Source organism: Anomaloglossus baeobatrachus, chromosome 7 (assembly GCF_048569485.1).
Source record: "Anomaloglossus baeobatrachus isolate aAnoBae1 chromosome 7, aAnoBae1.hap1, whole genome shotgun sequence".
NCBI lineage: Eukaryota > Metazoa > Chordata > Amphibia > Anura > Aromobatidae > Anomaloglossus > Anomaloglossus baeobatrachus.
In genome coordinates this window covers 242,967,219-243,039,307 of record NC_134359.1, presented here as the reverse complement: position 1 = coordinate 243,039,307, position 72,089 = coordinate 242,967,219, and the positions used below count along the sequence as shown (strand labels likewise).

At 43.3% G+C, this 72,089-nt stretch overlaps 1 protein-coding gene across 1 annotated transcript; it reads right to left on the bottom strand.

Moving 5' to 3' along the window:
- Positions 1 to 27,706: 27,706 nt before the first annotated feature.
- Positions 27,707 to 60,016, bottom strand: LOC142246120 (pancreatic secretory granule membrane major glycoprotein GP2-like). Its single transcript, XM_075319134.1, has 11 exons — positions 59,998 to 60,016; positions 59,826 to 59,920; positions 49,058 to 49,108; positions 46,124 to 46,320; positions 43,110 to 43,258; positions 41,380 to 41,622; positions 36,878 to 37,031; positions 35,781 to 35,865; positions 34,589 to 34,609; positions 31,796 to 31,816; positions 27,707 to 28,910 (listed from the first exon to the last, which is right to left on the bottom strand). Exons 2-11 carry the CDS (start codon positions 59,896 to 59,898, stop codon positions 28,843 to 28,845), a joined length of 1,062 nt encoding a protein of 353 aa, XP_075175249.1. The 5' UTR covers positions 59,899 to 59,920; positions 59,998 to 60,016; the 3' UTR covers positions 27,707 to 28,842.
- Positions 60,017 to 72,089: the final 12,073 nt, after the last annotated feature.

Genomic DNA, 72,089 nt, shown 5'->3' with positions numbered 1-72,089 from the left:
GATAGATTTTAATTACCACAGTGTTTTTGTGCCATATGGGCTATTAGGCCAAAAGGCCACTCCTCATATTATGCTGCCTCTGAGCATAGACCTGTAGTAATAAATATAGCGGGTATGGAAAGTATTCAGACCCCTTTAAATTTTTCACTTTCTTTCATTGCAGCCATTTGGTAAAAAAAAAAAAAAAGTTCATTTTTTTTCTCATTAATGTGCACTCTGCACCCCATATTGACAGAAAAATAACATAAATGTAGACATTTTTGCTAATTTTTTAAACAAGAAAAACTGAAATATCACATGGTTATAAGTATTCAGCCCCTTTGCTCAGTATTGAGTAGAAGCCCCTTTCGAGGTAGTACAGCCATGAGTCTTCTTGGGAATGATGCATCAAGTTTTTCCCTCCTGGATTTGGGGATCCTCTGCCATTCTTCCTTGCAGATGCTCTCCAGGTCCGTCAAGTGGGATGGTGAACGTTGGTGGACAGCCATTTTCAGGTCTCTCCAGGGATGCTCAACTGTATTCCTTAGTGACTGCAGATGTACCGCCCCGGTGTTAGTCGGGCTGCTTGGATCCGGGATCGTGGCTCGTGGGGGTCGTCCAGAAACGGCTTGGCGGACACTTTGATCCGTGAAAGGGGATATTTACAGGGAAGAAGTTTGTGACGCCACCTGTGGGTTGCGGTAATTGGAGTACTGCCACTGCTGGAAGGAGTATGGGGGCAGATGGAGTTAAGCAGCCTGATGTTAGTCCCTCCACAGGTAGGGAAGGCCCCGGGGCTCAGGGGGAAGTTAGTTGGTGGTTATTTGGGAAGGCAAGATGCAGGGATCAGAGTTCTCACTCTGGTAGTCGTGGTGTTGGATGACGTTTATAAAGTAAACACACACACTGAGGTAAAACAAAGTCTCTGTGTACCGCTGCCACGGCAGGGGAGCTCATCCAGGTATCCGCTCCCACCGGTGTCACTTGGTAGTCCAGAGCCTGCCTCCGTGCACAATTTAGTTGTCTGTTTGTGGCCCCTTGGCTTGAAGCTGTTAGGGCCTCGCTCACTATGTCTAGTGTAGCTGTGCTCTTGATGGCTGGCACTTGGGATTTCAGTGGGCTGCTTTATCTGGAAAACCCTATCCCCTGCATTGTGGTGATGCCTTCAATCTCTGAGCTCTTAGGGGAAAGTTCATGAAGATACTCTCCCTCCCAGGTTAATCATCAGGACGTTGAATCAGTTCCTAACCTAGGGTCCTGTACCCCGTCGTGCTTGGTACCGGTCCGGTTATTGGGCTTTCTGGTGCTGACAGTCCTCCAAGACTATGTCTATCACACTCTTTTCCAATGACCCTGCTGTCGGTCCCCGACTCCTATGGTCCTGGACCACCGTCTGTGACCCAACCATGGTCTCGCTCCCCAGGAACTACTACTCCCAGCTCCTCACTCTTTGAGGGCTCTCACTGAACTCTCTTGGTCCCCTCCCACCAGTCTGCCTGACCCCTAGGTGCGTGGCCCTATTCCAGCTTGACCAACCCACTGGTGTGTCTGACAGGTCATGATGCATACAAATCAGAGTGAAGAGATGGTTAATGCCACGCATCAGCCAAAATGAAGATGTAGCACGTTGATGTTATAAACGTATTCTTTTATTCCATCGGTCTACGCGTTTCGAGGATATACCTCTTCTTCAGGACCAGTGCATCAACATAGTATATCACTGATAACTAGAATACATTTATAACATCAACGTGCTACATCTTCCTTTTGGCTGATGCGCGGCATTAACCCTCTCTTCACTCTGATTTGTATGCACATCCACGTGGGGCTGCAGCAGACGCCATCATCCTATGCTTTATCAGTGGTTGTGACTATCACAACCTTTTCAGGTGAGTGTATTTTTCCTGATCTACCTCACTGATCTGTTGGTATTACACTATCAGCGCTCCTTATTCTTCAGTTTTGACAGGTCATGATGTGAGGTGTGGTTGGGATTTGTGGTGCTGATGGTAGTGGCACCAATTGTTGGTAACCTGGAACCATGGGGGGTAGGTCCTGCGCCCTAGGGAAAGACTGCAGTTTCCTGTAGCACCGTGATATAGTCAGGGGCGCTACACAGACTTATAAAAAGGGACAGAATTGGGATCATTTAAGTTTTTATGAGACAGAAAGGCCAAGTTTCAAAAAAGACCCTGGTGTACCTGCTGAAATGTTGCATGCAGAGGCTAATAAAGTAATAATAAGACTGCCGCAACCCAACGGCCCGAATTCGAGGTCCCAAGTAATAGCCACACCACACATGTGTAACTTTAACCATAACTCTTTTACTGGAGAGGTAGATAAAACAACAACACTCTCATCTTTTGTGGATGGGGTAAGTCACAGCTCTCAATATCAGGCAACCAGCCTGGTAAACCATTTGTGACAAAGCAGTGTGCTCCAACCGGACTCCCCGTGCACGAACGTCTTCATATTTAACCTCAAAACTGCTGTTACTTGTTGAGGCACATTAGTAAAACATTAAAGAAAAAGAAGGTGGGAGGGTGGGAGATGAGCTCCGGGTCTTGGAAGAAGGAGAGGCTCGGAACAGGCAAGACAGGGAATTTAAGGAGAAGTAGGTAGAACGGAAAGAACATCATAGGAGAGGAGCAAGAGGGCATTATGTGGGACGGCCATTAACACATTATTAACCTATACAGGGCACAGTAGTCAGGGGGCACGCAGGTAAAAAACCCGGAGTGCCCTGCACACGTTTCACTCAGTGATCCACAATAGGGAAGAAATAGCATCAAATACAGAATACATACATATAGCTGATCTACGATCAGATAAACACAATGCAAATAATTTTCCAACAAGTAAAATCATGTTTATTGATTTAGAATAAAATGTATAAGGAATAAATGAAAGCAAAGTATTGATAATAATAAATGCACAGCACAATCAGTGCCATGGATGGGAAGAGTGTGGACTAAGAGATGCACTGATGGACAATTTAACCAGCCTTTTGGATGACCGAGTCTGTAGGGTCCCGCACCGCAACGCGTGTTTCACTCCCACTTCTTCCCTTTGCTTACATTGATGGGGTATACTCTATGTAATACTAAATGCTTGTGAACTATAGGCATCTTTTGCAGCTCAATATACACTTCATAATTAACAAATGCTTATGCACTTTAACTTTTTTCAATACACTGTACAGAACCATAGACATTTACTGCACTTTACTTTCTACTCATACTTCATGCAAATTACAGAACCATAGGCATAGCCATACTGTACCTTACTTTGTATCTTATAGATGTGCAGAAAATAATATTATTTATTACTGATCAGATGTCATTTTACACATAGCTCTTGTTTCGTGTAATCAGCATACCTGTGGCTACATATTATTTTCTATTGGACTGAGTCTCCCTGACCTGTTGGGTGTATTTTACAGCATAAAAGTCTATATATTGGAAATGTAACTCCATCAGTGAATGTAATTATATACCTCTTGGTCAGGGCTGTGTTTGGACTATCTGCTTTTTTCTTCTCATTTGTGTCTATTTTAATTCTAAATCAATAAACACTATTTTACTTGTTGGAAAATTATTTGCATCATGATTATATGATCGTAGATCAGACATATGTTTGTATGTGTTAATAAAGTGAATAATAGATAATTAAATAAGTATTAATACTACCTAAACAGCTAATAAAGCACATGTAGCACTGTCTTTTTTATTTTCTTCAAATGGAAAATGTTCTCCTAAATTAAAGTGTTTTTCCTTATAACTAGTGCTTAGTGTTTTACTGGGTTTTCTTAATCTATAAAAAGACTACTAGATCGTAGTATTATGGTGCCATCTAGTGGTAAAATAAGAGTTGGCATTTTAAAACCAATAAAATACTCCAATATACTGTATTACAGGATATATTATTTAAAGTGCATGTAGTACATAGGTAGATAATTACATAATATCAATTACCGTATTTTTCGCTTTATAAGACGCACCGGATTATAAGACGCACCCCAAATTTAGACATAAAAAAGGTAAAAAAAAAAAGAAAAATGGGGTCCGTCTTATACGCCGGTGTTCTCTTACCTTAGGGTGGCAGCAATGGTGGTGAAGCGGAGTCACAGGAGGCAGAGGTTGTGCTGGCAGGTGCGGCGGGTCAGTGGCAGCGTATCCGTGGTGGCAGGAGCCGCGGGGTCCGTGGTGGCGGCAGCAGCGGCGGGTGAGTCGTGCAGCAGGCCGGTGCAGTGAGTGTCCGCAGTCCCGGTTCAAATGATGGCTCATTGGTAGCAGCGGCGGTGACAGCTCAGTTGTAGCAGCGGCGGTGATGGCTCAGTGGTGGCAGTGGCGGTGACTGCTGAGTGGTGGCAGCGGCGGTGATGGCTCAGTGGTGGCAGCGGCGGTGACTGCCCAGTGGTGGCAGCGGCGGTCACTGCTCAGTGGTGGAGCAGAACGATGCCGTGTTTTCCCAGTGTGTCCACGGTTCCGATTCAAGTGATGTTGCCCGGAGCGGCGCATGTGCACATGGAGCTCTCATCAGAGGCTCAATCTGCGCACGCGCTGACTCCTGGAGCAGCGCGTGCGCAGATGAAGCTCTCATCCAAGAGCTCCATCTGTGCACGCGCCCGCTCCCGGCGCCATCATTTGAAAGTGGGACCGCGGACAAACTGGGTAACTTGCTGCACAGCCGCCCACCCCGAACGCACAGAGTGGCAGCCAGAAGGCTGCCCGTCCACCCTGCATGCAAGCGGCCGGGTACCTGTGCTTGCGTGCGGGCGGCAGCCAGGTGCCTGTGTGAGGGCGGCAGCTGTCTGCCGTCCGCATGGGCACCCGACTGCCAGCCGCATACAGCGCCCGGCTGCACACAGCCACGGGTACCCAGCTGCCACTGTACGCAAGCACAGGTACCCGGCCGCTTGCACGCAGCCACAGGCACCCGGCCGCCCGATCGCCGCACAGACAGGACCCCCAGGTACCGCTATATTCGGATTATAAGACGCACCCCCCATTTTCCTCCCAAATTTTTGGGAGGAAAAGTGCGTCCTATAAAGCGAAAAATACGGTATATATAAAGCATACTTTGTAAGTAAAAGACAGATCAGCGATCACTAGCAAAACAAAGTCTCCATACACATCTACATAGATGTTCCTGTTAGCGATTCCTGATCATGCTCACAAGCTAAAACCAGTGCAGATTAAAGGTCCAAAGTTACAAAATTACAATGTAACTTTAAAGTTACTTTATCATTTACTTACAAAGTATGCTTTATATATAATTGATATTATGTAATTATCTACCTATGTACTACATGCACTTTAAATAATATATTATTAAATTATAAATAATATATAATTATAAATAAATTATAAATAATATATTATTATTAAATATATTATAATTATTATTATTATATTATATTATTATTATTATATATTCTGTATTTTTGTATAGTATCAGCGTAATAGGAAGTGGCATATAGATACCATATAAAAATTATAAGACATACGCACATCTCTTATGGCACTATATGCCATTCCAGTATGGATTTAGAAGTACATATAATGTCGCCACATTACTATTAGCTGTGCTACCTGTGAAAGAGCCCCTATGTTTTCCCTGTATCCCTGTATTTTACCGTTGAAACATTATTTGTGAATATTTCCATATATAAAAAATAATTCTTTGTTCTCTTGCAATAAGTTATAATAAAATTGATTGCACTTTTGCTAAAGATAAAATTTGGTGTAATGACTCTTGTTTTTTCTGATAGTACTATGCATGTTTGGTTCTAACCCTATATGCATTTAAAATGTGGGCTAGGAAATGTCTGACATTAATGAGTCTATACATGCCTGTAGTGGTCAGCTCAGATGTTTAGGTTTTGAAATCCAAGAAAGTAAAGTTTATAAAATCGTCAGCTTCTTGACTGACAGCAGCTGAGGATCAGATAATATCTGCAGGGTATTCATAGTTATCCCCTCCCTCTGTTAGAATTAGCATAAGTTTTATACAATCGATTTAACTTTTCACTAGCAGGACCTGTGTGAGGTCATACCCCATGTGACCAGAAGGAGCGGGGCCTCAGCCAACAAAGCTGATACCAGGAAGCAACATTTTTCTGTTTGCTGAGGCCACGCCCCTCCTGGTCACATGAATAGTTATGAGCGATGACTACTTCCACCTGTTCACACAATTCTGTTTGGAGGTGCGGATCAGTTTTTTGGTAAGTGTGGTATAGTGTTAGTGCATTCATCTTCTCACAGATCATCATCTGCTTTGGTATCCAGCACCATTACCCTCCTCTTCTGGCTTATGTGACAAGGATTCAGACTCCCCAGGTCATGCTGCACTTTGTGCGTGAGCCTCCTTTCCAATGTTAGCCTACAAAGCTTGATTCTGGTGTTCCATAGGCTTTACACGCTGAAAAATCGCTAACGATATATCGCCGGGGTCACGTTGTTAGTGACGCACATCTGGCGCCGTTAGCGACATCAAGGAGCGACGATCAACGATCACAAAAGCGTCAAAAATTGTTGATCGTTGACACGTCGTTCCTTTTCATAATATCGTTGGTGGTGCATGCCGCAGGTTGTTCGTCGTTCCTGCGGCATCACACATCGCTATGTGTGACACCCCAGGAACGACGAACATCCCCTTACCTGCGTCCACCGGCAATGAGGAAGGAAAGAGGTGGGCGGCATGTCCCGGCCGCTCATGTCCGCCCCTCCTCTGCTATTGGGCGGCCGCTTAGTGACGTCGCTATGACGCCGAACGCACCTCCCCCTTGAGGGAGGGATTGCACAGCGGTCACAGCGATGTCGCTGACAAAGTATGTGCGTGTGACGCTGCCGTAGCGATAATGTTCACTACGACAGCGATCACCAAATGTCGCACGAACGACGGGGGCGGGTGCTATCGCTAGCGATGTCGCAACGTGTAAAGCATCCTTTACACTGGAGATGCCACTTTCAGGTCACACGAAGCGCAGCGCGATCTGGGGAGTTTGCACCACCGTGATGTGACGCAGAAGAGGAACGGAGCAGTGCTGGAAGCACAGAAGATGTCAATCATTGAATATGTTAACACACTGATGCTACACAGGTTTAGAGAACAAAAATGAATAGTAGTACTTCTTTAAATAACAATGACAAGGGACTCATTCCCATCTGATTGTTTCATAACTAAACTGGTGCTTAGGCTATAAGGAAGTAGCAGAAGACAAGGACACTGTGGCAGGACACTTCTGACATAGCTAGTATTAGGCAGGACAGGTTTTCCAGGTTTGGGATTTGCAGGGAATCAGAAGGAATTGTACATGGTAGGATAAGTGGAGAGGAAAATATTTTTTTCTGTTGATTAGTGCGTATTGCAAATCATTTTTCACTTGTTGCCAGAAGGCGGCAGTATAGTACTATAAATAAAGTTGGAATATATTTTAAATCTCAAAATAATTGACTAATTTAACATCTCTGCGCATAGACCATTGCATAAATATTCTTGTTTGCTACAATATATCTAAACTAAGTTGAAACAAAGTGTGAATAATTTTCATTTATAATTGGGAGAGGTTGATTTAGCTGCTGCTCCGTGGATGCACCCTGCAGCTCTGTTTTCCTTTCACGCCACTGTTTATTGATAATCTAGCCTTAAAGCCTGTGTTCATTGATTTCTTAACTTTCGGGACTCTGATTTTGGTATTCTAAAAAATAAATAATGGTAATAGTTTAACAAATTATGGAGTAAAGAGGGATAGATGAGTCTCACACACTTGTGATAAATCTTTCAAAAAATATTATTACAGGCTGGGGTGACATATGTACAGTACAGACCAAAAGTTTGGACACACCTTCTCATTCAAAGAGTTTTCTTTATTTTCAGGACTCTGAAAATTGTAGATTCACATTGAAGGCATCAAAAATATGAATTAAAACATGTGGAATGAAATACTTAAAGTGTGAAACAACTGAAAATATGTCTTATATTCTAGGTTCTTCAAAGTAGCCACCTTTTGCTTTGATTACTGCTTTGCACACTCCTGGCATTCTCTTGATGAGCTTCAAGAGGTAGTCACCGGAAATGGTTTTCCAACAGTCTTGAAGGAGTTCCCAGAGATGCTTAGCACTTGTTGGCCCTTTTGCCTTCACTCTGCGGTCCAGCTCACCCCAAACCATCTCGATTGGGTTCAGGTCTGGTGACTGTGGAGGCCAGGTCATCTGGCGTAGCACCCCATCACTCTCCTTCTTAGTCAAGTAGCCCTTACACAGCCTGGAGGTGTGTTTCGGGTCATTGTCCTGTTGAAAAATAAATGATGGTCCACCAAAACACAAACCGGATGGAAAAGCATACTGCTGCAAGATGCTGTGGTAGCCATGCTGGTTCAGTATGCCTTCAATTTTGAATAAATCCCCAACAGTGTCACCAGCAAAGCACCCCCACACCATCACACCTCCTCCTCCATGCTTCACGGTGGGAACCAGCCATGTAGAGTCCATCCGTTCACTTTTTCTACAAAGACACGGTGGTTGGATCCAAAGATCGCAAATTTGGACTCATCAGATCAAAGCACAGATTTCCACTGGTCTAATGTCCATTCTTTAGCCAAAACAAGTCTCTTCTGCTTGTTTTCTGTCCTTAGCAGTGGTTTCCTAGCAGCTATTTTACCATGAAGGCCTGCTGCACAAAGTCTCCTCTTAACAGTTGTTCTAGAGATGAGAAGGTGTGTCCAAACTTTTGGTCTGTACTGTATGTAAAGCTCAAAATATGGAAACATTTAACTACAATATATTTAGCCCTTTTAAGGGCTCACTCACATTAGTGTTTACGTTGGATGAGTGCCATGCAAGAAAGTCTCACATTGCACTTTGACCAATGTTAGTCAATGAGACAGCCCAGATCTGAGATTTTATTTCTCATGCTGGTTTGACATAAGCAAAAAATCGCAACATGTGATTGGTAGCGCATCTCAGATCATGCAAGTCTATGGGTGCGTGTGAAACATCAGACTGCACTCGGATGTCATCTAAGTGCAATGCGATATACGCAGAGACAGGCAGCAAAAAATATGGAGAGAATCAGAGCAAAGTAGAAGACACTCAGTAGAAGACTCTCGCAGCAGACGACACTCAGCTTATGCTGACAGCAGATGACAATCAGCTCACACTTAATTAAGATTGTGATACAAAATTGTCATATAAAAACCATAATTTTTTCCTTACCCAATAAATGTATCTAAATGCTAATAGTAAGAAGAAATGAGATGGAGCAGCAATATCTTTGCACTATATTTCTATGTTGCTGAAAGGTCCTCTATGGTGTTGTGACATCTTCATAACACATACAAGTGAGAATACACATAGATACATTGTTAGCGCTGTACCCATATTCTCCAGAAAATGTTACACTAGGAAACGTCTCCAGTGACAGTATTTTATTCTTACTTAGTAATTGTATATCAGGACTGTTTTATACCATGGAAATAACCTGGTTATGATTAAAGGGTGAAAACCCAGAAACGGGTAAACCAATGTGGCCTTCATCTACTGTATGTCCTTTTTTCAGATGTTTTCTATGGATCTTCAATAAAAGTAAGGTTTATTAGTATTTTTTCTTTTTTCTATTTACTTGTGGATTTTCAGATCCATGCATTCACAAAGGTGAAGCTGGTCTTTTTTTCATTTTCTCCCTGGAACACAACAGCACAATCGGTTGAGCGGTTAACCAAAAGCTATAGTTGGCATGCGAAGACAAGCTTCACCATCTTAAAAAGGCAGGGAGTAACTGTGATAGGTCTCCCACAACATGTGATTCAAGAGGTAACCAGCAGGCCAACAGAGATTAACTCCTGCAAGCCCAATCACTAATGAGCACACAGCTGGTCGATGCCCAAACCTGTCTGTGCAACACAGAAGCCCAAAAGAAAGCATAGTGTGGAGTGTCATTCTGCTTGTGAACAGCTTTACATGCTATGACACTCAGCGAGTTTAGAGCTAAACCCCATGTGACAGTACCCCTCTCTCTACAAGGGCCCTCTGCATCCTCAGGACTAGGTCTCTCCAGATGATGTTGATGGAATGCCCTAAAAAAATGCTCTGCATTGATATCAGAGGCTTGTACCCAAGTCCTCTCCTCAGGACGATAACCATGAGAGTTAACCAGGTACTTTAAAGAATGACAAACAACCCGAGAATCAATAATTTTTGATACATGAAACTCCAACGAGACGTTAACTAAGACCATAAGTGGAAGGGTGAGCAGAGGAGTTTAAGAACCCTCAAATTTCATTAATAGATTTGTGGAAAACATTATGGATTTTATATGATGCTGGTAAGGCCAGACGGAAAGCCAACAGGTTGATGACAGCCATAATTTGAATGGACCAATGAAGCAAAGTCCTAACTTAAGTGATGGTACTTTATGCTTAATGTTTTTAGTGGATAACCACACCAGATCACCCACAGAGAGGTCCGGACCAAGCACGAGTCTACAGTCAGCCACACACTTATACCTAGAGCCCATGTTCTGCAAGTGCTGCTGAACCTTTTTCTATGTAGACAATAGTGCTGAACCCAATTGGTCCTCCTCATGTATCCCAGACAGGTGCTCTTTATGAAAAGTACAGAACTAGGGATGATGACTATAGACACAATGGAATGGAGATATACCAGAGGACTCATGGCGGCGATAATTGATTGGTAACTCTACCAGAGGAAGAAATGTGGACCACTCCTCCCGATTATCAGATACAAAACAGCGCAAATACTACTTTAAGTTCTAATTCATGCGCTCTGTTTGTCCATTAGACAACGGATGGAACACAGACAAGTGAGACAGTATATTCCCTTAATGAGAGCAGAAGGCCCTCCAAAAATGGACAATCAATAGTGTACCTCTATCAGAAACAATATCAGATGGGACTCCATGGAGTCTGATGATTGTACGTATACCTGAACTAAAGTTTTAGCATTGGGTAAAGATGGCAAGTTATGACAAAGGGAAAGTGTTACATAACAAAATAATATAACCCTTTAAAAGTCAACTCTAATGATTTAATTTAAAAATATCCAAAAACCCAGTGCAAATAATACAAAAAGAAAGGGAGTAGAGTAAATTTCTCACCCTAATAGATACGCCTCCCTCCTGTCCGCTACCTACCGCGGAGGTCGGCACCCTAATATAATACGGAAGTAGCGCCCCCACTCACCGATGGCTGTCCCTGGAAATTCCCTATCACGCCCTCAGAAAAGTCATGAAAGACACGGGGTCAGAGATATATATGGGCAGGGTATACTTAAACTAGTGGACAGGATACTAAAGACACACATATGTACCACATTCCACTTTCCATAGAAAATTATGGAGTATGAATGCACACGGATTATAGTAATCTAGAAGGGAGTCCCAATATATGTAGATTCCTTCTTATCCTCCAATAAAGGTGGGACAATACCCTGATAGTGAGGAATCCGGTGCCTCCAGACTAGAATAACCTTAGGTTGCCCTCCTACACCATGAAAAGAGATATAAGACAGGGGTGTGTATGCTATTATAACAAGGTGCACAAGATAAAAGTCAAAAAATGCATAGCCACAATGTTAGCATGGGATTATATACGCTTGATAGAGTGCATAGTGCATATACTGTATCCACCAAGATAAAGTGCTAATGCAATATGGTGTGCAAAATCATTATTCACGATTTATAGTTTCAAGCATATAAAGTGCATTTGATCAATAAAGTGCATATGCTTCAGTAAACCAAACCTTAAATAAAGTGCTAATGCATAATAAAGTGCAACCAAGTATCGGGCAACCAATTGATAAAATAAGGTAGTCAAACACTTATCGTGCAGAGGTCACCTGTGCGTCCCAAAGATGCCTCAGAAAGGCCTCGACGCGTTTTTCCAAAAGAGGGTCATCGGGAGGCTTGAAAGTGTCATCAGGATAGCATGATATGTAGATGAGAAGGGGGACCTGATGGAATAGGATCTCCTTAAATAGTGCACCAAACAGGATGTGACCCGCTCCCGTCCCGCAGGGCTGTGTTGGGTGGGTGGGAGGGACGGGAGCGGGTCACATCCTGTTTGGTGCACTATTTAAGGAGACCCTATTCCATCGGGTCCCTGTTCGCCGAATTTACCTGTGTTTGTCGAACAGGAGCTCAATACCATATTTTCAGTGTGCCAGCTTTTTTATACACTTTCCTTTTCTGCTCAGCCACACTCAGGTGGCAGCAATATTAGCTTCATAGACTGTTATTGGTAGACACATTTAAGTATAGTAAAAGAGGTAGATGAGTGAAATATAGCTGCATGCCTGCCAGTCTGGGAGCCCTACTGCTACAGGCAACACACAACAAAGATATCCAACTAGGAGTCCTCATCTTCATTTCACAAAATTAGGGACAGACACCAGAAAAGTAGCATAAATTGCCCCAGAGTACTAATTGTCTTGTGGCACAGCAGTCAGGCATAGGCTGTGCACGAGACAGAGTTTAGGCCAGCATTTACAGCAAACATTAAGAGGTGGATGAGTGACAGGTATAGGCCTGTTGCTCTGAGACCCCTGCCACTACAGACAACACTCAACTTGGAGACCCAACTTGGATTTTCAACATTTCAAAAATTTAGGGGCAAAAAACAAATAAAGTGGTGTTCTGTGGTCCAGCCGAAAATTGCCATTTCATCAAATAAATACTGATTTCTACTTCTAAGGTCCAGCCACAAATTGCCATCTCAGAAAATAAATACTGATAGTTAACTTAGTGACAGGTGACTGACAGGTGTGGGTCTATGGTTGTGAAACAGCTGGTTAAAAGAGAGGAAGGGTACATAAAACATGAGTAGGAAATACCGAGGTCAAGGTAGAAGGGGGAATAGGCGTGGTGTTCGAGGTGTACCAGGGGAAGTGCGAATGTTACTAAAAGCTCTACTGAATGGCTTGTCCTATCCTAAGGCAACCAACAACTTTTGTTAAAGGATGGGCTACTCACCTTCCTCTCTTGGCAGCTGCACAGTGGTATGACTTGTAGATGAGGCCCTATACCATCCTCATCCAGCCAAGGCCGCAAACGCAGATATGTTTATTATGAACAAATAAGCTTCCTAGCACCCATCTTAGAAGTAACACAGTAAGTGTTTTTTTTTTTTTTTATTTTATTTTTCCCTAACAATAATTTTTCATAATAATTCCTTTATTTTCAGAAGTTATTTTTAAAAATATAAATGTTATGATTGTAATATGTTATGTAATTTAATCTAGAACAGAGGATAATCTCGACGATTCTGATGAACAACCAACAGCTGGTCCCTCTGCTACAGCCACCTCAGCATCAGAACAAGAACCTGGCAGAGAAGACAGTGAAAATCAAGAGATTCAACAAGATGCAGCAGCAGCAAGTGAATCACATGAGGGTGGGACAGAGAGTGCACAAACCAACACCCAAGGCTCATCAACACAACAAACAACAACACCAGCAACACAATCAACACAAACAAATGTACTTCCACGTTTTGCACCACAACCTCTCCGTGCAAGAAGAATTCGCAGACCTGAGGAAATGAGATCCTTACCGGAAATAATTGACACACGCATTATTCACATAATGAACACTTTAATTCCAGAAACAGATGCCGAGCGTTTTTGTCGGTCTTTATCTACTAGCTTAACAAAAATTGCATCCGATAGGCAGGAACGTGTACGTGCTGCTATGCTGACACTCCTTTCAGCTAGTCAGGCAGAACAGGAACCAGTGAGAGTTTATGAGGCCATAGAAAATTGGCGTACCATTATGCAACAACATACAGTCCCAAACACAACAGACAATCAAAATACCATTTCAACACAAACAACAATGGCAACAGTAATTGTCACTAATCCAGTATTACAACAATCTGGTCAACCTTCTATTGCTTCAAGTACGGTATTCCCAACACCAATTCGACAAGGGTATGTTTCAACCAATCCTGGTGCCTTAAGCACTGTACAAAGTGCTACCTCACAGCAACCCATAAACTATATGAATTTACAACCCACTCCAAGTACTAGTTACTTTACTCAACCCACAAATATTGGTGGTTTACCTAACTTGTTTCCTGGTTCAACATACCCACAATCATTCATGATGCCTCATTATCAAATCTCAACTATGTTACCTACACCACACTTACAAACAACAGTCAACTATCCACAAGGTCAACAACATACACACACACAATACCCACTTACCCATGTAGACCCACAGGTGTACTCAACAACAGGCAATGTGTTGGGCCAAACCAGCATGCAACAGACTGTTCCACACACTACTGTAGTTAGTAATAGGAATGTTGTTCAGCAAACAACTGCATCCATTCCTGAAAATACTATTTCTGAGGCCACCCAAAACAACATACTCAGCAACACTCAGGTTACTTCCCTAGAAGATCTTGTAGACTTATGATACACATTTTTGGTAATCGTTACATTCAACCAACAAATATGATGTATGTGACCCAAAAAAAAAAAGGGATTGCCAAAAATGTTTAAACTCAGAGTCTTCAAACAACAACAAAAAGGCATGTGTGATTATATTTTGTGCCGGATGACATATATGTTTTATGCCATGGATATGTTGTTTTTTTTAAGAACACATTTGTAACCAACAAATTAGATGGATAGATGAGTTCTTATATTCTCAAAACCAAGTTTCCAATTAATATGTATATGTAAATGTCCAACATGAGACCAACATAATTGGTTGACAATTTAACAACATTGCAAGCAATGCTTAAATTTTGGCAATTGTACTATTTTAAGTAAAGTATATTAAAAATTTGTAAAGAAACAAAAAAAAAATGTTAACTTTTTAATAGTTTACAGAAGATGATCAAATTTTTCATTTTTAATTGGCCAAAAAAAAAATAACATCATTACTTTATGGAATAATAGGCATATTATTAATAAAAAAATATGTTTTCAAAATAAAGATTCTGGGTTTTTTTTAAAGTTATATCTAATATTGCTTTTTTCCCATAGACGATTAACATTATTAATTTTGTAAGTTTAAACAAACAAAAAATCAGGATACTAACACAGAAATGTTCAAACACATACATACAACATTCAGAAATCCATGTTGTTATCAGAAATCTCAGTTGGTGATTAACGCATTTTCACTTTAATACAAGTAAGCTTTTAGCTCTTAGATTGTTTAAACAAATTAAACATTTACATTTTATTGAAAATAATACATTTTAAAAAAAATATACCCAGTAAAATCTTAACAAACATCAATATTATTATTAGCATCAAAACAATTAAAGTAATCAGTAAATAATTTTCTAATTTGTAATCCAGATGTCACGGAATTATGAGACATAGGTTCACCTGTTGGATTAACAACATGGTTTATCTGAGATTCCTCATCAACATAAGTTCCTCCTTCATGTATCCGACAGAAATTGTGAAGCACTATGGTAGCCTTGATGACAGATTTGACAGAGTTTGGCTGCAACTGAATAGTTGTGTGATAAATGCGCCATTTGTTAGCTAAAATACCAAATGCACACTCCACATAACGTCTTGCTTTAGTTAGCCGATAATTAAAGTACTGTTTCCTGTCATCAATTGATCTCCTTGGATATGGTCGCATAACATGTTTGGATAATGCAAATCCTGCATCTGCTACCATGACATATGGTGCCAACGGTCCAGATGTACCAGGTAGGGCAACTGGGGGTGGGATCAATAATGAATTTTCTTGCAGGCGTTGGGCTAATCTTGAAGAACGGAAAATACGGGCATCTAAGGCACTACCATAGGCCCCAATGTCTGCATAAATAAAACGGTATTCTGTGTCAACCAATGCCAAAATAACAACCGAAAAAAACTTAGGAAAATTGAAATAACGTGAACCAGAGTTTGGTGGTTTTTTAACTCTGAAATGCTTGCCATCCAAAGCTCCTATGCAGTTAGGAAAGTCCACAGAGTCCTTGAAGCCCTTAGAGATTTTCAACCAATCTTCTCTGTTTGGCTGAGGCATCATTTGGTCTTTTAAATGTTACATAGTTACATAGTTACATAGTTACTTAGGTTGAAAAAAGACCTAGGTCCATCTAGTTCAACCTTCCTCCACCAGTTCTACATTTAGTCACTAAGTCATTTATAACCAACAATGTTTTGTGTACTGAGGAAATCATCCAGCCATTTTTTAAAAGCTGTTATAGTATCTGCCATTACTACCTCTTGTGGTAGGCCATTCCACAGTCTGACCGCTCTAACTGTAAAGAACCCTTTCCTATTTAGGTTTCGGAATCGCTTTTCTTCCACTTGCAGTGAGTGCCCCCTAGTCCTTAGTACTGTCTTTGGAAGTAATAAGTCCTGTGCCAGTCCTTTATATTGACCACACATGTATTTATACATATAAATGAGATCTCCTCTGAGATGTCTTTTTTCTAAGCTAAACATATCTAACTTTTTCATCCTCTCATCATATGTGAGGCCTTCCATTCCTTGTAATAGTCTAGTTGCCCGCCTTTGAACTGACTCTAACTTCTGAATGTCCTTTTTAAAATGTGGAGCCCAAAACTGGATCCCGTATTCCAGATGTGGCCTTACAAGTGATTTATAGAGGGGTAACAATACGTTGGGATCACGGGATCTAATCTCTCTTTTTATACACCCTAAAATCTTGTTTGCTTTAGCAGCTGCTGCTTGACATTGAGTGCTGCTGCTCAGCTTATTTGTAATGAGAATACCCAAGTCCTTCTCCTGTTCTGTAGTCCCGAGTTTACTTCCATTTAATGTATATGCAGCTATAGGATTACTCCGTCCTAGGTGCATTACTTTACATTTATCAACATTAAATCTCATTTGCCAAGTATCTGCCCATTCTGACATCTTATCCAGATCTTTTTGTAATATTGTACTATCCAGGTCAGTTTTTAATGTCCTACATAGTTTGGTGTCATCGGCAAAGACTGACACTGTACTATCAATTCCATCCACAAGGTCATTAATAAAGAGAGTAAAAAGAATCGGTCCAAGCACAGATCCCTGCGGAACCCCACTGCTGACTATAGCCCATTTAGAGAATGTAGCATTTATGACTACTCTTTGTTGCCATATCATGTCGCATGTGTGACGTACTATAACGGCAATGGTTGATCTCCCCAACAAAAAATCAAAATGTAAAGCACTAAAAGATTGACCAGTCGCCAAGAATCTATGAACACAAGACAAACAATGATTTTCAATTAGCAATATGTTTTTTTACAGAAAAGCAAACCAAACAAACCACAAACATTGATTAAAAACTGAGATTAGATCAAGAAATATCAATTACACATTTCAATGTGAAATCTAACACATTTAAAAATGAATAAAAAAAAATAAAAATACCTCAGAGTCACCAAAAATCTCTCCTCAGGGGAAATGGAAAGCCGCATCCAAGTGTCCTGATGTTGCAAATGAGGTTGTAAAATATTTAGTAAGTAATCAAAACTCTCAACTGACAAACGGCAGTATGAAAAAAACTTATCAGGGAAATTCCGTAACTCAAAAAATAAAGTATGGAAATGACCATGCATAGGTCGCATCATGATTAGTGGATGCACCCACAATCTGTTTCTTCTTACATTATCATATTGCAACATGTGCCGTCTAACGCCAAAACGACGAGATATAATCCAACATAAAAACACTAAGGCCTCCGTGGATAATGGCATTGCGAAAAATTTGTCACAACACATAGGTGCTCCAAGGCAGAATACAAGCAGGAAACAGTTTAGAGGTAACATATTTATGTCCTAATCACATACACCTATGTGTCATTTAATTCCAACTGATGACCATTATCTCAATGTGTGAAACATGTGAAAAACGCACAAAAAAACGGACTGCACACGGAACACACACTGACGTATTTCACGCACAGAAAAATGCACACACGTACACACGTATGACACACGATATGCATACGGACACTACACGGAGGGGAAAAACGGACACAAAATACGGAACACGGACACAAAAAACGGACTACAGCACACGTACGTTTTTTACACGTGAGTGTGGCAGAAGCCTTATACAAAGTGCAATATATATGATTAATTTACCTTTAACCCTTTAAAAAAATGATAGAATTGCAAATTTGTGTCATATCGCATCCCACCAACACCCAAAATGGAATTAAAAACAATTAATAACAAGCTGCATGCACCTATAAAAAGCTATATAGATATTATAAAGTTGACATGCCATATTTACCACATAGGTGTGCAGTAGTGATTTTTGTTCCTGAAGAAGGAGTTTAAATACTCCGAAACGCGTAGAACAACAAATCATAATTTTATCTTGGAGTGAGCATATTATTCTTATCCCACATAGCAGTGTGGATTAACCCTTTTCCTTCTTCCTTCTGAACACTATTAACCACATAATGAGACTTGCAAAATACAAAAACTATAGTATAATTTCATTTTCATTTCATTTTTTTTTTTTTACTATTTAGCAGATTAAATGGTACAATTTAAAATTAGCACTTGGTCTGCACATGTCAAAACGTTATGGCTCTTAGAAAGCCAGGAGGAAAAAACAAAAGTGAGATAAAACAAAAAAACTGACCTTGGCTGAATGGGGTTAGGTTTGCACCTTTTCTGTTAAAACAGTAGAAGTCTGTCAGTAAACATTCTTTAAAAGGGATAGGCAGAGCTGTAAGAAATGTTTTGTATGAAGTCAAGATGGTCCAGTTTTATACAACCACGGCATGTCACAGTCATACACAAGGTCAGATGGCTATACTAGAATCAGAGAGTGATCATTTAAAGCTCCTCAGTTCAGATACAATATATTTATCTATGATATCACCTATTTTGTATATTTTTGCTTATAACATGGGTTCAACTGTTACCCCTACCCCCTCTTTAAATACACACTTGTCTGAATCTTTAAGGCTATGTGAGCTTGCTGAATTTTTGGTGCAGAAATTTTCTGCACCAAAAGATCCACCTTGTGGCTGAAAAACACACCAAAAAACGCATCCATTTTTTTGGTGTGTTTTTGTGCCATGCGTTTTTTTGGGGGAAATCAATGACTTGAAGGGCTAAAAAATGTAGAAAAAAATGCACCAAGAATTGACATGCTGTAGATTTTTTTCTGCACCCAAAACAGCAAGGAAAAAAAATTAGCGACGTGCGCACAACACTTTAGAATTCTCATTGACTTTGCTGACATAAGGATAGACATGCAGATTTGAGCAAGAAACTGCAGCAAAACTGCAAGAAAAAAACATAACAAAAAGTGAACCATGTGCGCAAGTGTCGCACTCAGGGATATGGGGTGCTCGGTTCCGGGTAGTGTACGTCCTGGGGATGTCATGATGGTGGCCTGGCCGTTACCCGGTTCCGTGCCCTGGGCCCTTTTTATAATGGGGATATTTACAGGGGATTTGTAAATAAAGTTTATTTGTAACAACAACACTTGCAGTGTTGCGGCTAAGTGAAGGGAGCCGCCGCTGCCAAATGTCTCTACTGGGGCTGATGGTATAAGCAGCTAGTATGGTAGTTCCTCCGCAAGTAGGGTATTGCCCAAGAGGGTGTATGGTGCGGTGGACGTTGTAAGAAGGAGTCCAGACAGGTATTCAGTACAACTGGTTTACTCACTGTTCTTAAGGTGTTAGCTGGTTGCCCGAGGCCGGCTGGTTTTGCCTCTAGGTCCCTTTCGTCCCAGTGCCAGTCTGGTTCTTTGGTACATTCTTCCCCTGCACCTGTCTCTGGTAAGTGGGTCCCCGTGGTATGGAACACTGGGGGTCCCCAGTTTATGGTTTGTCTACCTCTTTCCGCCTGACGGAACCCTGTGGGGTTGGAGTCTCTAGTCCAGTCCCCTACTCTCTCTTTGCTACTGAGTCTTTGGATTCCTTAGGGTCAGCAAGATCCTTGATCGTCCCATTTGCTGTGCAGGTGTTAACAGGTCGGCTTGAAGCTCTTTCCTGTCCTGAGGTCCTGTACCCCGTCGGTGCGTAGTTCTGGGAGTACTCCATCTGTAACCACCTCTCCTGGGTACCAGGTCACCGTCAACCTGAGTGAGGACGTTGCCAAGTCACACTGAACTCCTCTGACTACTCTCCTTTCTCCTTCTGTCTAGTCTCCACAGTCTGCCCCTCCCACCTGGTCAGCTAGTGGACTGGAGTGGCTCCACCTCTAGGCAGCCATCCATTGGTCCCACCCTAGCTAAACACCATTGTATGCGGGATTGTTGGGAAAAACTGGGATTACCTGTGTTTTTGTTGGTACCGGCATTGGTGTTCTGGGTAACTAAGGAGGTAGGCTCTGCATCCTGGTGGGGATGCAGAACCTTGCAGCACCATGAGGTGTTCAGGGGCGCCACACAAGGCCTTAGGGTATAAAGCATAAGTAACCTGCACCTATAGCCCGTAGACACTGGCGGTTACAGACAGAAAAGGGTTCCTGTACAAAAACAATATATGGGCTCTTTTCAGTAAAATAACTCATCAAAATACATAATTCCACCTGCTTTGGAAGTAGAAATATGCCCCCATTACCTCTTGGGCCCCTGGTTGCACAATGATCTATCCGCCGCCCATGCCCATTGAAATAGCTAGTACCGGTAGCTAGGCTTGTTTATCCAAAGCAAAGGTTCAACTTGTTTCCCTTGACTCATATGTAAATTTCTGTCCAATCCGAGGAACATGGCATATTGGGATCTTGTTGGCATTTCATTTTACTTTGTAGGATGGAGGGGAGAAGGGTCTGTCTCATTTAATCCCAAGCTATAATATAACACCTTCCCAACATCAACCCTATATGTATGGCGGACGTTAGATGCTCATGTATCTATCTGACTCAGAAGCTGAGCCATTTACCGCTAACAGCTGCCCCAATTTTTTTCTATTTGACACTATAGATGCTGAGGTCTTTCAGTATATAGTACAAGCGACCAAAATGATAAAAAGTTCAAGTCACCAAAGGGGACTAAAAGAAAAAGGAAACGTCTTTAAAAATAGCAAATAAGCAAAAATAAGCCATACAAGTTGGAATCACTTACCTTTTCGAAATACAAAAATATAAAAAAATGTATAAAAATGAACATATTTGGTAATGCAATCACTGAAAATTAAGATTTAACCTTTACAATGATCAAAGAAAAGAAAAAAAAAAGCTGAAACACCAAAACCTCTACAAAAATGCAGTAAAAAGGGATGAAAACATTCTGTGTTCCCCAAAATGGTACCAATAAAGATGACAGTCTGCCTTGTAAAAAAAAAAAGAAGCCCTCACACAGCTCCATTGAAGGAAAATCATTTTTAATCTCTAAAATGTAAAAATTAAAATTATACAAGTTTGTTATTTGCATGCCGCTGGCTGTTCGTCGTTCCTGCGGCATCACACATCGCTGTGTGTGCACCGCAGGAACGATGATCATCTCCTTACCTGCCTCCACCGGCAATGAGGAAGGAAGGAGGTGGGCGGCATTTTCTGGCTGCTCATCTCCGCCCCTCCTCTTCTATTGGGTGGCCGTTTAGTGACGCCGCTGTGACGCCGAACTCACCTCCTCTTGAAGGAGGAATTGTTCAGCAGTCACAGCGACGTCGTTGAACAGGTATATGCGTGTGACGCTGCCGTAGTGGTAATGTTCGCTACGGCAGCGATCACCAAATGTCGCACGAACGACCGGGGCGGGTGCTATCGCTCGCAACATCGGTAGCAATCGCTAGCGATGTCGCAGCATGTAAAGCACCCTTTAGTATTAGGAGACAGTAAAGGCCGCTTTACACGCTACGACATCGCTAATGCGAACTTGTTGGGGTCACGGAATTGGTGACGCACATCCGGCCGCATTAGTGATGCCGTTGCGTGTGACACCGATGAGCGATTTTGCATCGTTGCAAAAACGTGCAAAATCTCTCATCGGTGACATGGGCGTCCATTCTCAAAAATCATTACTGCAGCAGTAACGAAGTTGTTCCTCGTTCCTGCGGCAGCACACATCGCTGCGTGTGACACCGCAGGAACGAGGAAGCTCTCCTACCTGCCTCCCGGCCACAATGCGGAAGGAAGGAGGTGGGCGGGATGTTACGTCCCGCTCATCTCCGCCCCTCCGCTGCTATTGGGCGGTGGTTCAGTGACGCTGCTGTGACGTCGCTTTGACGTCACACGGACCGCCCCCTTAGAAAGGAGGCGGTTCGCCGGTCACAGCGACGTCGCCAGACAGGTAAGTATGTGTGACCGGTCTGGGCGATGTTGTGCGCCACGGGCAGCGATTTGCCCGTGTCGCACAACAGATGGGGGCGGGTATCCACACTAGCGATATCGGTACCGATATCGCAGTGTGTAAAGTGGCCTTTAGAGATGAGTGGATCGATCCACGGAGGCTCACGTTTCAGTCGAATTTCTTTGGACTTGTGGTTTCAAGGCAATCCCACCATTTTAAGATTCAATTCGTGATTCACCAAGCAAACCTTGCCGAACACTATTTCCCACACTGCTGAAGCATCAGACAGTGCGCTAATGTAGTAGTGCATTGACATTTAGCTTCGCCATAATGCCCTGCAGCTATAACATCTACAGGATACTCCTACCTTGTACAGTGGTGGTCAGTACCGGGGTCATAACAAATCATTGGTTACCAGTGGAGCACAGTTTGTATGGCAGACTTGGTTTCTATCTCCAGAGTCACTGGCTAAATTTTTCTCTCCTGTAGAGTGTAAGCTCTTATAGCAATTGGGGTCCTCTCTCTGTTGTACAGTGTAAGCTTTTAGGGTCAGAAGGGTCCTCCTCTCTCTCCTGCATAGTGTAAGCTCTTATAGTCAGAAGGATCCTCTCTCTCTGATGTAGAGTGTAAGCTGTGGACAGGAGGGTCATCTCTTTCTCTCTCCTTTACAGTGTAGGTGCTTATGGTCATTGGGGTACTCTCCTTCCCGTAGAGTGTAAGTTTTTATTCAGTGGGGTTCTCTCTCTCTCTCTCCTGTAATGTAAGCTCTTATTGTCAGCAAACTCCTCTGCCTCTCCACTGTAGCGTGTAAGCTCTTATGGTGAGCAGGGTCCTCTCTCTCCTGAGTGTATACTCTTATGGTCACAATCCTCTTAGAAATACAGTATGATGCCACCATTGTGCATTCCTTCTCTCTCTCACACACACACCATATGATGACCCTAATATACCCCTCAGCTCTCTCAGCAATGTATCTCCAACCTCACATTATATGATAAATTTCAATACAGTATAACGGGCCGAACATTGCCTTCTATATGTTAGAATGGGTCTCACATAGCTTTTCATATAGCATAATGGATTGCACATAATTCTCCATATGGTATATTGGTTTCAACATTGTCTTCCATTCAGTATAATGGGCCCCACATTACCTTCTGTATGTTATGATGTGCCCAACATAGCCTTCCGTATAATGAACCCCATATAATTATCTATATAGTATAATGGGCCTACCATTGTCTTCCATGTAGTATAATGCCCCACATTCCCTTCCATACAGTATAATGTGCCTCATATTGACTACTATGTAATATAATGTGCCCCTCATTGTACTTATTGAGCTAAAAAAAAACCTCACCTCTGTTTGTTCCCCATGAAGTGATGTCATCGCGACCGTTGTGCTGAGCTATCAGGGTCTCACCCTGTGGGAGAATGATAAGGAGCAATCTGCTCCCTCTCTCTTTCATCCTTGCTTTCAACTATATCGGTATCCATTATCCCGATACAGTTGAATGTGCAATGGAGGGTGGGCTGGTTCCACCCCCCAACTCATAACCTTCATAGCGGCAGCAAGGTCTTCCACCATTGGTGGTACGCCACTGGGCTTCATGTTTTCATGGGACCTTTGATGAGTGTCTACTTGAGCCTCAACTTCTTTCTTCCATTCAGTATACTATGCACAATAATGCCAAAAATAATGGTTTTATCAAAGCTTTTTCAGCATTACTTTGATGTGATTTTTTGCAAAAACACTAAAAGAAAAAATAAATACTATGTGTGGTTTGCCACAAATGTTGTCATTTAAACATTTTTTCTGAAAAACATGAGTATTGTACTGCTTCAGATGACTAGAAAATGTTATTTTTTTTTTTAGAATTTTCACATTGATACGTATAGCAGCCATCCAGCGTGTCATGTAATTTTAAAAACTATATTTTTAAAGTCTGTGGCAGTGGTTCATCAAGATGGGCACCTGATGAGCCTCCATGTGCTTTACCGAAAATCTTACTGTAAGAGAACTGCCTTAAGGTGCGCCCCAGCTCCTCGGGAATTAGATGAAATTTGACTTAATGCCCTGTCGTACTCTGTATCTTACCTCATCTCCGCCCATTTTGGCAGAACTTTGGTGACAATGGAGGAAATGCCTCAAAAGATGCTAATTTTTAGTGCAACTCCATGTTTTGCAAGAGTTTTGTAAATCTTCAAATGAATCTGGGCATGCAATATGTTTCTTAATATTTGGAACAAACCTTCCTTTAATGCTCATAATTGGACGGAGTCACTCTGTTTTATGCCCTATATTTTCTTTTCCATACACTTCTAGGATTGCAGAAACAAAATTCCAAAATGGGGTCACTTGTGGGGGGTTTCCACTATTTAGGCACATGAGGGACTCTGCAACCTTTGTATGGCATCCGCTATCTATTCCAAACAATGTGCTCCAAGAGCCTAATGGCGCTCCTTCCCTTCTGAGCCCTGCTGTGCACCCAAACATTAGTTTGCCACCACATATGGGGTATCAGCGTACTTAGGAGAAATGGCCCCAAAAATTGTATGGTCCATTTTTCTCCTATTAACCTTGTGAAAATGCAAAATTTGGGACTAAAACACTATTTTTGATGGAAAAAGTAAACTTTTCCTTCCTCATTGCTTTAGTTCCAGTGAAGACCTGAAGCGTTAATAAACGTCTGGGATGAGTTTTTGACTACTTTGGGGGGTGCAGTTTTTAGAATGGTGCCACTTTTGTGTATTTTCTGTCACATATGCCTCTCAAAGTCACTTCAAATATGATTTGATCCCTAAAAAATTTGTTTTGTAAATGATGTTGGAAAAATTAGAAATTGCTGTTAAACTTTTAACCCTTCTAATTCCCTCTAACAAAAAAATATGTTTAGGATATGGTGCTGATGTAAAGTACGGTAGATATGTGGGAAATGTCTATTAATGATTTTATGTGATATAACTATCTGGTTTAAGGGAATTCAATGTTGAAAAAGGCAAAATTTCACTTTTTTGTCAAACTTTTCATATTTTGATAAATAAAACACAAATCATATCAACCAAAATTTACCATTAACCTGATGTACAACATGACATGAAAAATCTTTCTCTGAAACACTGAGATATGTTGAAGAGTTCCAGAGTTATTGCCACGTAAAGTGACACTGGTCAGAATTGTAAAATTTGTCCCTATCAGGAAGGTTTAAACAGGCTGGGGGTGAAGGAGTTAAAGGGAACCTATCAGGTAATTTATGTGTTCTAACCTAGTAGCAGTGTGATGTGTGTGCGAATAACCCCTTCCTGCCCATCCCTGTGTTGTAATAGTGTGTAAGATGAATGTATAAAAATGTTTTATTACTTACATGTTCCCTATGTAAATGAGCAGGGGCTCATGCCCCACGGGCGTCGCATCACCATGTGGGCGTTTGCATGTTTTCCGTGGTATCACACCCCTGTGGGTGTGATGTCATGGATTTACATGAGCGAAGTCACCGTCACTCCTTGAGGTCCCTCACGTGAGTAATTACCATTCCCGCAGCCTTGTTATCCGGGTGCGTCTTGGCTTTTGCGCACAGCACATGCTCAGAAGACTCCTGTGGTTCCGGTCATGCGCAGTGCACGTCTGAAGCCGAGAAACAAGCACACGGATAACAAAGTTGCGGGAATGGTAAGTGCGCACGCACGGGACCTCAAGGAGCGACGATACGTCGCTCATGTAAATCCATGATATCACGCTCACAGGGCGTGATACCACGGAAAACATGCAAACTCCCACAGGTAGATGAGACGCCCATGGGGCTATAGCCCCTGCTCATTTACATAGGGTACACATACAGTCATATGAAAAAGTTTGGGCACCCCTATTAATTTTAACCTTTTTTCTTTATAACAATTTGGGGTTTTGCAACAGCTATTTCAGTTTCATATATCTAATAACTGATGGACTGAGTAATATTTCTGGATTGAAATGAGGTTTATTGTACTAACAGAAAATGTGCAATCCGCATTTAAGCAAAATTTGACCGGTGCAAAAGTATGGGCACCTCAACATAAAAGTGACATTAATATTTTGTAGATCCTCCTTTTGCAAAAATAACAGCCTCTAGTCGCCTCCTGTAGTAATGAGTTCCTGGATCCTGGATGAAGGTAGATTTGACCATTCCTGTTTACAAAACTATTCCAGTTCAGTTAAGTTTGATGGTGGGCGAGCATGGACAGCACGCTTCAAATCATCCCACAGATGTTCATTGATATTCAGGTCTGGGAACTGGGATGGCCATTCTAGCACATTGTAATTGTTCCTCTGCATGAATGCCTGAGTAGATTTGGAGCGGTGTTTTGGATCATTGTCTTGCTGAATTATCCATCCCCTGCGTAACTTCAACTTTGTCACTGATTCTTGCACATTATTGGCAAGAATCTGCTGATAATGAGTTGAATCCATGCGACCCTCAACTTTAACAAGATTCCCAGTGCCGGCATTGGCCACACAGCCCCAAAGCATGATGGAACCTCCACCAAAATTTACTGTGGGTAGCAAGTGCTTTTCTTGGAATACCGTGTTTTTTTGCCTTCATGTATAACGCCTTTTTGTATGACCCAACAACTCAATCTTTGTTTCATCAGTCCACAGGACCTTCTTCCAAAATGTAACTGGCTTGTCCAAATGTGCTTTTGCATACCTCAGGCGATTCTGTTTGTGGCGTGCTTGCAGAGATGGCTTCTTTTGCATCACTCTCCCATACAGCTTCTCTTTGTGCAACGTGCGCTGTATTGTTGACCGATGCACATTGACACCATCTGCAGCAAGATGATGCTGCAGGTCTTTGGAGGTGGTCTGTGGATTGTCCTTGACTGTTCTCACCATTCTTCTTCTCTGCCTTTCTGATATTTTTCTTGGCCTGCCACTTCTGGGCTTAACAAGAACTGTACCTGTGTTCTTCCATTTCCTTACTATGTTCCTCACAGTGGAAACTGACAGTTTAAATCTCTGAGACAACTTCTTGTATCCTTCCCCTGAACAACTATGTTGAATAATCTTTGTTTTCAGATTATTTGAGAGTTGTTTTGAGGAGCCCATGATGCCACTCTTCATAGGAGATTCAAATAGGAGAACAACTTGCAAGTGGCCACCTTAAATACCTTTTCTCATGATTGGATACACCTGCCTATGAAGTGCAAAGCTCAATGAGGTTACAAAACCAATTTAGTGCTTTAGTAAGTCAGTAAAAAGTAGTTAGCAGTGTGCCCATACTTTTGCACCGGTCAAATTTTGTTTAAATGCAGATTGCACATTTCCTGTTAGTACAATAAACTTCATTTCAATCCAGAAATATTACTGAGTCCATCAGTTATTAGATATATGAAACTGAAATAGCTGTTGCAAAAACCCAAATTGTTATAAAGAAAAAAGGTTAACATTAATAGGGGTGCCCAAACTTTTTCATATGACTGTAAGTAATAAAACATATTTTTATACATTCACATGACACACTATTACAACTATTACAACACAGGGATGGGTGGGAAGGGGTTACTAAGCCACACTTTTTTATTATTATTATTTATTATTATAGCGCCATCAATTCCATGGCGCTTTACATGTGAAAGAGGTATACATAATAGGGACAAGTACAATAATCATAAACAATACAAGACACAGACAGGTACAGGAAAAAAGAGGACCCTGCCCGCGAAGGCTCACAGGCTACAAGGGATAGGTGAGGATACAGTCGGTTAGGGTAGAGCTAATTGTTTGGCGTTATATCAGACTGAGGGTTATGTCAGGTTGTAGGCTTGTCGGAAGAGGTGGGTCTTCAGGTTCCTTTTGAAGCTTGTCAAGGTAAGTGAGAGTCTGATATGCTGAGGTAGAGCATTCCAGAGTATGGGGGAGGCACGGGAGAATCTTGGACGTGATGGTGGTAAAAGGAGATGAGAGGGGAGTAGAGAAGGAGATCTTGTGAGGATCGAAGGTTACGTGCAGGTAAGTACCGGGAGACTAGGTCACAGATGTAGGGAGGAGACAGGTTGTGGATGGTTTTGTAGGTCATGTTTAGAGTTTTGAACTTGAGGTCGTTAGGCAATGGGCAGCCAGTGAAAAGATTGGCAGAGAGGAGAGGTCGGGAAGTAGCGGGGGGACAGGTGGATTAATCGGGCAGCATAGTTTAGAATAGATTGTAGGGGTGCGAGACTGTTAGAAGGGAGGCCACAGAGCAGGAGGTTGCAATAATCCAGGCGGGAGATAATAAGGGCATGTACTAAGGTTTTTGCAGCTTCTTGGGAAAGGAATGTACGGATCCGGGAAATATTTTTGAGTTGGAGGTGGCAGGAGGTGAAGAGGGCATGGATGTGTGGCTTGAAAGAGAGATCAGAGTCTAGGATTACTCCCAGACAGCGAGCACTTCACCCTGCTACTGGGTTAGAACACAAAAATTACCTGACAGGTTCCATTTAAGTCATTCTTCAATTGTGTTTAAGATTGAGATCTAATTTGCCAACCATTACTGAACTAAAACCATAATTGAGAAATGAAAACAACTGAAATTTACATTATTATGATTGAATAAATCAACATTTTGTATACTTTAGACATATAAATATAATTGTTCATCTGGAGTTTCAGAAATTTATAACAGAAAAGGTTTGAAATTCTTTACAAAAGAATATTATTTATGAGCATGAATCCGAGCATGGCGAGGAGGCTTAGACCTGAAGCTTTGCCTGGAAACAAATAAAAGAAAAAAAAATCAATATCTTTAGGATATGATGGCACATAAAGCATTAATATTTCTAGAATCAGTAATAATTTAGTAGATTGGGAAATATGTGCAAAATTGAATTGTAAAAAATTCAGCAAAAAATAAAACAATTTATTGAAAAGCTCATTTATACTTTGAAGGGTTTATGACAGCAGGTTTTTGCTATGTAATCTGACAGCAGCATAATGTAGGGACATGACTCCTGATTCTATTGATGTATCACTAAAGAGTGCTTTACACACTGCGACATTGCTACCGATATATCGTTGGGGTCACGTCGTTAGTGACGCACATCCGGCGCTGTTAGCGACATCGCAGCGTGTGACACCAAGGAGCGACGATCAACGAGTGCAGAAACGTGAAAAATCGTTGCTCGTTGACACGTCGCTCCTTTCCTTAATATCGTTGCTGCTGCCACAGGTACAATGTTGTTCGTCGATCCTGCGGCACCACACATCGCTATGTGTGACACCGCAGGAACGACGAACATCTCCTTACCAGCGTCTACCGGAAAAGAAGGAAGAAAGTGGGCGGGATCTTCCGACCGCTCATATCCGCCCCTCCGCTTCTATTGGACGGCTGCCGTGTGATGCCGCACGAACCGCCCTCCTTAGAAAGGAGGCGGTTCGCCGGCCACAGCGATGTCACAGGGAAGGGAAGTCCGTGTGACGAGTGTAAGCGATGTTGTGCGCCATGGGCAACGATTTGCCCGTGACACACAACCGACGGGGGCAGCGTGTAAAGTACCCTTTAGTTTATTGAGTGCAGCGGTTCACATGGTTTTTCGCTGCAGATATGGCAGAACTCAGAATGTTGAGCCCACACCACTGATTAGCAGATTTCTTGTATATTGTCAGAAAGTTGCTATCAGTAGTGGGGATGTGGCTGGACTAAGAGGTAGTATATTTTATAGTGATAATCTCTTTCTGATAAAACATTGATTGTGTTTAAACAGCAAAACACAGCCTAATAAGTGACACATCGCTGGACTCAGGGTCTCTGCCACTACATTATGGTGCTTTTAGATTACTTAAAGTGAACCTGTCAGGTGAAATATGCACACAGAACCACAAGCAGTTTTGGGTGCATATTGCTAATTCCTGCCTAACTGTCCCTGTATCTAGTAGCATAGCTAAAGAGATCTTTAGAAAAAGTATTTCTTAAGATCTTTTATGATATGCTAATCAGACCAGGGACTAGTCGCAGTGATGCTATTTTCCTTGGCTAGTCGGCCCCCTTAGCATGTAAGCAAGTCCCTGTGGATGTACTAACATGCTAATGAATGCGCAGCGTCAGAGACATGGTCACTCTCACGTCTGCCACGGCTTGTGGTTTTCGGCTCAGTGCACATGATCAAAACGTCCCCGGACATCCGGTCATGCACAGTACACCATTTTGAAGCCGTGACTTGTACACCCGCCTTCATAGTACACATGACTGGAAGTCCGGGAATTATGATCATGCGCACTGAGCAGAAATCCAGCATTGGGCGTGGTGTCAGCAGAGAGCGGTGATATTGACCATGCCTCTGGTACTGCATATTCATTAGCATGTTAGCATGCCCACAGGGGTGCGCTTACATGCTATGGGGGCCGACTAGCCAAGGGAACTAACACCCATGTGACTAGACGCTGGCCACATTAGCATATTATAAAGAATCTTTAGAAATACTTTTTATAAAGATCTCTTTATGTATGTTATTATAGGCTGGGACAGTTAGGCCGACTAGCCAAAGGAACTAATGCCCTTGCGGCTAGTAGCTGGACTCATTAGCATATAATAAAGGATCTTTAGAAATAGTTTTTCTAAAGATCTCTTTATCTATGCTCGTGTATACAGGGACAGTTAGGCAGGAATTAGAAATATGCACCCAGAACTGCTCGTGGTCCTGGGTACATATTGCCCTGACAGGTCCCTTTAACAAAAATACGGTGAAGATTTATCTTAAATCCTATACTATTGTATATTATAATTAACATTGAGAATTACATAAAAAATATTCTGTGTGTTTCAAACAACATCAATCATTCCCCTCCTCTTTTGAACTCTCTTGTGTTTGGCCATAAGACAACTGGCTGCAGCAAGAATTTCATCCCATGGCTTTGTGTCAATAGGAGGCAAATAAATCTGCCAGTTGAAGAAATCAGGAAGGGTATTTTCAAGAATTTTTAGAAAGTGGGCAAAAATGAGGATATATTTTTAAGTGAATAAATAAGCCTTATCCTTTGAGTCTCTAGCTCTAGTATTCTACTTCATTGGTCAACATTGGTGATGATATTCCAGCCAATGATTCCAGTCAGCGATCTTTTATAATACATGCAAACATCATTGCTAAATTTAGCGATTGGCTGCTGGGGTCACATCCTTTGATCTCATGAGGTCATTGCAACTAAAATATTGCTTATTTTTTTAATATTTTACAACATTTCATAGTCCTTAAAAAATTGTCCCTTCTATGCTCGCTGACAAAATTTCTACAAGACTGTTTAAGAATAGGGATGATCGAATACTTCGATTATTCGGCTTTGCGAATATTTTCCGAATACCTCGCCGCTATTCGACTATTCGATGTGCAATGTAAGTCTATGGGAAACCCGAATAGTTGTTATTCGGGTTTCCCATAGACTTACATTGTGCATCGAATATTCGCAAATAGTCGAATAACAGTGAGGTATTTGGAAAATATTCGCGAAGCCGAATAATCGAAGTATTCGATCATCCCTATTTAAGAAATATGCAAAATACTCTACAGACTAAGAACACTGTTCATTGTTCATCTCTCATTTGATTTTACACTTATATTTTACGTTTCGTTGTTCTTTAAAGTTATTTAATGTAGAAACTTACCGACACTATCTGGTTGAGGTTCTGGAAAAAAAAAAAGACAAACAGATATAGTTTAAAATACTTCTGTATTTGCTGATAAAATAAATTCCTCGACATTGTCTTTCTTCATTCATAGAATTGAGAACAATTTGGAGCTACATTAACCCTTTCAACTCCTGGTGATTTTCCATTTTTGCGCTTTCATTTTTTTTCCTCCTTTTCCTACCAGAGCTATAACTTTTTATTTTCGGTAAATACAGCCACGAGAAGGCTTGTTTTTTTGCCTGATGTATGGTAGTTTTGAATGACCACATTCATTTTTCCGTCTGGTGTACTGAAAAATGGGAAACAAAATCCAAGTGCACTAACATTGCAAGAGAAACTGCAATTCCACAATGTTTTTTTGTTTTATTTTGCTTACCATATATAGTATATGGTAAAATTTGCCTGGCAATATGATTCGCCAGATCAGGACGAGTACCATATGTAGATACCAACCATGTATAGTTTTTTTTTTTTTATTTAAAGGGGTTATCTGGCCTATTTTGCCCATTTTTTGTCATTTCACTACTGGCCTACATTGGAGCCGGTAAGTAGATAGCAACTGCTTACCGTCCGACGCTGGACTTCGGCTCTGTGTGCATGACCCCGGAGATTTGGTCATGCGCACTATGAAGCCAGGTGTATGCGTTCTGGCTTCAAACTGAAGTAGTGCGCATGACCAGGGTCCAGGGTCATGCGCACTGAGCCGAAATCCGGTGTCGGGCGGAAATAGCGGCGTAGAAGTGAGTGAGATCATCCTCTGATGCTGCACATTCATTAGCATGTTAGTACACCGATAGAGGTGTACTAACATGCTAATGGAGCCAGCTAGCCAGGGGAACAAACGCCCAGGGGACGAGTCTTCGTACAGGGACGGTTAGGCAGGGATTAGCAATATGGACTCAGAACTGCTCGTGGTTCTGGGTGCATATTAGACTTGACAGGTTCCCTTTAAATATCTCAAAGGGGCCCTAGGTTCACTGACAAAACTTCTTCAAGACTGTTTTAAAAACATGCAAAATACTCTTCAGATTGAGAACACTGTTCATTGTTCATCTCTTTTGTTTACTCTTAAGGGTGCTTTACACACTGTGACATCGCTGGCGATCTTGTTAGCAATGTGACATGCCAGATTGCAGATGCGATCTGCCGAGATCGCACATAGGTCAGTTTTATAGCGCCGGTCACATGTGCGGTCTCGGCAGATCGCATCTGCGATCTGGCATGTCACATCACTAACGAGATCGCTAGCGATGTCGCAGCGTGTAAAGCACCCTTTACACTTCCATTTTATGCTTTGGTTTTCTATAAAGATATTTAATACAGAATCTAACCAATGCTAGCTATTGTATGATCTGGGGAAAAATTAACAGATACTTAAAATACTTTTGTATTTGATGATAAAGTTGATCCTTGCAAATCGTGTTTCTTTATTCATAGAATTGAGAACATTTTGGAGCCACATTAAAGAAAGTCAAAATACAGAACTATATAAATTAGAGTATATTGTAGTAGTGAAATGTACATTAGTAAATCCTGTATTGACTTTTGGAAATTCAGTAAAAAAAATTTAATACAAAAATAAAATTGAAGACTTTTGATGATGGTAAAATCCATAACACAATATGTGCCACAAAAACACATATACAATTTTAGATAATTCAAATAAAATCTTGCCATACTCCAGGCAACTATTTGTTGCCTAAACTTTCTACGCCTTGGTAAGCCTAAATTCCTGATTTGCACCCTCCTTGAAGCTCAGCAAGTGCGTATGGCGTGCCAGTCTTTGTCCATGGATATTACACAATTTGCTATAACTTAGTACAGAAATGTACTGTCACACTTGCCGGGTGTAGCAAGTGTTGCGAGGTGTTTTCAGACCTATGTGCGTCTGAAGCACAACAAAAAACACAAGAAAAGAGGGGCACTGGGGACAAAAAAACAACGGGAGGCCCTGGAATTAGTGAGAGGGGTAGGTGGGCAGCTCCTGACCTGACCTGCAGCTTTCCCTCCACTCCTCACCAGACCCTATACATTCTCTGCAACTGTCGCTGAACAGGAACCTAAGACCCTCAGAAGACCCTATAATAGGCATGACTAGTGAGGGGCAGGTGGGGTACAGTAGACCTCACTGCTGCACTAACACACCAGGAAAGTAAAGAGAAAGAGGGGAAAACACAACCAAAAAGATATAGTCTGAGCACAGGAAACCTCTATTGCAGAACCTTCCTCCAAGGCGGCTAGAGACAAATTGACTTTGTATCTTCAGCAGAGAATGCTGGGATACACCACTACTAAAAGCTGAAGTGCGTGACTACTTAGTAAGTGCAGCTGATAACTCAGCAAGGAACTGCTTTGGAAAAGCTGCAAGAGGAAAAACGGACACTTAACCACTTCAGTGCCAAGAGAAATGAAACCTGTTTAAATGAAGAGAGCCAGATGACAGGCTCCAATCCAAAGGCTGTCACTGGTCTCAACATGCAGGGAGACGATCGTGACATGTCCTTTAATAAACCTACCAATTATGTAAGATACTTTCCAATTGAAGATAGAAAAATCATCACTCACTAAACGTATTTATTTTTATCATCAAGAACACTTACAGAGAGATAAGACATGTACCTCCAGCAAGTTTGAAATACTCTGGCCAAATCATATTTCTGGTTGGCAGCGTCTTGGCTAATAGGATGCTTTCCTCATCAGCTCTACCATAACTATGTAAATACTCAAGATACTATAGTGTAGTAGGGAAATGAAGATTAATGAACTCACCATTGCAATCATTTCCAGTGTCTGTAGTAAATAGAAATAAGTAATGTTAATAAAACGATTTTATACAGATTGGATTTGTCATCTTCTTGTATGCAAGTTTATATATCCCCCATCCTGGTATATAGGTCCACCATTTTGTGCCCCTTCCTGGTATATAGGTCCCCCATCCTGGTATATAGGTCCCCCATTCTGTATGTTGGTCAGATGTATGGCCTCTTGTAGAGTTCGAAATTCTATAAAGACATACTTGTTGCCCTCCCTTCATATAGTAATATTCCCCATCTTTAATACACGGGTCAGAAGCTGGCTTCTGCTCAAGCAGTGAACACGTCTGATTCATTTATATCTGCGCAGATCGATTTGAACTCCGTCTCTGTGACCCTGAGAAATCCCATTTGTGATTTTCCCCAAAATTTCCAACCTTGATAATATCTCACATTATGGGCCAATCCTGATATATATTTCCCCCTTCTGGTATTTATGTTCCCCATTCTTGGCCTCATCCAAGTATATATGTCCCCCATCCTGACATACATGTACCCCATCCTAGTAAACATGTTCCCCATCCTGGTATATGTCCTCAATCCTGGAATATTGGTCCCCCATTCTAGGCCCCATCCAGGTATATATGTCTCCATCCTAGTATATATGTCCCTTATTCTAGAGCCATTGTGGTACAGAATATTTGTCCCACATTTTGCCACTGTTCTCTAACACATAAAAAACATATACAAAGGAAGTAGATGCTGGGGTCGTCAAGCCCCCCTCCAGCATGGTCGCTCTCTCTGTGACTGCAATGGTTATGTCCCTGCCTGCTGCCCACCATTCAGTCTTGTACTTTCCTCCATCGGGCACCATATCTCTATTTTCTTTCCTTTTAGGCCAGAAATTCCAGCCATGTCCAGTACTTGGAGCTTACTTCACTGCGTATTGTAAAGCCAGAATATCATGACATCAAGAGTTGCACCATGATCTTAGAATGTGCAGTGACCTCTAATGCCTGGATGTGCCCGGAGATGCGGTGAGAGATATCGGAAACAAGAGGCTTTTTTTTCGTCTGCCCTGCACTTGTTCCAAGCTACATACAGGATTAAGTTACGAACAAACCAACAGGACATATCTAGTTTGTCACCTCAGAACAACCTGTACTTATTCAATGGAAATGGTGTAGATATGAGGTATCACAGCGTACCTGATAGCTGACGTATTGGTCCAATGGTTAAAGGACTTCCTAGGTTTTGAACAGCGTCATCATTAGCGGCTCTAGAATAGCAAGACTATAAGAAAACAGAATAAGATGTTATTATTTCTGGGACAGCTTGGTGATAACATCCTTAACAGCACTAAAATAGTGGTCACTCTACTACTCTAAATTCTAAAATGTAACTCTACAAGTGATATGGGATGTACCAAGTGTTGTCTGGGCCCATGAGCAATAAATGACATTGTCACTACTATACAACTGTTTGTTTTTTTTACTGGAGAGAACCAGGGATAAGCCATTGGCAAATCCTTCTGCACAATGATTCAGGCATGTTTAATTCCAGAATGCCAATGCCCTTCACATTGTCTCTCCAGGAAGGAGACAAACTCTAGCGCCACCTATTGGAAGTAGCAATCCTAAAAGTCAAAAGTGGCTTTTTTAACAAGCCTTTTCATAGGACTAAGGATTTATGCCAGATCAGAACCCCAATTTGCAGACACTGTGTTTCGAGGTCCCCCTCGTCAGTGCAAAGTATGGGTGTCTGATCTGGCTTATGAGAAGCTATAGTAGGGACCACGGGGAAGACTATTCTCCTTGCAGAGACCTGACAAACAAGTCTGGCCGTCAGTAAGGGGACTTATAGCTACAATGCCCCTCTGGGAAATATTCAAATTGTCTCTCCAGGAAGGAGACAAACTCTGGCGCCACCTATAATTTTGCAGATGGTTTAATAGCCTATGTCTGGCTACTGCTATATGGCAGCTAACACCCGACTTCGATAACCATTTACAATGGCAAATCCAGTGACAAAATGATGTATATAAAGACTGTTATTACTGGAGAACTCCTGTGCAATACTTTAGATAGAGTCTTTATACCATAATACCTTGGATTGTCAGAATATGGCAGGCAGAGGGGTCACGGTTCTCTGTCTTACTACTTCTATGGAAACGTTTTGTGGGGATAGTGACATGCCCCTTGGAGGAGTCCATTAATTCCTGGTTGATCTATGTAAACTTATATATATATGGGCATTGTTGTCAATTTGATAGACCAATAAATCAGCAATTATAAGCAGTACTTACAGGCGGACATGACCCAGAGCAGAGGCTAACTTGGCAGTGGAGGAATACATAATTGTAATCCCCCACAAATTTAAACATTTGTATATAGAACTTCCCGAAAGTTGACACACCGTTTTCTAAAATGACGATTGTACTGTCTTGTGGATTACGGCATCTATAAGATAATATAAAAAAATATTAAGAGTTAGTAAATAAAGTGGAACTACGAAACAATCAGTGAATAGAACTTGCTAAAGCAGTTCAGAAGTCTCAGTAATTTTCGACATGCAGAGTACTAGCCACCATTATTGCCAATGGATCACTAAAGTCAGGCATGGGGAAGCTGATGTTCCCCCAGATCCCTCCAGATTTTTTATAGGCTAGCTGACCTTACTTTCCAAAAGAATGCTATAAAAGGCCATTTGGAGTAAAATATGAGGAAAGTCTAAAGACGTTGTTCAGGTTTAGAAAAATTGGACATTTTTCATCCAAAAACAGGCCACGAGATAAGGTATTGGTAGGATCTGTCCATAAATCTGTCTCAAAAGCTCTATTTATGTGCAAGGGGTGGAAATGTTGAAAAAATATGCTCACTAACTTGCTCCCATTGACCCCAGTAACTTGATCATGGGGGAACTTATGGAATGTGAGGGCATGCTTATGGCACCCATGACTACCATATTTGTCCTCCGGTGAAGCTCAGTCTGAAGCTGTGCCTCGTAGGAGAACATCATTTTTTCTATATAGTGTAATTCTATGGTATTGCAGTATGTAGATTAAGCAAACTGGTTCAAGTCTCAAGGGGAGTCTACAAAAATAAAGTAAAAACCAAATCAGTTTGAAAAATATGTAAAAAAATTGAGTTAAAAGAAAGTCAAAGTTAAAAAAAATATTCAATATCACCAAATCAGTAAAAGTCCCATCTATCCAAAAAATATAATTAATTAACCTAAACACACTTTTGGGGGGGTTTCTGCACCTACAGTCAGGGCCAGAAATATTTTGACAGTGACACAAGTTTTGTTATTTTAGCTGTTTACAAAAACATGTTCAGAAATACACCTATATATATAATATGGGCTGAAAGTGCACACTCCCAGCTGCAATATGAGAGTTTTCACATCCAAATCGGAGAAAGGGTTTAGGAATCATAGCTCTGTAATGCATAGCCTCCTCTTTTTCAAGGGACCAAAAGTAATTGGACAAGGGACTCTAAGGGCTGCAATTAACTCTGAAGGCGTCTCCCTCGTTAACCTGTAATCAATGAAGTAGTTAAAAGGTCTGGGGTTGATTACAGGTATGTGGTTTTGCATTTGGAAGCTGTTGCTGTGACCAGACAACATGCGGTCTAAGGAACTCTCAATTGAGGTGAAGCAGAACATCCTGAGGCTGAAAAAAAAGAAAAAAATCCATCAGAGAGATAGCAGACATGCTTGGAGTAGCAAAATCAACAGTCGGGTACATTCTGAGAAAAAAGGAATTGACTGGTGAGCTTGGGAACTCAAAAAGGCCTGGGCGTCCACGGATGACAACAGTGGTGGATGATCGCTGCATACTTTCTTTGGTGAAGAAGAACCCGTTCACAACATCAACTGAAGTCCAGTACACTCTCAGTGAAGTAGGTGTATCTGTCTCTAAGTCAACAGTAAAGAGAAGACTCCATGAAAGTAAATACAAAGGGTTCACATCTAGATGCAAACCATTCATCGATTCCAAAAATAGACAGGCCAGAGTTAAATTTGCTGAAAAACACCTCATGAAGCCAGCTCAGTTCTGGAAAAGTATTCTATGGACAGATGAGACAAAGATCAACCTGTACCAGAATGATGGGAAGAAAAAAGTTTGGAGAAGAAAAGGAACGGCACATGATCCAAGGCACACCACATCCTCTGTAAAACATGGTGGAGGCAACGTGATGGCATGGGCATGCATGGCTTTCAATGGCACTGGGTCACTTGTGTTTATTGATCACATAACAGCAGACAAGAGTAGCCGGATGAATTCTGAAGTTTACCGGGATATACTTTCAGCCCAGATTCAGCCAAATGCCGCAAAGTTGATCGGACGGCTCTTCATAGTACAGATGGAAAATGACCCCAAGCATTCAGCCAAAGCTACCCAGGAGTTCATGAGTGCAAAAAAGTGGAACATTCTGCAATAGCCAAGCCAATCACCAGATCTTAACCCAATTGAGCATGCATTTCACTTGCTCAAATCCAGACTTAAGACGGAAAGACCCACAAACAAGCAAGACCTGAAGGCTGCGGCTGTAAAGGCCTGGCAAAGCATTAAGAAGGAGGAAACCCAGCGTTTGGTGATGTCCATGGGTTCCAGACTTAAGGCAGTGATTGCCTCCAAAGGATTCGCAACAAAATATTGAAAATAAAAATATTTTGTTTGGGTTTGGTTTATTTGTCCAATTACTTCTGACCTCCTAAAATGTGGAGTGTTTGTAAAGAAATGTGTACAATTCCTACAATTTCTATCAGATATTTTTGTTCAAACCTTCAAATTAAACGTTACAATCTGCACTTGAATTCTGTTGTAGAGGTTTCATTTCAAATCCAATGTGGTGGCATGCAGAGCCCAACTCGCGAAAATTGTGTCACTGTCCAAATATTTCTGGACCTAACTGTATGTAAAACGATTCTTAAAAAACCTATTGAAAGTCATATAGATTCCAAAATGGAATCAATAAAAATATTAGCTTGGCATATCAGAAAACAAGCACTTCAATTGAAAAATAAAAACGTTATGCCTCAGAAAATGGTATTACAAATCAAAATTCTTTTTTTTGCAAAATTATATATATATTTTTCTAGAAAACTATACATATTTAAAGTGTAAGTAAACTTTTCTTATTTTTTGGTACATTATATCCCCTTTAAAAGTCCTCTAAATCATGACTAGAATTGGTGGTGAGACTCTACAGTGGTGTCAGTACTAGAGATGAGGGAGTCTTTGGATGGTCGGTTCGGCGGGTTCAGTGGAACCTTAGATAAGGTATGGTTTGTGAACCTCAATGGAAGTCAATAATTGGGCAGTTCAGGTCTCCGCCCACATGCAGCCAGCCATAAACAGATCACTTCCGGGGGCGGGTGGGCAGAGTTTTTCAAAAATATTTTTGTTTATTTTGTGTGTACATCAGATCATGCTGATTTTACCACCAGTGTAAAACACTGCATGTGGCTCGCACAGGGCTGAACATCACTCATACCCAAGCACAGCACTGCTCGCTTGAGTAGTTTGCACTTGTAACTCACTAAAACTGCAAACCCAAACTTTGATTTTGTTGGAAGTCGATTTCCGAAACCGAACTTTGAACATCAGGTTGGCTCATCCCAAGTCAGTACTAATAATGAGTCAACACAAGGTTCGGTGTTCGGTGTTCGTACCAAACACAGACTTTAAAAAAACAGAGTTCGGGTTCGGAGTTCTCTTGCTTTACGTATGCTGACCACTCGTGCAAGTATCAGGTACACACGATGCTCAGCCCAGTGCGAGACGCTTGCAGTGTTTGAACAGCGCACACTGGGGGTAACAACAGCGTGATCGGATGTAGGGTTCACCCAAGAATAAAATTGAAAAACCTTTCCTACTCGCTCCTGGAAGTGATCTGATTATGGCTAGCTGAGACCTGAGCTGCCCAATTAGTGACTTCCAATAGGGTTCTACTCAAGTCTGGGACTTTTTTCAAAAGTCCGACTTCTCCTACCAAACCGAACTTCCATGGGTTCGCTCATCTCTAATAATCTCTTGTCAGTTCACATACACTTTATATTTAGCCCATGTACTGCAGTGTGCACATTCAATAAGAAGCTGGTTTGCTGATTTAGAGAATGATGGGGATTTCAGTAACGTGGCCCCCACAGATCTCCAGGACTTTTATGGGGCTACAGTATATAAAGAAACAGTAATAAAAAGTTTAGTTATGGTGCAAACTTCAAATCTTTAAGGGATGGTTCTTCAGCTGTATAAAGAGATTGAGGATTATGAATGGCCAATCGTTACAGGAGCCTATGACAAATTTTGTATTGAGTCAAAGGATCTTGAGGTTGAACCTAGTCTTAAGATGACAAATTTGGAACCATTATTTACCTAATATACATGAAAATTTTGCTTATCCATTGTGCAACATTTGAATATAATGGATGTCTCCATCAATGGATGGCAACTAGGGATGATCGAATACCACAAATATTCGACTTAGTGAATATGCGCCGAATAGGTTGACGCTATTCGACTATTCACGAATATTCGATGTGCAATGTAAGTCTATGGGAAACCCGAATAACATTGCGCATCGAATATTCACATAGCGGCAACGTATTCGTCGGATATTCGCAAAGTCAGATATTTGTGGTATTCGATCATTCCTAATGGCAACCATCCTATACCACCCACTCAATAATTACACCACCTATCACTCCAACCAGGTTTCTCAATAATGATACGAATAAAAATAATTCCATATAAGACTACACAGTTCACTATTGAATGAAGTATTCTGAATATGATCTTACTTATTTATAATGATGCCATATTGTATAGGGTCATAGAAATTGTTGGTCGGCGTGCTGAAACAATTAACCATCAGAAGACTGTAGTCCGAGATAGGGTTCACAATGTAGACTCCCACATATAAATTATCTGTTGTTGGGAGTTTAATTTCTGAAGAAGTATATGGAGTTGTGTAGCTAATATCCGTGTAAATAGACATCTTCACCTCGAATTTCCCGACGTTTTCAATGGGTATATAGGTGATGCTATAAATATGAAAAACAAAACAAAAGAAAAACAATTTTAAAATCATTAGTCTTACATATATTCAAGATCATAGACTTGGTAATGGTGATACATCAGTGGTAATGCTCTGTATGTTACATAACTGTTGGGGTATTAACTAAATGTAGCGGTCATGTTTTTACTATGCTTGTTATTAAACTGTTAGATTCCCTTTTATGTTGTCTATCACCGTGTTTTCTATATAATCTGAGAACAGCATGACATAGTTGCAAAGATCATGATTCCAGCGATATATCACTTAGTGGACTGTTTGCTATCATTTTGGTGAAATCCTTGTTTTATCTGCTGCAGATTTACCAGTTCTCGGAATGCTGAGCTCTGTATAACCCCGCCCACAACACTGCTTCTTCTGTGTATGCTGTATATGGACAGAAAGCTGCTAGTCAGTTGTGGGAGAGGGTTTACACAGAACAGGAAGACTACCTATCATCGGTCAACTAGTCCACTAGTCATTATCTCCTGCTGTACACACACCAAAAAATATATGCAAGCCAAATTATATAATTCAATTATCAACATCTTTATTATACATACAAATTATTGCCCTGCTTGTTTCATTTTCAATAAAATCAGTGTTTTATGAGCAGGAGATGATAACACCAAAAACCACAATATAAGTATGGATGGCTCTATTGCACAAAAATCTGTATACACACCAAAAAATATATGCAAGCCAATTTATATAATTCAATTATCAACATCTTTATTATACATAAAAATACATAAAATTACATAAAATAGAATGGATCAACCCAATTGACGGATGGAATAAATGGGGAAAACCTGGCACTTGTCATTAGTATATCTAAACTTACATATATCAGTAATGTTTTATTATTCTTATCTGAAAAAACAATCTCAGGTCAAATGCATCAACAATCATGATGCATTTGACCTGAGATTGGTATTTCACATAAGAATAATATAACTTATTACTGATATATGTAAGTTTAGATATACTAATAACAAGTGCCAGGTTTTCCCCATTTATTCCATCCGTCAATTGGGTTGATCCATTCTATTTTATGTAATTTTATGTATTTTTATGTATAATAAAGATGTTGATAATTGAATTATATAAATTGGCTTGCATATATTTTTTGGTGTGTATACAGATTTTTGTGCAATAGAGCCATCCATACTTATATTGTGTTTTTTGGTGTTATCAGCTCCTGCTCATAAAACACTGATTTTATTGAAAATGAAACAAGCAGGGCAATAAGTGATACAGAACTGGAATGAGGTGTCTCTATTTCTACATCATGCTGCTTTCAGATTACATAGAAAAAACCTGTGGACAAATTCCATTTAAGGAAGATTGATTTTCTTGTGACTATGAACAAAAATATAATTGTGTGTAACATAATGGTATCAAATGGTTACCTGATTACAAGAAAACCTGAACATATAAAAAGCTTAGAAACACGGAAAAATATTTATACTTCACCTGACATCAGGCCGCAAATGTTCTGGAAGTGAGACATTGTAGCTGAGAGGAAACGTGCAGGTCACGTTAATGACATATTGATGCCTGTAGATAATTCCTCCTGGTGGAAGGAAAATCTGGTTCTTGTATACTCCATTGTCATTAATGATCTATAAAATATAAAAGATATCACAGGAAGTGTCAGGAATATAATTTACCTCTAATTATCCTCTAATATTATCAATATCAAAACAGACATTGAACATGTATGACTTGGTGGCCTATTTTTATATACTAAAGGTAGGCCTAAGAAAATAACCTAAAATAAAATCCCAAATCATACAATTTTTTTAAGCTTCATCTTGAAACATCAACAAATAGAATATTTTATATGAATTTTCATAAATCATAACTATGTTATATTCCATTTTATGGGGCAGCCTGATAATCGGAATGATGGAAGGTACAGTATACATACGTGTCCTTCTTAAGGCCCTGTCACACACACAGATACATCTTTGGCAGATCTGTGGTTGCAGTGAAATCATGGACATATTGTTCCATTTGTACACAGCCACAAACCTGGCACTGATTGTCCACAATTTCACTGCAACCACAGATCTACCACAGATCTACCACAGACCTACCACAGACCTACCACAGATTTATCTGTGTGTGTAAAGTGGCCTTTAGTGGTGGGAGATGACCAACTTCGAATTAAAATATGATACTTTGAGCTATGAACTAAAACATGATATTTTGATACTCTTTGGGGATATGTTTATGCTATATATACCTGTATGTGGCCAATCAGTGGTAGTACTGAATTAAATTTGTATTCTGAGAAATTGGGTTCATAACAAACATTGACAAAAATAAGTCCTGGTCCTGTGCTAATAGAACTTGAAAGCCAAGCCACAGTCATGATATTATTTTACATGGACTGTTTTGCTACAAATCAGGGCTTTCATCATAGTTACACTTTTACATAGGGATGCTATTAGGAACATCAAAGAAGACCGTTTTTTCTCGCCGCGCTTTTTCACCACTCAGAAGATGACAATTATATCATCCAAGTCTTTATTGAAAGCACTAATATAAGTCAACGCGTTTCTGTGGTCACAGGCCCCTTCTTCAGGACAAAATAGCAAGGACTATCCTTGTCCTTGCTATTTTGTCCTGAAGAAGGGGGCTGTGACCCCAGAAACGCATTGACATGTATTAGCTCTTTCAATAAAGACTTGGATGATATCATTTTCGTTTTCTGAGTGGTGAAAAGGTCTCCTTTTGATGTTCCTACCTGCCTGAATTCTCCGGTGCTGCAGCTATCTCCACCATTAAATGTGATTCTAGGTGTTGTGACTCTTTCACAACCCTTATAGGATAGGGAATGGTTAAAAAAAAAATCGGGTTAAATGCTGCGCTAAAAAACACAAATCAAAGGTATATCGTGAATTCCTTTTCTTTATTTTCACAGGTGAAGGTGTTTCAAAGGCATATCCGCCTTCTTCATCAGGACAAAAAGCCAGAAAGGAACAGCATAAAACCCTATGTGCGCTTTCTTTCCACAGTTTTTGCTATCATTGACAACCCCCATAGGTGAGTACATTCTTCGCCTTCTCTCTCCCCTTGTCTACCTGGTAAGACCCTATTGCGCCCCCCTTTTTCCACTCTCTCGTTATTTTATAGGGATGCCTATTGACAGACGTTTACCAATGACTACCTCCCATCCAGTTTCATGAATAACAGAATGTTTATTTTTCATAAGAAAATGGAAAGTCTGAAGATGAAAGGTTCTCATGATACTAGAAAGAAATATATAATAATAGTAGTATAGTAGTAAAATAGTGTATAATAGTATATAATAACAGTAATATTAATATACAATAATAGTAAAATGTATTGTTTAAATGACATAGTTCAATTCAAAGATTTCACTTATTTTCTGAGTCAAAGGATCAGGATTAGAGATGAGTAGACCCGGTTTGGGACCCGGACTTGACCTGAACCCCAATGGAAGTCCCTAATTGGGCAGTTCTGGTCTCCGCCCACATGCAGTCAGCCATAAACAGATCACTTCCGGGAGCAGGTATTTCCATTTGCATAGTACATCTGATCACGCTTTTGTTACCTCCAGTGTGAGCCATTTAAACACTCAAAGTGTCTCGCATTGGGCTGAGCACCGAGTGTACCTGAGCTCAGCGATACTCACGTGAGAGGTTTCTATACATAAAGCACCCAAACTCTGAACCAAAACTCTGTTTTTTGTAAAGTCTGTGTTTGGTATGAGCACCAAACACTGAACCTTGGCTTCGTTCTTCTCTAATCAGGATATAATAGTCCATGAAAATCTTATTTTCCTCCTTCGGTTCCACATTGTCTCCCTCCTAACGGGATACTGCAAATATGGCCAAACCTAGCTTAAAGCTCACAGACGCTTAAGGAACTCCTGACCGGGGCGCTCCATCCTGTACTATAACCCATCTAGCTAGGTCACTCAGTATTCTGGTCAGTCCTTCGACTCCCATAGATCACTGTAACTCGTCTCTCTCTGTCGCTTGCACCTCAGGATCTCGCTATCCTCTGCTTCATTCTCCCTTCGCTCTAGGGACACCCACGTCAGACTATACAGACCTTAGGTTTGTTTCTGCCACATGCTGAGCCCTATCTGAACTCTTAACAGGAAACTCTATATTATCCCTGCACTAGGTCCTCCCATTATAGAGAGGTCCCAAATATTAATATAACCTTCCCTACTCCTGTTTTTGGGCAGAACACAGCTTCTTCATAGTACAATGCCCAACATTACAATGCATCACTACACGATTCACATTACACAATAACACGCAGCATAATACACGTTACACTTTACAATATATCTTAAAAATAACATTGATGTCTTCAAGGGGGAACATGACGATATTTCCATCTCCTTACTTTTAATGGAAGCTTTTACATCTTACATCCATAGGAAATGGCTTTTTACTTCACTAATTCTACACAACAAGGCCCTGATAAACAGAAATATTACTTACTCTAAAGTCAGTTCCACATATATATGGACCAAGAGACCACTCAAGATCCATTTTTACATCATCATATGGAAATCCAGTGCAGCTTCTGTCTCGAAGATGGATGTTTGGAATATCAATCTCCTTAAGTCTTAATGCAGGCACCCTGAGAGTCACTGAGAATTTATCCTTTGAGCACACAAGGTTCGAGCAGAGGCCATCTGAAAGAGAAAAAGATGTATAATACTTCACTTCTTACATTTCCATATTTTGCTAATATTCATGATTTCCATATTAAACGAACTTTATGGAATTTAAAAATTATTTTTCTTAGGAATCACATTGGACACAATATTAATGCTATGTTATTGGTCATTGATATGTAAATTAATTAAAGTGTCTTTTGTGTGTAATCAGGCCAACCAATGATAACATCGTAAGGATGAATGTACTCAACCGTGGGGAAAATTGATACCAATAGTCACTGTACAAGAATATAAAAGTGTACTTGTTAAATTCTACAGTATACTGGAAATTAATCATATATTTCCATTATGGGTTACTATATAGTTCTTCATAAAGTTCTATATAGTCCTCCATACAGTCCTATATAGTCCTTCATACAGTTCTATATAATCCTCCATTCAGTTCTATATAGTCCTCCATAAAGTTCTATATAGTCCTCCATACAGTCCTATATAGTCCTTCATACAGTTCTATATAATCCTCCATACAGTTCTATATAGTCCTCCATACAGTTCTATATAGTCCTCCATACAGTTCTATATAGTCCTCCATAAAGTTCTATATAGTCCTCCATACAGTTCTATACAGTCCTCCATACAGTTCTATATAATCATCCACATAGTCCCATATAGTCCTCCATACAGTCCTATATAGTCCTCCATACAGTTCTATATAATCATCCATATAGTCATATATAGTTCTCCATACAGTTCTATGTAGTCCTCTATACAGTTCCATATAGTCCTCCATAGAGTCCCATATAGTCCTCCATAAAGTTCTATATAGTCCTCCATACAGTCCTATACAATACTACATACAGGTAACATATGAGTTTTGTATATTTTAGTGAAAAATGTGCTGCTTTAACCTCTTCGTATCCTGAGTCCCCCGGGGGGGGGGGGACACATTCAAGATAATACATTAAGCTCCTATGTCCCCTGGTAGGGGACATCAATATTTCATACACATGTTACCGTCGTCTTGTGCCAATGGGTTTGAGCAGATTCCGTTTTCACTATCGAACGCTGGAATAAATATAACTGATGACCTATAATAGGTTTCAATGGGCGAAACAGGAAATTGTATTGGATAGGAAAAGGTTAAAATCAGTGCCCCATGTTATTACATAGTTCAAGAAGGTGATATTATATCAATATACAATATACAATGTGGGCTGCAGCCTATAGGGAAACTAACACTTGTTATTGTAGGAAAGCATTGTAGAAATACAAACATTACACAAATACAATTGGTGTCTTCAGGGGAAATGCAAAATCCCGTCACAAAATTTTTCACATTTGTCAAATCTGTAAAGGCCACTTTACACGCAACGACATCGCTAACGAGATGTCGTTGGGGTCACGGAATTCGTGATGCACATCCGACCTCATTAGTGATGACGTTGTGTGTGAAACGCATGAACGACCGTTAACGATCAAAATTACTTACCTGATCGTTGACGCGTCGTTCTATTCCCAAATATCACTGCTGTTGCAGGACGCAGGTTGTTCGTCGTTCCTGCGGCAGCACACATTGCTATGTGTGACACCGCAGGAACGAGGAACAACCTCGTACCTGCGGCCGCCAGCAATGAGAAAGAAAGGAGGTGGGCGGGATGTTACGTCCCGCGCATCTCTGCCCCTTCGCTTCTATTGGGCGGCCGCTTAGTGACATCGCTGTGATGCCGCACGAACCACTCCCTTAGAAAGGAGGCGGTTCGCCGGCCACAGCGACATCGCTAGGCAGGTAAGTATGTGTGATGGGTGTTAGCGATGTTGTGTGCCACGGGCAGTGATTTGCCCGTGATGCACATCCGATGGGGACGGGTACACTCGCTAGCGATCTCTCTAGAGAGATCTCAGCGTGTAAAGTGTCCTTTAGTTGCAATGGTGAAAATGGGCATGTATAGAATATCATACTGTATGGATCATCTGCAAACAACTGTAGTACAGGCACATAGCATCACAAGGATCTATAGAAACCTTACAGGACACTATTACTACCAAATTTCAGCTCGATAACATGACACAACTGATCCAAAGCCATCATATGTAGAAATCAGTAGACTCGTGGACATTCGGTTCGGCGGGTTCAATTAGACTTTAGATAAAGCTCAGTTTGGGACCTGAACTTGACTTGAGCCCAAATGGAAGTAACTAATTGGGCAGTTTGGGTCTCCCCCACATAGATTCGACCATAAGCAGATCACTTCTGGGGACAGGTGGGCAAGTTTTCCCTTTTTTGTTTCCTGCACACTACATCTGATCATGCACAAATACAAGGGTTTCACTTATTTTTTCAGTCAATGGATCAGGATTAGAGATGAGCGGACCCAGTTTGGGAACCAGACTTGACCTGAACCCCAATGGAAATCACTAATTGGGCAGTTTGGGTCTCTGTCCACATGCAGCCAGCCATAAACAGATCACTTCCGGGGACGGATGTGCGGGGTATTTCCTTTTTTTTCTATTTGGTACAGATTACATCCGTTCATGCATACACATGACCCCCAGTGTGAGCCAGTCAAACACTACAAGCGGCTCCCACTGAACTGAGGACCAAGTGTACCCGAGAACAGCGTACCCGATCTTTGAACACCAAAACCTCGGGTTAGCTCATATCTAGTCATATGACCACTAATCTCATTATCACACACAGTATTCTGATCACGTTTAATTCAATTATAAATTATGTCATAAAAGGTTCCCATACCTGTGTCTTCACATAGAGACCTTGGTTCAGATAGGATATCTTCACTGAGCACTGTGTAGAAAGAGAATACTCATTTTATTTCTTACAAGCTGTATTGTGATATTGTAGAATACAATTTATACATGGAGTGGGATTAAATGTAGAAAAAGTCACAAAAAGGACATTTTATTAGCATTTTATAGAAAACAAGATACCCATATACATAGACGGGAGCTCTGCAATTTTTTCAAGTGTTACCATTTTTTTTTAAGCTGGTGGCTATATATGCTTGACAGCAGCTAAGAACTGAATTGTTCAACTTTCCTCGAGTCCAAAACAACAATTCTGTCTAGTTAAGCCATGATACGTGGTCTTGGGTATACGGTATCACTACTCAACTAGGTAAAGTTGCCATTAAGAAAAATGGAAAACCTGGGGAAGAACGCCACTGTGAATGCTGTCACTGCTCTATTCCTGGAGTACCAGTAAAATGTTGGTTCTTGACTTCACACCAGGCCTGGGTCATGACTGGTACTCCAGTACTAGATACCCGCTATGTCCAGGTCTGCTTCCTTACCACTAATACACAGTAATTGGAGATATAAAGTGCTATGTAAAGGTAAACTGTATCATGCAACACATTAACATTATCCTGTAGTTAAAAGCTATCTCTCCTAATTTCCCATAAAAAGCATTTGCTAAAAATGTTCTCCACTTACCTTTGATAACAGTTTATATTTCAAAAGTACAAATAATTGGGCATATTGAAATGCACATGCCCAATCCATTTTTCCCTATTAGCACACATTGAAAGATAACCAGGCTGTTCATGTACACATTAGATTGTTCGTCGATCCCAAAACAATAAGGGCTTTATTAAAATATTCTCTTTTACTGGACAACTTCTTGTTAATAGCAACTGGGTGAAGCATGAAATAAAATACATAAATTTTTATATATCAATCTATATATATATCTATCTATGTATGTATATATATATTGTGAGGTAGCACGGTCGGCTGCGCAGCAGAAGACACGGGATCCAGGCATTAAGTTTCACAGCACACGGTTTTAATGTCCAAACAAAAGTCCACACCAATATACATGTGCCTCTCCAGCAGAGAACTCAGGGAGTTGTGTTCCCTCCCTCACACCCGGCACACCTGCCCTTGTTCCTGTTTGCATTTAACCCTTCCTTCAGCCTGTAAGGAAACAGCATTAACCCTAGAGTGGATGTACTTTCTATCATGGAGTGAGCACAACCGGGGCGAGACATACCGGCCGTCATAGACAACCCCGGTCACAGTCTCACATACCCCCCCCCCTCAGTTCAAGCGTGCGGGGTTGAACTCCCGCCATCAAACACGGTCCGCGGGACAAGGCATCGGTGTTGCCCTGCAACCCACTGGCCCTATGTTCAACCGTAAACCGGAAGTTCTGCAGAGAAAGGAACCACTGGGTAACCCGGGCATTCCGTTCCTTGGCGGACCTCATCCAGACCAGTGGAGAGTGATCCGTCACCAAGCGAAACTGCTGTCCCAGCAGGTAATAGCGTAGGGACTCCAAGGCCCACTTGATCGCCAGGCACTCCTTCTCCACTACGCTATAATTCCGCTCAGGAGGGGTGAGCTTCCTACTTAAGAAGGTGACGGGGTGTTCCTCCCCCTGAACCACCTGAGACAACACTGCCCCCAGGCCGACCTCTGAGGCGTCAGTCTGTACTATGAACTCCTTCCGGAAATCAGGGTGTACGAGAATGGGCTGTCCGCACAGGACCCCCTTCAGGGCCCGGAAGGAGTCCTCGGCCTGCGGAGTCCAGCGCACCATGACGGACTTCTTGCCTTTGAGAAGGTCCGTCAAGGGGGCTGATAGTCCCGCAAAATCCTTTACAAACCTCCTGTAGTACCCCACGATACCCAGGAAGGCCCTAACCTGCTTCGTGGTCAGGGGTCTAGGCCACTTCTGGATTGCCTCAACCTTGTTAATTTGGGGCTTAATCACTCCTTGACCTATCACGTAGCCCAAGTAGCGGGCTTCCGTGAGTCCCAACGCACATTTCTTGGGATTGGCTGTCAATCCGGCTGTTCGAAGCGCTTCCACCACCGCTTGTACCTGTTCCAAGTGGGTCTGCCAATCGGAGCTGTAAATAATGATGTCATCAAGGTACGCTGATGCATACGCCTGGTGGGGTTCCAGCACTAAGTCCATCAACCTCTGGAACGTGGCCGGAGCGCCATGTAACCCAAAAGGCAAGACAACATAGTGGAAGAGACCCTCCGGTGTAACAAAAGCGGTTTTCTCCTTGGCGGACTCCGTCAGTGGCACCTGCCAGTACCCCTTGGTCAGGTCGAGCGTGGTAAAATATCGCGCCTGTCCCAGCCTATCAATCAGCTCATCCACCCGGGGCATGGGGTAGAGATCGAACTTGGATATTTCGTTCAATCTCCTAAAGTCATTGCAGAACCTTAAGGAGCCATCGGGTTTTGGTATTAGGACAATCGGACTAGCCCATTCACTCCGGGATTTTTCGATGACCCCCAGGCGTAACATTGTCTTTACTTCCTCCGATATGGCTTGTCGTCGAGCCTCCGGTACCCGGTATGACTTCAGGCGTACCTTCAGGTGGGGCTCGGTGACAATATCATGTCGTATCAGACTGGTCCTACCGGGCAGCTCGGAGAAGACATCGGGGTTCTGCTGAACCAACCGTCTGGCCTCTCGCCTCTGAGTCTTGGTGAGGGCTTCTCCAATCCTTACTTCTGGTTCGTCCTCTCCGGAGGTCGCTGGAGCCGGAGGTGAACGACCCGAAGAGGAGGGAGATGGGGAAAAAACAGCCATCAGGCTTTCCCATTCCTGCCAAGGTTTTAATAGGTTGACATGGTATATTTGTTCAGGTTTCCGCCTACCGGGCTGCAATACTTTATAGTTAACCACCCCGACTCTTTCCTTTATCTCGTAGGGGCCTTGCCACTGAGCCAGGAATTTACTCTCCGCCGTGGGGATTAATACCAACACCCGATCCCCGGGTTTAAAGGTCCGCACGGTGGCTTGTCTATTGTAGCGGCCGCTTTGCGCGGCCTGAGCCTCCTGTAAATGCTCCTTCACAATTGGCATGACCGCGCTTATGCGGTTCTGCATACCCAAAATGTGTTCAATCACACTTTTATGGGGGGTGGGCTCTTGCTCCCATGTTTCCTTTGCCAGGTCCAACAATCCCCGGGGATGTCGCCCGTATAACAATTCAAAAGGCGAAAACCCCGTGGAGGCCTGTGGCACCTCACGGATGGCAAACATCAAATAGGGAAGCATCATATCCCAGTCTTTCCCGTCTTTTGAAATTACCCTTTTGAGCATGGTTTTCAGGGTTTTATTGAAACGCTCAACTAAACCGTCCGTTTGAGGATGATACACAGACGTACGCAACTGCTTGATCTGGAGTAGCCGGCATAGCTCTTTGGTCACTTTAGACATGAATGGGGTCCCCTGATCCGTAAGGATCTCCTTGGGCAACCCCACCCGGCAGAACACAGCAAACAACTCCCGAGCTATAAGCTTTGCTGCAGTATGTCTGAGAGGTATCGCCTCGGGATACCGGGTGGCATAGTCAACGATCACTAGGATGTGTTGGTGCCCTCGAGCGGACTTTACGAGGGGCCCCACCAGATCCATCCCTATCCGTTCAAAAGGGACTTCTATAATGGGTAACGGTACCAACGGACTGCGAAAATGGGTCAGGGGGGCGGTAAGCTGACACTCCGGGCAGGTTTCGCAGAACCGTTTTACCTCCCCAAAGACTCCGGGCCAATAGAACCTTTGCAATATTCGCTCCTGCGTTTTCTTGACCCCTAGGTGGCCACTCATCAGGTGTTTATGAGCCAAGTTGAGGACCCGCCGACGATGCGGCTGGGGCACCACCAACTGCTCTACCCCCACGCCCCGTATTTCATCTACCCGGTAGAGTAAATCCTGCTTAAGAGCGAAATGGGGGTACCTTACCTGGGCACCGGGCAGCTGTGCCACCCCGTCAATTACTGTCACCCGACTCCGGGCATGTATTAATGTAGGGTCCTGGAGTTGGGCAGTCCCAAACGTATCCGGGGACGCCTCCAACTCCGGGATGGGTTCGACCGTCTCACCATCTCCTGCCAATACCTCTAGGGGCGACCTATCGGGTTCACATTCTGTCCCTATCATGGGGACCCCTACGGCAGGTGTCCCGGATTCAGGATTGTAGGGCTCAGGTCCCGGACTGACCAATATCTGAGGAGACTTAGGGGGTCCCTTCCATAAAGTCCAAAAATAGGGCAGATCCCTTCCTAGGATCACGTCATAAGGAAGAGTGTTAAGAAGTCCCACCTCATGTTGCACCTGACCGCAAGGTGCTGTGATGGTGACAATCCCCGTGGGATAGTCTCGGCGGTCCCCATGTATGCAAACCACCCCCACGGTACGTCCTGTGGCCTTTACTTTAGCCCTCAAGGTGGATCGCACAAGGGTCACTAAGCTTCCGGAATCCAACAATCCTGTAACCGGACATCCATTCACCTGTATTTGGCACAAGTGGGGCTCCATCTCTGGGGAGACCAGGTCAGCGGTACACACCACCTGAGCATACATTGAACCCCGCCGGGTAACCCCACAATCCATGGGCTCCGTGGTGAGTGGACACTGGGCTTCCATATGTCCCACCCGCTGGCACCGCCAACATTTAATGGGGACGGAAACCCTCTTCACGGGTGGTCGTTTAGGGCACAGAACCTTCCGGACCTCAGGATTGGCGGCCGCGGCCTCAGACGGGACGGTAGGGGACTCCTGCACCGTTGTCAGCGATGGGTCCTTGGCCCTAGGCTTGGAGGGGCCGGACCGACGGGCGGTACGCAAAGTCTCAGTGTCCCGTATCAAGTCCTGCGTAGCCACATGCCGCTCTACCAGGGACACTAATTGGTCCAGGGTACTCGGGTCACCCTGTCCTACCCACCGTTGAACGGTGACAGGTAAAGTGCGCACAAAACGATCCACTACTACCCTTTCCACCATCTGCGCCGGGCTCAGAGTGTCAGGCTGCAACCACTTTTTTACAAGATGCAACAAGTCATAGGCCTGGGAGCGTACGGGTTTGGCTTCCTCATAGAACCACTGATTTACCCGCTGAGCCCGTACATAGGTATTCACCCCCAACCGTTCCAGTATTTCGGCTTTTAGGGTCACATAGTCAATGGCGTCCTCGGTACAGAGGTCCAGGTACGCTTTTTGGGGTTCCCCCGTCAGATAGGGCGACAATACCTCAGCCCACTGGGGGGTCGGCAGCTTTTCCCGCTCGGCCACCCGCTCAAACACCGCCAGGAACGCTTCCACATCATCCCCCGGGGTCATCTTTTGCAACGCTTGTCTCACCGCTTTCCGGACGCTGCCGTCATCACCCGGTCCCGGGGTTGTTGCTGCCGGTCCAGCACGGATCGACTTGGCCAGGAGAACCATCTGTTCTTGATGTCTTTGTTCCTGCAATTGTAAGGCTTGCTGCTGACGTGCATTGGCCTGAACCAGCTGTTCTTGGTGTCTTTGGTCCTGCGATTTCAAGGATTGGAGCAGGTGTGCATTGGTCTGTTGCTGCTGTGCATTAGCCTGAGCCAAATGCTTTAGTATGTCCTCCATGGCGTCGCTGGGTTTGGGCCGTAGTATAGCCGCTTGAATCCAAGACATGTGCTACCGGGTCACCAGAAAAGGAAGCTACACCTCACCGGCTGGGATGCCCGCCGATTCTCCACCATATGTGAGGTAGCACGGTCGGCTGCGCAGCAGAAGACACGGGATCCAGGCATTAAGTTTCACAGCACACGGTTTTAATGTCCAAACAAAAGTCCACACCAATATACATGTGCCTCTCCAGCAGAGAACTCAGGGAGTTGTGTTCCCTCCCTCACACCCGGCACACCTGCCCTTGTTCCTGTTTGCATTTAACCCTTCCTTCAGCCTGTAAGGAAACAGCATTAACCCTAGAGTGGATGTACTTTCTATCATGGAGTGAGCACAACCGGGGCGAGACATACCGGCCGTCATAGACAACCCCGGTCACAGTCTCACAATATATATATATATATATATATATATATATATATATATATATATATACTGTACATATCTCTCTCTCTCTCATTCATATATATATATATATATATATATATATATATATAAATATTTTTCTACTGAGCCCAAACCTCTCCCTTGCTAGGGTGCTACAGGGGAACACAGGGTTGAGAGCTGAGCAGCAGGAAGGAAAGGGTTAACTCTGCGCTGCCAATGGAGGAGACCAGGATTGATGAAAACAGTAGTTTATTAAGTTTACGCATTTCAAAGCATGAATCTTCTTCTTCAGGACATAAAACTATTTGCCTGAATAAGAGGCCTGATGCTTTGAAATGCATAGACTTAATAAACTGCTGTTTTCATCCATCTTGGTTTCCTCCATTGGCAGGCTGGATTCAACCCTTTCCTTCCTGTTATACTGATACCTAATGTATATGTGGCACCCCTGCGGCTCCAGTCGCCAAAGGGTACTGCACCCTATTAAATGGGGGAGTATTCACCTTGGGTAAGGAGGGGGTTAATCACCGGTGTTCCATATTTACACTTTTCATACAGCTTAGGAGCCTTAAACCCATCGGTTGTGCAACACAGGCAAATCGCTGCCCGTGGCGCACAACATCGCTCAGACCCGTCACACTGTTTACTTGCCTAGCGACGTCGCTGTGACCTGCGAACCGCCTCCTTTCTAAGGGGGTCATTCGTTCGGCGTCACAGCGACGTCACTAAGCGGCCGCCCAATAGAAGCGAGGGGGCAGAGATGAGCGGGACGTAACATCCCGCCACCTCCTTCCTTCCTCATTGCCGGTGGCCGCAGGTAAGGAGATGTTTGTCGTTCCAGCGTCGTCACACATAGCGATGTGTGCTGCCGCAGGAACGACGAACTACATCGTACACGCAGCAGCAACGATAATTGGGAAGAGGGGGGCATGTCACCGATTAGCAATTTTGAACGTTTTTGTGACGATTCAAAATCGCTCATAGGTGTCACACGCAACGACATCGCTAATGCGGCCGGATGTGCATCACAAATTCCGTGACCCCAGTGAGATCACTTGAGCGATGTTGTAGCGTGTAAAGCGGCCTTTAGGCTATGCTCACAGCTCCATCATAGCCGACATTGGGTGACCCATTAGATTTGATGGCAAGAATAGTTTCTTTTATCAAATCCATGGACAACATGATGTAACCTGAATAGGACTCCTTTCGCAAATCTCAACATGGGTAAAGGTCAAACATCAACTCAAGAGACCGAACTGATCTATCATGGCATACAAGCAGCAGGATTTCAATTGGCCTTGTACAGGTTTGCAGCCTCTGAATGTCAAGAACAGTGTTCTCTTGCACTGACAGCAAACTAACGCCTTAAAAATAGTGTGAAATGACATCACAAAACACTTTAGAAATAGGGATGAGCGAGCACTACCATGCTCGGGTGCTCTGTACTCCTAACTAGTGATGAGTGAGCACTACAATGCTTGGTACTCGTAACTAATGATGAGCGAGCACTACCATGCTCGGGTGCTCAGTACACGTAACTAATGATGAGTGAGCACTACCATGCTCGGGTGCTCAGTACACGTAACTAGTCATGAGTGGGCACTACCATGCTTGGGTGCTCAGTACTCGTAACTAGTGATATAAAGTTTTCAGCAACTCCGGCACTCTATAAAATCAATTTTTTATTTGAAAAAAATAAATAGCTTTATATCATATGTGGTTCAAGTGTTACTGCCCTTAACTATTGATCTATAATTAAAGGCGCTACCGTTCGAACTGTGTATGATATGTCCCTTTCTCAACTTCTTCAAATAAAAATATTAATTTTCTGGAATGTTGGATTTTCTGAAAACTTCCTAGTTATAATAAGGTCTCAAAAGTCCAGTAGATGACTATCCTATTTAAAGAGTAATCATCAGTTTACATTTTATTTCAGAAATGAAAAGTACACATGATAATAACAAACTTTGTCACATATCTTATTCAAGAAATCTGCTTCTTTCACCTCCAGTCCTGAATTGATTGCGGAATTGATTTATGGGTAAAAATTAGATTTTGTTACTTGCTTATCTAGCCCAATTAGTTCCACAGTTCCACATTATCATCACTGTCCCCATAGGAGCTCAAAATTTCTTAGTAAGTTTTTCGAGAGTGGGAGAACATACAAACTCCTTGCAGAAGCTGTCCTTGATGGGATCTGAACCCAGGACTCCAGATATTAAGCACTAAGCCACTATGCTGTCCCATTCTTACATTCTTAAAATCCCCAATTCACAGTTAAATTCTGTATTCATAAAGAGAGATTTTTGTGCTTTTAAAGATCTTTTGAAAGTGGAGTAGCAGGAGCTAGAGGCCAACACAAACAATCTGTTGCAAGTTCTCCATACAACTTCATGGAAGCCAACTGTCTCCTGTCTCAGTAAATTTGCCCATGAAATACGAATTTTGAGAATTAATGGTCAGTCCAGGATGAGAAAGAAGCAAATATCTCTCTGATAAGCTATAATACCAAGTTGCTTATTTTCCCATATACTATTTAAAACTATGGTTATTCTTTAAAGTGTAACCATCATTTTAATTTTTAATTCAAAAATCAATAGTGCACATGAAAATAGTTAACTTTGTAGTATATCTTATCAGACAAATTTGCTTCTTTCTCTGTCAGAATGCATCAGTCATTATCAAAATTCTTTCCCATTACAGAGAGAGAATATGCAATTTTGTGCTAATGAGATTCTATGCCAATGGGAGGATGGGGTGTAGCTCTGTCTCTAGCTCCTTTCTCTGCCTCTAGCTTCTCCCTCTGCCTCTAGCTTCTCCCTCTGCCTCTAGCTCCTCTCTCTGCCTCTAGCTTCTCCCTCTGCCTCTAGCTTCTCTCTCTGTCTCTAGCTCCTCTCTCTGCCTCTACCTCCTCCCTCTGCCTCTAGATTTTCCCTGTCTCTGGCTCTTCCCTTTGTCTATAGCTTTTCCCTCCTCCCTAGTTCTTTCCTTTGCCTCTAGCTTCTCCCTCTGTCTCTAGCGCATCCCTTTGCCTCTAGCTCTGCTCTCTGCCTCTAGCTCCACTCTCTGCCTCTAGCTCCTTCCTCTGCCTCTAGCTTCTCCCTCTGCCTCTAGCTTCTCCCTCTGCCTCTAGCTTCTCTCTCTGCCTCTACCTCCTCTCTCTGCCTCTAGCTTTGCCCTCTGCCTCTAGCTTCACCATCTGCCTCTAGCTTCACCCTCTGTCTCTAGCTCCTCAATCTGCCTCTAGCTCCTCCCTCTGCATATAGCTCTTCTCTCTGCCTCTAACTCCTCCCTCTGCCTCTAGATTTTCCCTCTGTCTCTGGCTCTTCCCTTTGTCTATAGCTTTTCCCTCCGTCTCTAGTCCCTCCCTTTGACTTTAACTTCTCCTTCTGTCTCTAGCGCATCCCTTTGCCTTCAGGTCTTCTCTCTCCTCTAGTTCCACTCTCTGCCTCTAGCTCCTCCCTCTGCCGCTAGCTCCTCCTTCTGCCTCTAGCTTTGCCCTCTGCCTCTAGCTTCTCCCTCTGCATCTAGCTCCTCCCTCTGCCTCTACCTCCTCCCTCTGCCGCTAGCTTCTCCCTCTGCATCTAGCTCCTCCCTCAACCTCTAGTTCTCCCTCTGCCTCTAGCTCCTCCCTCTGCTTCTAGCTCCTCCCTCTGCTTCTAGCTCCTCCCTCTGCCTCTAGCTTCACCCTCTGCCTCTACCTCCTCCCTCTGCCTCTAGCTCCTCCCTCTGCCTCTAGCTCCTCCCTCTGCCTCCAGCTTCTCTCTCTGCCTCTAGCATTGCCCTCTGCCTCTAGCTCCTCCCTCTGCCTCTAGCTTCACCCTCTGCCTCTACCTCCTCCCTCTGCCTCTAGCTCCTCCCTCTGCCTGCAGCTTCTCTCTCTGCCTCTAGCTTCACCCTCTGCCTCTACCTCCTCCCTCTGCCTCTAGCTCCTCCCTCTGCCTGCAGCTTCTCTCTCTGCCTCTAGCTTTGCCCTCTGCCTCTAGCTCCTCCCTCTGCCTCTAGCTTCACCCTCTGCCTCTACCTCCTCCCTCTGCCTCTAGCTTCACCCTCTGCCTCTAGCTTCTCTCTCTGCATATAGCTCCCCCCTCTGCCTCAAGTTTCTCCCTCTGCCTCTAGCCTCTGCATCTAGTTCCTCTCTCTACCTATAGCTCCTCCCTCTGCCTCCAACTCCTCCCTCTGTCTCTAGCTCTTCCCTCTGCCCCTGGCTCCTCCCATTGTCATAGAATCTCATCAGCACCACCTGCCATCTCCTATCTCAGTAATGGGAAAGTCTTTACCGAATACAGATTTTACCCCAGAATTGGAATTTTGATAATGACTGATCAATGTTGGCAGAGAAAAAAGCAGATTTCACTGATAAGATATATTACAAAGTGGCTTATTTTCATGTGCACTATTGATTCTTGAAATAAAAATTAAAACAACGGTTATGCTTTAAGTTAAATTTAGAAACAACCACTAGAATCTATTTCTTATAGGCTCATTCACAAATAACACTAAACCTTATTAAGGAAATGTACTAAAAATGGACAGTCATATGTTCTGCATAGATAGGTTTTTTTTGAGATGTCCACACACCTTGGACAGCACAGCATTTTCTCTATTAATTTCAGTGGAGAAAAACATCCAAAAGTAATATCTAATGTAAAAAAACTAATACTGATAGATGACGTAATTTCAAAAATATGAATCAACAATATCTTACCACCATCAATTCGCAATGAAGACGCTAAACTTGCGCTGAAGAGAACCAACAATGTCAGCATGCCAGGATACATTGTTCAGGAGTCCTGTATAATTCTGTAAAATATGAAAAAAAATATATAGAATTCTTTATACAATGCCCATTTGGAAGCCATATTTCTTGACCTGCTTACTTTATGTGTTGGCTCAAGGTCTTCTCATGAATGACTTGTATTGGTTTGCGGACTATCCTTTATACTGAGAAAATGATGTTACCCTTTTTACTGCCGTGTGCCTATTGCCATGAACCTGCCATTAAACACATCATTTCAGACCAATGATAAGGCAGGACATGATACAAAAGCAAAAAATAGTAAAAAGAAAACAAAAGTACACAGTGGAGATCATGACACAACGGAAGCAATTTAAGCTATATGTGTTACCTAGATTTGTCAAAGTGGTGAATATTTAACTTTTAGGGCAGAGTCATCTGACATTAAAGGACATGATCTTCAAGATTATTTCCAAGTACTGTAGCATCCCCTCCATAAATCATGTCAAGTCATGAGGACATCTTCGCGTTAATTGTTTGATTGCTATATAGTTATAAAGATTTACTGGAAAGAATATTACACTTGCTGCAGTTTGGATGCATGAAGTCAATTGGGATAAAAGGAGGTTTGCCATCAAAAGCACCTATGTATACGTGAGGAATGACTCTAATGAAGAAGATATGAATTTTAGTCAAGGTTTTTTCAATATGATTGGGTGTTCATATCACGCAACACAAACTACAAGGTCAAGTCTAAAGTTAAAGTAGGCATCCACGATTGTCATGGAAAGTGACTACCTATTTCACATATACAGTCACCCTACCTTGTGCCTCCATTTGCCTCCCATTGACTCCTCTGCTCAGATTGGCATACCTTTCCTCCTGCTTCCAAGATGACCACCACAATAGCTTAGGGAGTGCGATGATAACTCTAAACCATGCTTCCATTGTGCTGTGGGATAGGAAAGGCAGGAAAAGTGTGGTTTAGACTTACCCATGCTCTGCCCATGCTATTGTGGTCAAATAAATCGCTGCCCGTGGTGCACAACCTCGCTTAACCCCGTCACATCGACTTCCCTGCCCTGCGACGTCGCTCTTCCTGGCGAACCACCTCCTTTCTAAGGGGGCGGTTCGTGCGGCATCACAGCGACGTCACACGGCAGGTGTCCAATAGAAGCGGAGGGGCGGAGATGAGCGGGACGTAACATCCCGCCCACCTCCTTCCTTCAGCATTGCCGGCGGAGGCAGGTAAGGAGATGTTCTTCGCTCCTGTGGTGTCACACACAGCGATGTGTGGTGCCGCAGGAACGAGGAACAACATCACTAATAAGCAGAGAACGATTTTTGGTTTCAGGATGACCTCTCCGCAGCAAACGATTTTGTCCGCTTTTGCGATCGTTTAAGGTCGCTCGTACGTGTCACACACTGCGATATCGTTAATGACGCCGGATGTGTGTCACAAACACCGTGACCCCGACGATAATTCACTAACGATATCGCAGCGTGTAACGTACCCTTTAATCTTCTGCACTGCCACACAGTCCAAATCATGTAGATCAAAATCTGATTTATTAGTCAACGTTTTTCAAAGTCCTCAAAGACTTCTTCATCAGGACAATCTTATCGTTATGATTGTCCTGATGAAGAAGTCTTTGAGGACTTTGAAAGACATTGACTAATAAATCATATTTTGATCTACATCATTTGGACTGTGTGGCTCCACGGAAGATTAACCCTTTCTCCTACTACATTTTGATTTCCACGTGGGTTCTGCGGCGGCCTACAGGTGTTTATGGTGGTTGTGACTCTCACAACCGCAGAAGGTGAGTTTCTCCAGGATATTTCTCATTATTATATATTGGTTAAGATCCTATTTGCGCAATATTTTTTCTTTCCAGCTGCATCTGATCATGCCATTGTGGTGGCTATCTTGGAAGCAGGAGGAAAGCTATACCAAAGGAGACAACGAGAAGCAAATGGAGGGCACTGAGTAGGGTAAATATATATGTGAAATCTATATTTGCTTTTCAGTCCAGGGTTTGAGGGTCACTTTAATTTTAAACTTGACCTTGTAATTTCTGTTACATGACGTGAACACCAGGTCATATTGCTAAATAAAGGCCCAGTCACAGAACGACTTACCAGCGATCCCGAAAATGATGCGACCTGATAGGGATTGCAGGTAAGTCGCTGGGAGGTGGCAGGTGAGATGTCACACAGTCAGATCTTACCAGCGATGCAGGAACAATACAGGTCGCAGTAGCGACCTGTATAACGATCTCAGCAGTCACTGTGACCCTGTCACACAGTGTCAAACACAGCGATGTGTCCTGCCCACCAGGACATCGCCTTTGAAGAAAATGGCCTGGACCATTCTGCAATGACTAGAGATCTCACAGCAGGGGCCTGATCGCTGGTAGGTGTCACACATAACATGATCGCTAACGGGATCGCTACTGCGTCACAGAAACCGTGACTCAGCTGCGATCTCGCTAGCGATCTTGTTATGTGTGATGGTACCTTAAATGACAATCCAAGCAAATGAGACAGCGGGACTTGATCAGAAGGCGCTAGACTTCTAGAGATAAGAGAATATATATAAATTAGATAGAATTCTAGTAAAATATTACAAAAATCCCGAATTCATCAAAATGTGAATTGTTTTGTAATTTGCTTTGTTGCAGATTCAGAAAAATTGTTCTTGGTTGATCATTATTTTGATGAACCGAAAAGGGCCATCAAAAGTTTAAATAATCAAAAAAATACTCATATGCACCTTACCAGTCCCTTCTACCTGTACTGTCAACTGGCCAATCCTCATTGCATTTTCTTATCTCCACTGCTGAGTGCTGAATCCACAGGCATCTTCAATCCAGGCCAGAACTTTCAACTCTGAAGAGGCCCCAGATTTTTTCGTACAAGCCTGCTTAATCTTATGGCGCACATCATGAGATCAATGCTCAAAATGTCCTGGGCCTCAACAGAGCCAGAAGTCCCAGCTTAGTTGGAATTTCAGCACTTGGTGGCGCTGATATTAAGATGCGTTGAGGACTGAAAGGGGAACGGAGAAGAGTGGTATGGTAAGTAGCAGTATTTGTTCTATTTTCTTCCTCTTACGCTTATTATTAGAGATGAATGAACCTTTGGAGTTTCAGATCCCAGGGCACATTCAAACCTTAGATATGGTTTGGTTTGTGACCCTGACTTGAACCGAACCTCAAAGGAAGTTAGTAATTGGGCAGTTCATGACTCCACCCACATGCCCGCCATTAGCAGAACACTTCCGGGGGAGGGTGCATGGGGTTTTTCCAAGTTTATTTGTGTGTACACTACATCTGTGTGGCTGTTCAAACACTGCACATTGCTCACACAGGGTTGAGCATCAATCATACCCAAGCACAGTGCTGCTCGCTTGAGTGGTTTGCACTCGTAACTCACTCGACTTCGAACTCGAACTTTGTTTTTTTTAGGAAGTCGGTTTCCGAACCCGAACCTAGAAATTCGAGCCTCAGGTTCGCCCATCTCTACTTGTTATGTTCTGGGGTCTGGCAAGACCAAGGAGTATAATAAGGGACATACAATTTGTGGAGAATTACTTAACTGCAAATTGAATTTTACAAAAAAATCTGCACAACTTGGCAAATTTGAATTTTGTCAGATCTACGCATCCTTGGTTGTCAACTGTTCAGAAATTCCATGACCGTTCTTAAAATGAGGCACTTTTGTTGCCGTATCTGTAAAATAAAAATGTAAGATGTCTATAATTTTAAACTTATACATATGATTCTGACTTTAATTATCATCATTTTACAGTAAATGCAGCTGATGTCTTCATATCAAACTTGTGGGCTGGAGACATTGATCACTTAGGCTGGGTTCACATGTCCTGTAGTCATCCATCATCATGGATCTGTTAGAGATCCGTTTGCAAAAAAGTTGAACTTTTTTCAGTTGTTAAATAACAGACGTTGGCCGATGTCCGTTTTTGAAATATGGAGTCTATGGACAACAGATCTGTTAACGGATTGCTATTTATCGTCCATTTGTAATGGATCCTTTAAGAAAACAATGGATCTATTACAAATGCAAGTACAAAGGATGGCTAAATAGCAATCTCTTAATGGATCCGTCATCCATAGACTCCCAAGTTAAAAAGAACAGATTCAGCAGAAATCAGATTCCCAACTGATCCATTCTAACAGATGACTAAAGCGGGCTTTACACACTGCGATATCGGTCCCGATATCGCTAGTGTGGGTACCCGCCCCCATCTGTTGCGCGACACAGGCAAATCGCTGCCCGTGCCGCACAACATCTCCCAGACCCGTCACACATACTTACCTGCCCGGCGACGTCGCTGTGACCGGCGAACCGCTTCCCTTCTAAGGGGGCGGTCCGTGCGGCGTCACAGCGATGTCACTAAGCGGCCACCCAATAGCAGCGGAGGGACGGAGCTGAGCGGGACGTAACATCCCGCCCACCTCCTTCATTCCGCACAGCGGCCGGGAGGCAGGTAAGCAGAGGTTCCTCATTCCTGCGGTGTCACACGGAGCGATGTGTGCTGCCGCAGGAACGAGGAACAACATCGTTACTGCTGCAGTAACGATTTTTGAGAATGGACCCCCATGTCACCGATGAGCAATTTTGCAAGTTTTTGCAACGATGCCAAATCGCTCATAGGTGTCACACGCAACGGCATCGCTAATGCGGCCGGATGTGCGTCACCAATTCTGTGACCTAAACGAGTTCGCATTAGCGATGTCGTAGCGTGTAAAGCCCCCTTAAGGAATATGGGAATTTAGCCTAAAGGGGGCTTTACACGCTACGATTTCTCGTGCGATCGTATGTGCGATTGCACCCGCCCCCATCTTTTTGTGCGACACAGGCAATTTGTTACCCGTGTCGCACAAAGTCGGTAATGCCTGTCACACGTACTTACCTCCCGAACGACCTCGCTGTGGGCGGCGAACATCCACTTCCTGAAGGGGGAGGGAATTTCAGCGTCACATCGACGTCACACAGCGGCCGCCCAATAGAAGCGGAGGGGCAGAGGTGGGCAGGATGTAACATCCCGCCCACCTCCTTCCTTCCGCATTGCCGGCGGGACACAGGTAAGCTGTGTTCGTCGCTCCCGGGGTGTCACACGGCGCCATGTGTGCAGCCTCGGGAATGACGAATAATCTGCATCCAGGAAAATGATCGATATTTTGAAAATGAGCGACGTGTCAACGAACGACGATAAGGTGAGTATTTTTGCTCGTTCACAGTCGCTCGTAGCTGTCACATGCTACGATATGTCAAACGATGCCGGATGTGCGTCACTATCGACGTGACACCGACGACATATCGTTAGTTATATCGTAGCATGTAACGCCGCCTTAAGAATGATTTTTATGGTTTTCCAAGGTGTCAGAAAAAATATTGTGTGTCCATGATTTTTTGATAAGCTGTCCAGAAAAGTCAAGTTGGTAACCCTGTGCTTATCTCTAGTGACAATACTGTATGTATGAAATATAAAGTCATTTTTCAGTCAAAACTTGGAGGGCCTCTTTAATACAAGTTGGCTGTGAGCTCTTTCAACACTGGGTAAACACTCCTCCTGCCATTCTTGCGCATATCGGTTAATGTTTCATGTTTCCTGTTTGATGTCCTTAAGTTATTCTCATATTCTTTAAATACATGAGGTTGATGTAACAAAAAAATTAGTACAGGAGAAAGTTTTAAAAAGCTAAACATACCGTTCTGTGTCTTTCATTACTCTGTAGCACTTTTTAAAGAGAACCTGTCATCAGATTTGTCGCCTATAAATTGTGGCCACCACCTGTGGGCTCTTATATACTGCATTCTAGAATCTATATATATAATTGCCTTATTCTGTCTGTCTGTCTGTCTGTCTGTCTGTCTGTCTGTCATGCTCCAAAATTGTGTCACGGTGACAGTGTCCTTACGGTGACACAAAGCTGATTGGCCGCTGGGCTCGCCATGGCCCCGCCCCCCCACACGGATTGGTTGCTCGCCCAGGCTGCGCCCCCACACGGATTGGCCAGCCGCTCGCCCAGGCTCCGCCCCCCCCACAGATTGGCCTCTCGCCCCGGCACCCTGCAGGGATTGGCAACTCGGCCACGCCACGCCCCGCCCCCCTCACGCAATGCACGCTAGCTCTGGCCCCGCCCCCCGCACGCAGTCCCCGAACTGACACGGACGGAGAAACGACTCCCGGGTGAGTACTGTACCCGACCCCCCCGACCCCCCCCCACCCACGGGAGCCCACATCAGCGTACGCCGCCAGCCCAGCCGACACTTACCCTCGCATTGCTGGCCTTGCCGTATACTGGTGTGGGCTCCCGTGCGAGCGGGGGACGAGATACGCTGGTAACCATGGTTGCATAGTTACCAGCGCATCAAGGTCCTGCTTCGGCCGGACATCTACACGCACACACATAACAGCACACACACACACACACACATCAGATCACACTCACTCTCACACACACCTCACACACACATTACATCGCATCTACACACTCACAGCATCCGCCGATATCACTTGCTTCTTGGCCTCGATACTGTGCTGTTGTGACCTTCCAGGACCTGACGGAGAATCACATGGCCAGAAGCATGTGGTATCTCCGGATGTTGTGACTGTGAGCGCGTATGTGCGATATTGTCAGTGTCTGTGTGAGTGTATGCGATCGGGTGTGTGTGAGTGTATGCGATCGGGTGTGTGTGAGTGTATGCGATCGGGTGTGTGTGAGTGTATGCGATCGGGTGTGTGTGAGTGTATGCGATCGGGTGTGTGTGAGTGTATGCGATCGGGTGTGTGAGTGTCGGCAGAGGAGCACGGCGTGCTGGAGGAGGCTGGGAGCAGAGAGGCTGATCTTGGGGAAGGCTGGGAGAGGGAGGCTGATGCTGGGAAAGACTGGGAAGGGAAGGCTGATGCTGGGGAAGGCTGATGCTGAGGGAGGCTGGGAGGGGAAGACGGAGGCTGGGAGGACAGAGGCTGATCGTGGGGAAGGCTGGGAGGGGGAGGCTGATGCTGGGGGAGTCTGGAAGGAGAGAGAGGCTGATGCTGAGAGAGGCTGGGAGGGGGAGACTGATGCTGGAGGAGGCTGGGAGGGGGAGGCTGATGCTGGGGGAGGCTGATGCTGGGGGAGCCTGGAAGGAGAGAGGCTGATGCTGGGGGAGGCTGGAAGGAGAGAGGCTGATGCTGAGAGAGGCTGGGAGGGGGAGGCTGATGCTGGAGGAGGCTGGGACGAGGGACGCTGGGAGGAGAGAGGCTGATGCTGGGGGAGGCTGATGCTGGGGGAGGCTGGAAAGAGAGAGGCTGATGCTAGGGGAGGCTGATGCTGGGGGAGGCTGGGAGGAAAGAGGCTAGGAGGAGAGAGGCTGATGCTGGGGGAGGCTAGAAGGAGAAAGGCTGATGCAGGGGCAGGCTGATGCTGGGGGAGGCTGGGAGGGGGAGGCTGATGCTGGGGGAGGCTTGGAGCATGATGGGGAGTGCGCAGCATTGGGGATGAAGCACGTTTGGGAGTGCGCAGCATGGGGGATGGAGCACGTTTGGGAGTGCGCAGCATGGGGGATGGAGCATGAAAGGGAGTGCGCAGCATGGCGGATGGAGCACGTTTGGGAGTGCGCAGCATGGCGGATGGAGCACTTTTGGGAGTGCGCAGCATGGGGGATGGAGCACGATCGGGAGTGCGCTGCATGGCGGATGGAGCACGTTTGGGAGTGCGCAGGATGGGAGATGGAGCACGATGGAAGGTGCGCAGCATAGGAGATGGAGCACGATGGGGAGTGCGCTGCATGGGGGATGGAGCACGATGGGAAGTGCACACCTCCCCCCAACACACACACGCGCGCGCACTGCACAACACACCACACACACACACTGGGAACCACAAACAACTTCCCTACACAGACACCCACACACAGACAACGCTGCACACACAAATATACGCACATACCGCACAACACACACATTGCACAAAACATACCTCCCCCCAAAACACACCACACACACACAAACCGCGCAACACACACACAACGCTACAGACACACAGCGCTCCACAAACAACGCAACACACAAACAACACCGCTCTCACCCCCCATCTCACCCAGACAACACCCAGAACATGTACAGCGCCCTACACAAACACTTGGTAACTACACACAACAACATATATATATATATATATATATATATATATATATAACAAAAATCATACATGAACTACACAATACGTAAGTTCTAGAATACCCGATGCGTAGAATCGGGCCACCTTCTAGTATTGTATATAAGAGTCCAGGCCTCTCTGTATAATGTAAAAAGACATTTTATTATACTCATCTGTGGGGAGGTCCAATCCGATGGGTGTCGCTGGTCTTGAACCGGAGCCTCCTATCGTCTTGCAATTGCTGTCCTACTTATCTGCTCCATGTGGATGATGCATCCTAGATCATCCACAAAGAGTCCTCTATTGCGCACCTGCACATATGCACTTCTCTCTGCCCTGCTGAGGACAGATCAAAGTACTGTAGTGCGCAGGTCTTTGACCTTTCTCTGCGCATTACAGTATTTTGCTTTGCTCACAGTGGGACAGAGGGAAGTGCATGTGCATAGGAAGGCAATGGAGGCCTCTGTGTGGGTGATGCAGGACATGTCATCCGCATGGAATGAGGACGGCAATCGTAAGAAGAGAGGTGGTGCCAGACCGAGACCAGTGATGCTCATCGGAACAGACCACCCCACTGGTGAGTATAATATAATCTTTTTTTAGGGTTTTCAGAGCAGCTTGGGCTCTTATATACAGTATTCAAGATTGAGGTATATAGGGGCTTACTGGTGGTGGCCACAGTTTATAGGGACAAATCTGGTGACATGTTCTCTTTAAGTCACTTGGTAACTGTCTCCACCCAAGTGTTTTCCTGTTGATAAGGCTGAACTGGCTATATTTAGGATATACTTAAGAAAGAGAACACCAGGAATGACCTTTTTGATGGATACCTCTCTAAAGCAAAAACTAGTAAACAAAACTAAGGCAACATGTGAAAAACATGATTCAATGAAAGCAATGTAAGCTATATTTGTTACCTAAATTGCCCAAAGTGGCAAATGTTTAACTTTTAGGGCAGAGTAACCTGTATCTATGAACAAAAGTGACATAACTTTCATAATATAATACATCATATAATATAATATAAAACAAATATAGAACTTCTGGGAAAACACAGCAATCTCTAAAATGGTGTTGTTTTTGCAGTGTTTCCAGGCACTAGGTGCTCAGCTACCTCTCTATTTACAACAGTGGTCAGAATAGGGGTCAGGAACCTCCATGTTATAGAAGGAATTGCCCCAGAGCTAGGACCCACAAAATATGTGTAAATAAAATAGGTGTTATATGAAAATATGTATGTATGTCATAGGTACAGATATTGAGGCGATTATTACCTTTAATACCTGAGATCACAAATCACTCCTAAATTGATAAGAAGATTAATACAACCATCCTTTATTAGACTGCTCTTATGCACCTTGGGACAGTGGTCTATTTGCTAAATGATTTCATGGTGTTTTATATGTTGGGTGCATAAAAATGTCCAAAATGTTTTACTAAATCCTGTAATTTATTCTGTACGCCAATGTCGCGGGCGGAGGAGGGGACGCTATGCTCTCCCACTGCTCGAGTCCGGCTACTGCTGCTGCTGCTACTCGGTGGTGGCCTGAGCGGTGGTCCGGATCCCGGGGACTCGAGCGGCGTTCCTCGCCCGTGAGTGAAAGGGGTGGTTTGGTGTGGTTTGGGGATATTGTCCGTGACGCCACCCACGGTTGTGGTGAGTAGAGATGAGCGAACCGGTCGCGGCTCGGCTCGAGGTCGGTTCGCCGAACGGAGCACCCGTTCGAGTTCGGTTCGTCGAACGTTCGGCGAACCGAACTCGAACTGCATAGGAAACAATGGCAGGCAATCACAAACACATAAAAACACCTAGAAAACACCCTCAAAGGTGTCCAAAAGGTGATAAACAACTCAACACAAACACATGGGAAAGTGACAAGGACATATACTCATGCGAAAACAAAAGAGCTGGACAAGGAAAAAGAGGAGGACACACAGATATATGAGTATATGCAAGGAAACATCGATGCCATTACTGTGCAACTTGAGCCCTGCTCATTTTAGGCTTCCAATCTGGATAAATTGCCTGAGCTTGCCACGTACGCCTTGGGGATCTTGTCGTGTCCTGCAGCCAGCGTTCTCTCAGAACCTGTCTTCAGTTCTGCTGGGGGTCTGCTGGCAGATAAGCACACGCGTCTGTCCACTGACAATGTGGACATGGCTCTCAGAGGACTTTTCTTCCCCTGGGTCAGCCAGGGGACGGGAAAGGCACGCGTATTTTTGAGAGTGCTTCATACAAAGCATCTTTTTCATCTTGAAAATTGGGTCAACTGATGCCAGTCAAGTGGGGTGTGTGTGGCCCAATTAGTGGCAACGAGGGAGATTGTGGTTGGAGTCCCCTCGCTGTGTTTCTAAAAGAACCAAGATGAACAAGTTATGGCTCTCAGAGGACTTTTCTTCCCCTGGGTCAGCCAGGGGACGGGAAAGGCACGCGTATTTTTGAGAGTGCTTCATGCAAAGCATCTTTTTCTTTTTCAAAAGGGGGGTCAACTGATGCCAGTCAAGTGGGGTGTGTGTGGCCCAGTTAGTGGAAATGAGGGAGACTGTGGTTGGAGTCCCCTCGCTGTGTTTTGCATGCTTTTAGAAGGGCATGACATGGCTTGGAGGTTGACTTTCACCATCTGCAAACTGTTGGCTACCAAAATGCTGCCTTTCCAACCTTTTTAACCGAGGATTTTCGAGACCTTATGCCCATCGCAGTGCCCCAAGAGCCGATGCCCAGGCGCCACTCCTTCTCCAACAAAGGCGTGCACGCGCTACACCAGCATGTCGCACTAAACATCACTGATTCCTTGAGAAACTCTGTGTGACCGGGTGCATTTCACCACAGATAATTGGCCCAGTAAGCATGGACAGGGGCGTTACATGTCGCTGACTGGGCAATGGGTTACTGTGGGGAGAGATGGAGAAGGGTCTGCTGTACAAGTCTTGCCGTCCCCACGAGTTGTGTCAATCCTTCTTCTGTATGTAGAAGTTAATACACTGCTTCTGCCTCTTCAACCTCATGTGGGTCCTCCACCTTGGCCCAAACCCTGTGTGGTCAGGCCACCCTTCCTTGTAACTGCGCACAAGGAATACCACACACCTCCTTACTATGCTGGCAGCAGAGCTCAATGCCATCAGGCGGTCAAAGGTTTACTTTGAAATGTATGGGAAATGTGAGTCACACCGCTGAGAAGTTGTGGACGGTTAGCTCTGGAGACCGAGTTTCATCAATGGTTGTCTCCACTCAACCAGCAGCCAGGGAAGGCCGGGTGCGACAATGATGCAAACATGGGTGCGGCCCTTCGCTGTGACAATGTGACACACGTGCCTTGTGTGGCTCACGTGTTGAACCTGGTTGTCCAGCAATTTTTAAAGCACTATCCTGGCCCACATGGCCTTCTGCAAAGAGCACGGTGTAACGCCTTCCTTGATCCACACACTCAGATGGGCTGTAAATGATAGGCTAGAGGGAAGCCACTCACCAAGCAGGACCCCTAGAACCCTGAAACCCTTTAACCCCTATACAGGGATAAGGAATTACATAGGGCCCAAGGTGATCAATACCTGTGGAAGGTTGCAGTTCCAGAGAATAGTAGTCAGGCAGGGTCAAAACATTAATTGAGGAACAGGAACAGAATGGGACGGCCAGGACTTAATCAGAAAACAAGCAGAGGTGAAATGCGGATCGGCCAACAAGGTACATAAACAGCAAGCAGGAAAAGTAGTCAGGTAACAAGCACACAAAATCATAAAACTGAACTGGGGGTAAAAGTAACCAGAGGTTCATAGCTATGTCTGGCAGTGATCTGCAGACAGGATGGGCATAAAAAAGGGTGTGGTGTCTTCCCATTGGTTGTAGCTGAATGATGGTACTTCATCTATGAGATACCCACCAGCTACATTCAGCCAGAGATTCTGCATCTGTCAAGGTAATGCAGCCCAGTGGGTGAGCATAACCTGCGTCCAACTGCGCCGCTGGCATCGACTCCTCTCCCATCATCAGCACTATGCATGAAAGGAACACGTTGTCACCTGGCGACCGGAGTACAAATTGACGGAGCGGACTCCGTTGGTG

Excerpts from the sequence above, each read along its gene's own strand:
- LOC142246120 (XM_075319134.1), bottom strand. The coding sequence starts at position 59,898 with ATGTATCCTGGCATGCTGACATTGTTGGTTCTCTTCAGCGCAAGTTTA. Across the intron at positions 41,623-43,109 it reads CATTTGCGGCCTGATGTCAG|CATCACCTATATACCCATTG; the intron begins GTGAAGTATAAA and ends TCATATTTATAG. Across the intron at positions 31,817-34,588 it reads CACTGGAAATGATTGCAATG|AACCTCAACCAGATAGTGTC; the intron begins GTGAGTTCATTA and ends TTTTTTTTCCAG.